Source organism: Lepus europaeus, chromosome 21 (genome assembly GCF_033115175.1).
Source record: "Lepus europaeus isolate LE1 chromosome 21, mLepTim1.pri, whole genome shotgun sequence".
NCBI classification, from domain to species: domain Eukaryota; kingdom Metazoa; phylum Chordata; class Mammalia; order Lagomorpha; family Leporidae; genus Lepus; species Lepus europaeus.
In genome coordinates this window covers 30,429,825-30,501,913 of record NC_084847.1, presented here as the reverse complement: position 1 = coordinate 30,501,913, position 72,089 = coordinate 30,429,825, and positions in this window count along the sequence as shown.

Genomic DNA, 72,089 nt, shown 5'->3' with positions numbered 1-72,089 from the left:
TGTGGAACGAATTAGTGATTCCCAGCACTAAATTAAATGTTCCCTGATAAAAGCATTCAAAACAATAAAGTCTTTTGATAATATCGAGAAAAAACCAACACTGAGACTGTAGCAATATCTGGGATATAGTTAGCCAAAAGAGAACCGGTTATTTCTGGTTTCATTCAGTCATATACAGACAAAGTAGTGTGGAATTTGTATGCAATGGTCTGAGAAAATGACAGTAAAAATGGTTTTGGAGAAAAGCAAAATCTTTTCCTTCGGGCAGTGCATAAAATGTCATCTATACAAACAGAAATATCATGTTTCTTTCCCGCAGTTCCTCTAGCTTTCTCCATAGAAAATTAGAATGTGTAGAGCTGGTATCTCCATGTGGATCCAATTAGTGTTTCTATGGTACAAAATTAAATGTTCCCTGATAAAAATATTCAAAACAATAAAGCATGTCGATAATATCCAGAAAACACAAACACAGAGGCTGTAACAATATCTGGGATTGAGTTAGGCAAAACACAACCGGATATTTCTGGTTTCATCCAGTCTTATCCGGACAAAGTGGTGTGGAATTAGTATGCAATGGACCGAGAAAATCACAGTAAAAATGGTTTTGGAGAAAAGCAAAATTTTTCGTTAGGCAAGTGCATAAAATGTCATCTATACAAACAGAAATATCATGTTTGTTTGCCGCAGTTCATCTAGCTTTCTCCCTAGAAAATACGAAGGTGTACACTGGTGTCTCCATGTGGAACCAATTAGTGTTTCCCAACACAAAATTAAATGTTCCCTGATAAAAACATTCAAAACAATAAAGCACGTCGATAATATCCAAAAAACACAAACACAGAGGCTGTAGCAATATCTGGGATATAGCAAGCCAAAACACAACCGGATATTTCTTATATCATCCAGTCATATCCGCACAAAATGGGGTGGAATTCCTTTGCAATGGACCGAGAAAATGACAGTAAAAATGGTTTGGGAGAAAAGCAAAGTCTTTTGGATAGGCAAGAGCATAAAATGTCATCTATGCAAACAGAAATATCCTGTTATTGACAGCCGTTCCTCCAGCTTTCTCCCTAGAAAATACGAATGTGTAGAGCTGGTCTCCCCATGATGAACCAATTAGTGTTTCAAGGGTAGAAAATTAAATGTTCCCTGATGAAAACATTCAAAACAATAAAGTCCATTTATAATATCCAGAAAACACAAACACAGAGGCTGTAGCAATATTTTGGATTGAGTTAGTCAAATAACAACTGAATATTTCTGGTTTCATCCAGTCATATCAAGACAAAGTGCTTTGGAATTCATATGCAATGGACCGAAAAAGTGACAGTAAAAATGGTTTTGGAGAATAGCAAAGTCTTTTCGTTAGTCAAGTGCATGAAATGTCATCGATACAAACAGAAATATCATGTTTGTTGGCCGCAGTTCCTCTAGCTTTCTACCTAGAAAATATGAGTGTGTAGAGCTGCTGTCTCCATGTGGAACCAATTAGTATTTCCAAGCACAAAATTAAATGTTCCCTGATGAATAACATTCAAAACAATAACGTCCGTTGTTAATATCCGGAAAACACAAACACAGTGGCTGTAGCAATATCTGGGATTGAGTTAGCCAAAATAAAACCAGATATTTCTGCCTTCATCCAGTCATATCCGGACCAACAGGTGTGGAATTCGTATGCAATGGACCGAGAAAATCACAGTAAAAATGGTTTTGGAGAAAAGCAAAGTCTTTTCATTAGGCAAGTGCATAAAATATCATCTATGCAAACAGAAATATCATATTTGTTTGCCGCAGTTCCTCTAGATTTCTCCCTAGAAAATACGAATGTGTAGAACTGGTGCCCCCATGATGAAACAATTAGTGTTTCAACGGTACAAAATTAAATGTTCCCTGATAAAAACATTCACAACAATAAAGTCCATCGATAATATCTAGAAAACACAAACACAGAGGGTTTCTCAATATTTCTGATTGAGTTAGCCAAAACAAAACCGGATATTTCTGTTTTCATGCAGTCATATCCGGACAAAGTAGAGTGGAATTCATGTGCAATGGATTGAGAAAATCACAGTAAAAATGATTTTGGAGAAAAGCAAAGTCTTTTCGTTAGGCTAGTGCATAAAATCTCATCTATACAAACAGAAATATCATGTTTGTTTGTCGCAGTTCCTCTAGCTTTCTCTCTCGAAAATACAAATATGTAGAGCTGGTGTCTCCATGTGGAACCAATTAGTGTTTCCCAACAGAAAATTAAATGTTTCCTGATGAAAAACATTCAAAACAATAAAGTCCTTTGATAATATCCGGAAAACACAAACACAGAGGCTGTAGCAATATCTGGTATTGAGTTATCCAAAACAGAACCGGATATTTCTGATTTCATCCAGTCGTATCTCGAAAAAGTGGTGCGGAATTCATATGTAATGGACCCAGAAAATCAAAGTAAAACTGGTTTTAGAGAAAAGCAAAGTCTTTTCTTTAGACAAGTGCAAATAATATCATGTATACAAACGGAAATATCATGTTCGTTTGCCGCAGTTCCTAAAGCTTTCACCCTAGAAAATACAAATGTGTAGAGCTGGTGTCTCCATGTGGAACCAATTAGTGTATCTGTGGTACAAAATTAAATGTTCCCTGATAAAAACATTCAAAATTATAAAGCACGTCCATAATATCCAATAAACACAAACACAGAGGCTGTAGCAATATCTGGGATGGAGTTAGCCAAAACACACCTGGATATTTATGGTTTCATCCAGTCATATCTGCACAAAATGGTGTGGATTTCGTATGCCTTGGACTGAGAAAATCACAGTAAAAATGGTTTTGTAGAAAACCAAAGTCTTTTCTTTAGGCAAGTGCATAAAATGTCATCTATACAAACAGAAATATCATATTTCTTTGCCACAGTTCCTCTAGCTTTCTCTCTAGAAAATACGAATGTGTAGAGCTGGTGTCTCCATATGGAACCAATTAATGTTTCTAGGGTACAAAATTAAATGTTCCCTGATAAAAATGTTCAAAGCAATAAAGTCCATCGATAATATCCAGAAATCACAAACACAGAGGCTGTAGCATTATCTGGGATTGAGTTAGCCAAAACACAACAGGATATTTCTGGTTTCATCCAGTCATATCCAGACAAAGTTTGGTGGAATTCAGATGTAATGGACCGAGAAAATCACAGTAAAAAAGGTTTTGGGGAAAGGCAAAGTCGTTTCGGTAGGTACGTGCATAAAATTTCATCGATACAAACAGAAATATCATGTTAATTTGCTACAGTTCATCTAGATTTCTCCCTGGAAAATTCGAAGTGTAGACTGTTGTCTCCCTGTGGAACCAATTAGTGGTTCAATGGTACAAAATTAAATGTTCCCTGAAAAAAACATTCAAAACAATAAAGCATATCAATAAAATCCAGAAAACACAAACACAGAGGCTGTAGCAATATCTGGGATTGAGTTAGCAAAAACAAAACCGGATATTTCTGGTTTCATCCAGTCATATCCGGACAAAGTGGTGTAGAATTCATATGCAATGGACCGAGAAAATCACAGCAAAAATGGTTTTGGAGAAAAGCAAAGTCTTTTAATAAGGCAAGTGCTTAAAATGTCATCTATATAAACAGAAATATCATGTTTCTTTGCCGCAGTTCCTCTAGTTTTCTCCCTAGAAAATACGAATGTGTAGAGCTGGTGTCTCCGTGTGGACCCTATTAGTGTTCCTACGGTACAAAATTAAATGTTCCATGATAAAAATATTCAAAACAATAAAGCACGTCGATAATATCCAGAAAACACAAACACATAGGCTTTCACAATATTTCGGATTGTGTTAGCCAAAACACAACTGGACATTGCTGGTTTCATACAGTCATATCCGGACAAACTGGTGTGGAATTCGTATGCAATGGATGGAGAAAATCACAGTAAAAATGATTTTGTAGAAAAGCAATGTCTTTTCGTTGGCAAGTGCATAAAACATCATCTATACAAACAGAAATATAATGTTTGTTTACCGCATTTCCTCTAGCTTTCTCCCTAGAAAATACGAATATGTAGAGCTGGTGTCTCCATGTGGAACCAATTAGTGTTTCTACGGTACAAAATTGAATGTTCCCTGATAAAAACATTCAAAATAAAAAAGTTCATCAAGAATATCCAGAAAACACAAACACTAAGGCTGTAGCAATATCTGGGAATGAGTTAGCCAAAACACAACAGGATATTTCTGGTTTCATCCAGTCATATCTGGACATAGTGGTGTGGAATTCATGGACCGAGGAATTCCCAGTAAAAATGGTTTTGGAAAAAAGCAAAGTCTTTTTGTTAGGCAAGTTCATAAAATGCAATTTATACAAACAGAAATATGATGTTTCTTTGCCGCTGTTCCTCTAGCTTTCTCCCTAGAAAATACAAATGTGTAGAGCTGGTGTCTCCATGTGGAACCAATTAGAGTTTCTATGGTACAAAATTAAATGTTCCCTGACAAAAACATTCAAAACAATAAAGTCCATTGATAATATCCAGAAAACACAAACACAGAGGCTGTAGTAATATCTGGGATTGAGTTAGCCAAAAAACAACCGGATATTTCTGGATTCATTCAGTCATATCCGGACAAATGATGTGGAATTCATATGTAATGGCCTGAGAAAATCACAGTAAAAATGATTTTGGAGAAAAACAATGTCTTTTGTTAGGCAAGTGCATAAAATGTAATTTATACAAACAGAAATATGATGTTTGTTTGCCATAGTTATTCTAGCTTTCTCCTTACAAAGTACGAATGTGTAGAGCTGGTGTCTCCATGTGGAACGAATTAGTGATTCCCAGCACAAAATTAAATATTGCCTGATAAAAACATTCAAAACAATAAAGTCCGTTGATAATATCGAGAAAAAAACAAACACTGAGACTGTAGCAATTTCTGGGATATAGTTAGCCAAAAGAGAACTGGATATTTCTGGTTTCATTCAGTCATATACAAAGAAGTGTGGAATTCGTATGCAATGGACTGAAAAAATCATAATAAAAATTGTTTTGGGGAAAATATAGTCTATTCCTTAGGCAAGTGCATAAAATGTCATCCATACAACCAGAAATATAATGTTTGTTTGCCGCATTTCCTCTAGCGTTCTCCGTGGAAAATAAGAATATGTAGAGCTGGTGTCTCCATGTGGAACCAATTAGTATTTCCCAGTACAAGGTTAAATGTTCCCTGATAAAAACATTCAAAACAATAAAATCCATCGATATTATCCAGAAAACACAGACACTAAGGCTGTAGCAATATCTGAGATATAGTAAGCAAAAGCACAACCAGATATTTCTGGTTTCATCCAGTCATATCCAGAAAAAATGGGGTGGAATTCCTATGTAATGGACCGAGAAAATCACAGTAAAAATGGTTTCAGAGAATAGCAAAATCTTTTCTTTCGGGCAGTGCATAAAATGTCACCTGTACAAACAGAAATATCATGTTTGTTTGCCACAGTTCCTCTAGCTTTCTCCCTAGAAAATAGGAATGTGTATAGCTGGTGTCTCCATGTGGAACCAATTAGTGTTTCCCAGCACAAAATTAAATGCTCCGTGATAAAAAACATTCAAAACCATAAAGTCCATTGATAATATCCAGAAAACACAAACACAGAGGCTGTAGCAATATCTGGGATTGAGTTAGCCAAATAAGAACCAGATATTTCTGGTTTCTTCCAGTAATATCCGGACAAAGTGGGGTCGAATTCATATACAATGGACCCAGAAAATCACAGTAAAAATGGTTTTGGAAAAAAGCAAATTCTTTTCGTTAGGCAAGTGCATAAAATGTCATCTATACAAACAGAAATATCATGTTTGTGTGCCGCAGTTCATCTAGCTTTCTTCTAGAAAATACGAATGTGTAGACTGGTGTCTCCATGTGGAATCAATTAGTGTTTCCCAGCAGAAAATTAAATGTTCCCTGATAAAAACAATCAAAACAAAAAAGCACGTTGATAATATGCAGAAAACACAAACACAGAGGCTGTAGCCATATCTGGGATATAGTTACCCAAAACAGAACCGGATATTTCTGTTTTCATCCAGGAATATCCGGTCAAAGTGGTGTCGAATTTGGATTCAATGGACCGAGAAAATCACAGTAAGAAAGGTTTTGGAGAAAAGCAATGTCTATTCCTTCGGTCAGTGCATAAAATGTTGTCTATACAACCAGAAATATCATGTTTGTTTGCCACAGTTCCTCTAGCTTTCTCCCAAGAAAATATGAATGTGTAGACCTGATGTCTCCTTGTGGAACCAATTAGTGTTTCTACGGTACAAAATTAAATGTTCCCTGATAACAGCATTCAAAAAAATAAAGTCCATCGATAACATCCAGAAAACACAAACACAGAGGCTGTAGCAATATCTGGGATTTAGTTAACCAAAATACAACCGGATATTTCTGGTTTCATCCAGTCAAAATCGGACAAAGTGGGTTGGCATTCATATGCAATGGGCCGAGAAAATCACTGTAAAAATGGTTTTGGAGAAAAGCAAAGTCTTTTCCTTCGGAAAGTGCATAAAATGTCATCTATACAAACAGAAATATCATGTTTGTTTGCCACAGTTCCTCTTGCTTTCTCCCCAGAAAATACGAATGTGCAGAGCTGCTGTCTCCATGTGGAGTCAAATGGTGTTTCCCAGCACAAAATTAAATGTTCCCTGATAAAAATATTCAAAACAATAAAGTGTATTTATAATATCCAGAAAACACAAACACAGAGGATTTCGTAATATTTCGATTGAGTTACCCAAAACACAACCGGATATTTCTGTTTTTATCCAGGCATATCCGGACAAAGTGGTGTGGAATTCGTATGCAATGGACTAAAAAAATCACAGTAAAAATGGTTTTGGAGAAAAGCAAAGACTTTTCCTTCGACAAGTGCATAAAATGTCATCTATAAAAACAGAAATATCAGGTTTGTTTGCCGCAGTTCCTCTAGCTTTCTCCCTAGAAAGTACGAATGTGTAGAGCTGGTGTCTCCATGCTGAAATAATTAGTGTTTTTATGGTATAAAATTAAATGTTCCCTGATAAAAAACATTCAAAACCATAAGTCCGTTGATCATATCCAGAAAACACAAACACAGAAGTTGTAGCAATATCTGGGATTGAGTTAGACAAAACACAACCGGATATTTCTGGTTTCATCCAGTCATATCCGGACAATGTGGGGTGGCATTCGTATGCAATGGTCCGAGAAAATCACAGTAAAAATGGTTTTGGAGAAAAGCAATGTCTTTTCCTTTGGCCAGTGTATACAATGTCATGTATACAAACAGAAATATCATGTGTGTTTGCCGCTGTTCCTCTAGCTTTCGACCTAGAAAATACGAATGTGTATAGCTGGTGTCTCCATGTGGAAACAATTAGTGTTTCCAAGCACAAAATTAAATGGTCCCTGATAAAAATATTCAAAACAAGGAAGTTCTTCGATAATATCCAAAAAAAACCAAACACTGAGTCTGTAGCAATATCTGCGATATAGTAAGCAAAACACAACCAGATATTGCTGGTTTCATCCAGTCATATCCAGACAAAGTGTTGTGGAATTCGTATGCAATGGAAGGAGAAAATCACAGTAAAAATGGTTTTGGAGAAAAGCAAAGTCTTTTCCTTTGGCCAGTGCATAAAATGCCATCTAAACAAACAGAAATATCATGTGTGTTTACCGCAGTTCCTCTATCTTTCTCCCTAGAAAATATGAATGTGTAGACTGGAGTCTCCAAGTGTAACCAATTAGTGTTTCTACAGTACAAAATTAAATGTTCCCTGATAAAAACATTAAAAACAATAAAGTCCATCGATAATATCCAGAAAACGCAAACACTGAGCCTGTAGCAATATCTGGGATATAGTTGGCCAAAACACAACTGGATATTTCTTCTTTCATCCAGGCCTATCAGGACAAAGTGGTGTGGAATTCATATGCAATGGACCGAGATAATCACAGTGAAAATGGTTTTGGAGAAAAGCAAAGTCTTTTCGTTGGGCATCTGCATAAAACGTCATCTATACAAACAGAAATGTCATGTTTGTTTACCGCAGTTCCTCCAGCTTTCTCCCTAGAAAATACAAATGTGTAGAGCTGGTGTCTCCATGTGGAATCAACTAGTGTTTCTACGGTACAAAATTAGATTTTCCCCGATAAAAAACATTCAAAACAATAAAGTCCTTGGATAATATCCAGAAAACAAAAACACAGAGGCAGTAGCAATATCTGGGATTCAGTTAGCCAAAACACAACTGGATATTTCTGTTTTCATCCAGTCATATCCGGACAAAGTTTTGTGGAATTCGTATGCAAAGGACTGAGAAAATCACAGTAGAAATGGTTTTGGAGAAAAGCAAAATCTTTTCATTAGGCAAGTGGATATAATGTCATCTATGCAAACAGAATTATCATGTTTGTTGGCCTCAGTTCCTCTAGAATTCTCCCTAGAAAATACGAATGTGTAGAGCTGGTGTCTGCATGTGGTACCAATTAGTGTTCCGCAGCACAAAATTAAAAGTTCCCTGATAAAAAACATTCAAAACAGTAAAGTCCATTGATAATATCCAGAAAACACAAACACAGAGGCTGTAGCTGGGGTTGAGTTAGCCAAAACACAACCGGATATTTCCGGTTTCATCCAGTGATATCTGGAAAAAGCAGTGTCTAACACGTATGCAATGGACAGAGAAAATCAGCGTAAAAACGGTTTTGGAGAAAAGCAAAGTCTTTTTGTTAGGTAAGTGCATAAAATGTCATCTATACAAACAGAAATATCCTGTTTGTTTGCCGCGGTTCCTCCTGCTTTCTCCCTAGAAAATACGAATGTGTAGAGCTGGTGTCTCAATGTTGAAACAATTAGTGTTTCTATGATGAAAATTAAATGTTCCCTGATAAAAACATTCAAACAATAAAGTCTGTTGATAATATCGGGAAATCATTAACACAGAGACTGTAGAAATATCTGCGATAGAGTTAGCCAAAACAAAACTGGATATTTCTGGTTTCATCCAGTCATATCCAGACAGAGTAGTGTGGTGTTCATATGCAATGGACCGAGACAATGACAGGAAAAATGAATTAGGAGAAGACCAAAGTCTTTTCGTTAGGAAAGAGCATAAAATGTCATCTATAAAAACAGAAATATCATGTTTGTTTGCCGCAGTTCCTCTAGCTTCCTCCATAGAAAATGCGAATGTGTAGAGCTGGTGTCTCAATGTGGAACCAATTAGTGTCTCCCAGCACAAAATTAAATGTACCCTGATGAAAAACATTCAAAATCATGCAGTCCATCGATAATATCCGCAAAACACAAATAAAGAGGCTTCAGCAATATCTGGGATTGAGTTAGCCAAACATAACCGGATATTTCTGGTTTCTTTCGATCATATCCGCTCAAAGTCATGTGGAATTCTTATGCAATGGACAGAGAAATCACAGTAAAAATGGTTCTGGAGAAAAGCAAAGTCTTTTCGTTAGGAAACTGCAGAAAATGTCATCTATACAAAAAGAAATATCATGTTTGTTTGCCCCAGTTCCTCTAGCTTCCTCCCTAGAAATGCGAATGTGTAGAGCTGGTGTCTCCATGTGGAAACAATTAGTGTTTCCCAGCAAAAATTAAAGGTTTCCTGACAAAAAAAAATTCAAATCCATGAAGTCCATTGATAATATCCGGAAAACCCAAACACAGAGTCTGCAGGAATATCTGGGATTGAGCTAGCCAAAACACAACCGGTTTTTTATGGTTTCATCCATTCATATCTGGACAAAGTGGGGTGGAATTCGAGTGCAATGGACCTATAAAATCACAGTAAAAATGGTTTTGGAGAAAAGCAATGTCTTTTCCTTTGGCCAGTGCATACAATGTCATGTATACAAACAGAAATATCATTTTTCCGCAGTTCTCCTTGCTTTCTGCCTAGAAAATACGAATGTGTCGAGCAGGTGTAGGTGTCTCCATGTTGAACCAATTAGTGTTTCTCATGTACAAAATTAAATCTTCCCTGATAAAAACATTGAAAAGAGTAAACTAAGTTGATAATATCCAGAAAACACAAACAAAGAGGCTGTAGCAATATCTGGGATTGAGTTAGCCAAAACACAACCAGATATTTCTGGTTTCACCCACACATATCCGGACAAAGTGGTGTGGAATTAGTATGCAATGGACCGAGAAAATCACAGTAAAAATGCTTTGAAAAAAAGCAGTCTTTTCGTTAGGCAAGTGCATAAAATGTCATCTATTCAAACAGAAATATCATGTTTGTTTGCCGCAGTTCCTCTAGCTTTCTCCCTAGAAAATAGGAATGTGTATAGCTGGTGTCTCCATGTGGAACCAATTAGTGTTTCCCAGCACAAAATTAAATGCTCCGTGATAAACAACATTCAAAACCATAAAGTCCATTAATAATATCCAGAAAACACAAACACAGAGGCTTTCACAATATTTCGGATTGAGTTAGCCAGAACACAACCAGATATTTGTTTTTCATTCAAGCATATCCAGCCAAAGCAGTGTGGAATTCGTATGCAATGGACCGAGAAAATCACAGTAAAAATGGTTTTGGAGAATAAAATTTTCTTTGTTAGGCAAGTGCATAAAATATCATCTATACAAACAGAAATACCATGTTTGCTTGCCGCAGTTCCTCCAGCATTCTCCCTAGAAAAAACGAATGTGTAGAGCTGGTGTCTCCATGTGGAACCAGTTAGTGATTCTACGGTACAAAATTAAATGTTCCCTGATAAAAATATTCAAAACAATAAAGTCCATCGATAATATCTAGAAAATACAAACACAGAGGCTTTCACAATATTTCGGATTGAGTTAGCCAAAACACAACTTGGTATTTCTGCTTTCAATCAGGCATATCCGGACAAAGTGGTGTGGAATTCCTATGCAATGGACCGAGAAAATCACAGTAAAAATGGTTTTGGAGAATAGAAAAGTCTTTTCCTTAGGCAAGTGCATAAAATGTCATCATTACAAACAGAAATATCATGTTTGTTTGCCACAGTTCCTCTAGTTTTCTCCCTAGAAAATAAGAATATGTAGAGCTTCTGTCCACATGTTGAACTACTTAGTATTTCTTCGGTACAAAATTAATTGTTCCCTGATAAAAACATTGAAAACAATAAAGTCTGTTGATAATACCCAAAAACACAAATCCTGATGCTGTAGCAATATCTTGAAAAGAGTTAGCCAAAACACAACCGGATATTTCTGGTTTCATCCAGTCATATCCGTACAAAGTGGGCTCTGAGTCCATTGATAATATCCGGAAAACACAAGCACAGAGCCTGTAGCACTATCTGCGATTGAGTTAGCTAAACTACAACTGGATATTTCTGGTTTCATCCAGTCATATCCGGACAAAGTGGTGTGGAATTCGTATGAAATGTACCAAGAAAATCACAGTAAAAATGGTTTTGGAGAAAAGCAAAGTCTCTTCGTTAGGCAAGTGCATAAAATGTCATCTATACAAACAGAAATATCATGTTTGTTTGCCACAGTTCTTCTAGCTTTCTCCCTCGAAAATACGAATGTGTAGGGCTGGTGTCTCCATGTTGAACCAATTAGTGTTTCTACGGTATAAAATTAAATGTTACCTGATAAAAACATTCAATACAATAAACTCCATCGATAATATCCAGAGAACACAAAAACAGAGGCTTGCACAATATTTCGGATTGAGTTAGCCGAAACACAACCGGATATTTCTGTTTTCATCCAGTCATATCAGGACAAACTGGTGTGGAATTTGTATGCAATGGACCGAGAAAATCACAGTAAAAATGGTTTTGGAGAAAAGCAAAGTCTTTTCATTAGGGAAGTGCATAAATTGTCATCATTACAAACAGAAATATCATGTTTGTTTGCCACAGTTCCTCTAGTTTTCTCCCTAGAAAATAAGAATATGTAGAGCTTCTGTCCACATGTTGAACTACTTAGTATTTCTTCGGTACAAAATTAATTGTTCCCTGATAAAAACATTGAAAACAATAAAGTCTGTTGATAATACCCAAAAACACAAATCCTGATGCTGTAGCAATATCTTGAAAAGAGTTAGCCAAAACACAACCGGATATTTCTGGTTTCATCCAGTCATATCCGTACAAAGTGGGCTCTGAGTCCCTTGATAATATCCGGAAAACACAAGCACAGAGCCTGTAGCACTATCTGCGATTGAGTTAGCTAAACTACAACCGGATATTTCTGGTTTCATCCAGTCATATCCGGACAAAGTGGTGTGCAATTCATATGAAATGTACCAAGAAAATCACAGTAAAAATGATTGTGGAGAAAAGCAAAGTCTCTTCGTAAGGCAAGTGCATAAAATGTCATCTATACAAACAGAAATATCATGTTTGTTTGCTGCAGTTCTTCTAGCTTTCTCCCTCGAAAATACGAATGTGTAGGGCTGGTATCTCCATGTTGAACCGATTAGTGTTTCTACGGTATAAAATTAAATGTTACCTGATAAAAACATTCAATACAATAAAATCCATCGATAATATCTAGAAAACACATAAACAGAGGCTTGCACAATATTTCGGATTGAGTTAGCCGAAACACAACTGGATATTCCTGTTTTCATCCAGTCATATCCGGACAAACTGGTGTGGAATTTGTATGCAATGGACCGAGAAAATCACAGTAAAAATGGTTTTGGAGAATAGCAAAGTCGTTTCGTTAGGCAATGGCAACAATGTCATCTATACAAACAGAAATATCAGGCTTGTTTGCCGCAGTTCCTCTAGCTTTCTCCCTAGAAAATAGGAATGTGTATAGCTGGTGTCTCCATGTGGAACCAATTAGTGTTTCCCAGCACAAAATTAAATGCTCCGTGATAAAAAACATTCAAAACCATAAAGTCCATTGATAATATCTGGAAAACACAAACACAGAGGCTGTAGCAATATCTGGGATAAAGTTTGCCAAAACACAACCGGGTATTTCTGGTTTCATCCAGTCAGATTCAGACAAAGTACTGTGGAATTCGAATGCAATGGACCGAGAAAATCACAGTAAAAATGGTTTTGGAGAAATGCAAAGTTTTTCTTTCACCCAGTACGTAAAATATCATCTATACAAACAGAAATATCATGTTTGTTTGCCGCAGTTCCTCTGCCTTTCTCCCTATAAAATAAGAATGTGTAGAGCTTCTGTCTACATGTTAAACTAATTAGTGTTTCTTTGGAACAAAATTAAATGTTCCCTGATAAGAACATTCAAAACAATAAAGTCTGTCGGTAATATCCAGAAAACACAAACACAGAGGCTTTTACAATATTTCAGTTGAGTTAGCCAAAGCACAACCAGATATTTCTGTTTTCATTCAGGAATATCCGGACAAATTGCTGTGGAATTCGTATGCAATCAACCGAGATAGTCACAGTTAAAATGCTTTTGGAGAAAAACAAAGTCTTTTCGTTAGGCAAGTGCATAAAATGTCATCTATACAAACAGAAATATCATGTTGTTTGCCGCAGTTCTTCTAGCTTTCTCCCGAGAAAATACAAATATGTAGAGTTGGTATCTCCATATGGAACCAATTAGTGTATCCAAGCACAACATTAAATGTTCAGTGATAAAAAACATAAAAAAACAATAAAGTCCGTTGATAATATCTGGGAAACAGAAACACAGAGCCTGTAGCAATATCTGGGATTGAGATAACCAAACAACAACCGGATATTTCTGGTTTCACCCACTCATATCCAGACAAACTAGTGTGGAATTCCTATGCAATGGACCGAGGAAATCACAGTAAAAATGGTTTTGGAGAAAAACAAAGTCTGTTCGTCAGGCAAGTGCAGAAAATGTCATCATTACAAACAGAAATATCATGTTTTTTTTTGCCGCAGTTCCTCTAGTTTTCTCCCCAGAAAATAAGAATATGTAGAGCTTCTGTCTACATGTTGAACTAATTAGTGTTTCTTCGGTACAAAATTCAATGTTCCCTGATAAAAACATTAAAAACAATAAAGTCTGACGATAATATCCAGAAATCACAAACACAGAGGCTTTCACAATATTTTGGATTGAGTTAGCCAAAACACAACCGGATATTTCTGTTTTCATTCAGGAATATCCCGAAAAATTGGTGTGCAATTCGTATGCAATGAACCGAGATGATCACAGTAAAAATAGTTTTGGAGAAAACCAAAGTCTTTTCGTTAGGCAAGTGCATAAAATGCCATCTATACAAACAGAAATATCATGTTTGTTTGCCAAAGTTCCTCTAGCTTTCTCCCTAGAAAATATGAATGTGTAGACTGGTGTCTCCATGTGGAACCAATTAGTATTTCCCCCAACAAATTTAATGTTCCTTGATAAAAACATTCAAAACAATAAAGTCCGTCGATAATATCAAGAAAACACAAACACAGAGGCTCTAGCAATATCTGGGATTGAGTTAGCTAAAAGAAAACCGGATATTTCTGGTTTAATCCAGTGATATCTGGACAAAGTGGGGTGGAATTCCTATGCAATGGACTGAGAAAATCACAGTAAAAATAGTTTTGGAAAAAAGCAAAGTCTTTTTCTTAGGCAAGTGCATAAAAAGTCATCTATACAAACAGAAATATCATGTTTGTTTGCCGCAGTTCCTCTAGATTTCTCCCTAGAAAATATGAATGTGTAGACTGGTGTCTCCATGTGGAAACAATTAGTGTTTCTACGGTACAAAATTAAATGTTCCCTGAGAAAAACATTCTAAAAAATAAAGTCCTTCGATAATATCCAGAAAACACAAACACAGAGGCTATAGCAATATCTGGGATTGAGGTAGCCAAAACACAACCGGATATTTCTGGTTTCATCCACTTATATCCAGATAAAGTGGTGTGGAATTCGCATGTAATGGACTGAGAAATCACATTAAAAATGGTTTTGGAGAAAAGCAAACTCTTTTCCTTAGGCAAGTGTATAAAATGTCATCTATACAAACAGAAATATGATGTTTGTTTGACACAGTTCCTCTAGCTTTCTCCCTAGAAAATATGAATTTGTAGACTGGTGTCTCCATGTGGAACTAATTAGTGTTTCTACTGTACAGAATTAAATGTTCCCTGATAAAAACATTCAATACAATAAAGTCGGTAGATAATATCCACAAAACACAAACACAGAGCCTTAGCAATATCTGATATTGAGTTAGCCAAAACACAACCGGATATTTCTGGTTTCATCCAGTGATATCTGGACAAAGTGGGGTGGAATTCGTAAGCAATGGACCGAGAAAATCATAGTAAAAATAGTTTTGGAGAAAAGCAAAGTCTTTTCTTTAGGAAAGTGCATAAAATGTCATCTATACATACAGAAATATCATGTTTGTGTGCCACAGTTCCTCCAGATTTCTCCCTAGAAAATACGAATGTGTAGAGCTGGTGTCTCCATGTGGAGTCAACTAGTGTTTCTACAGTACAAAATTAAATGTCAACTGATAAAAACATTCAAAACAATAAAGTTCATGGATAATCACCAGAAAACACAAACACAGAGGCTGTAGCAATATCTGGGATTGAGGTAGCCAAAACACAACCGGATATTTCTGGTTTCATCCAGTCTTTTCCGGAAAAAGAGTTTTGGAATTCGTATGTAATGGACCGAAAAAATCAAAGTAAAAATGGTTTTGGAGAAAAGCACAGTCTTTTCCTTCGACAACTGCATAAAATGTCATGTATACAAATGGAAATATCATGTTTGTTTGCCACAGTTCCTCTAGCTTTCTCCCTAGAATACATGAATGTGTAGATCTGATGTTTCCATGTGGAACCAATTAGTGTTTCCCAGCACAATATTAAATGTTCCCTGTTAAAAAAAATATTCAAAACCATAAAGTCCTTTGATAATATCCAGAAAACATAAACACAGAGGCTGTAGCAATATCTGGGATATAGTTAGCCAAAACACAACTGGCTATTTCTGCTTTCATCCAGGCATATCCGGAGAAACTGGTGTGGAATTCCTATGCAATGGACTGAGAAAATCACAGTTAAAATGGTTTTGGAGAAAATCAAAGTCTTTTCGTTAGGCAAATTCATAAAATGTCATCTCTACAAAGAGAAATATCATGTTTGTTTGCCGAAGTTCCTCTAGCATTCTCCCTAGAAAATACGAATGTGTAGAGTTGGTTTATCCAAGTGGAAGCAATTAGCATTTGTACCATACAAAATTAAATATTCTCTTAAAACATTCAAAACAATAAAGTCTGTCGATAACATCCGGAAAACACAAACACAGAGGTTGTAGCAATATCTGGGATTGAGTTAGCCAAAACACAACCGGATATTTCTGGTTTCATCCTGTCATATCCAGACAAACTGGTGTGGAATTCGTATGCAATGAACCGAGAATATCATAATGAAAATGGTTTTGGATAAAACCCGTCTTTTCGTTAGGTAAGTGCATAAAATGTCATACACACAAACAGAAATATCATGTTTCTTTGCCACAGTTCCACTAGCTTTCTCCCTATAAAATAAGAATGTTTAGAGCTGCTGTCTCTATGTGGAACCAATAAGTGTTTCTACGGTACAAAATTAAATGTTCCCTGATAAAAACATTCAAAACAACAAAGTACATCAATAATATCCAGAAAACACAAACACAGAGGCTTTCACCATATTTCGGATTGAGTTACCCAAAACACAACCGGATATTTCTGGTTTCATCCAGTCATATACCCACAAAGTGGTATGGAATTCGCATGCAATGGACTGATAAAATCACAGTAAAAATGCTTTTGGAGAAAAGCAAAGTCTTTTCGTTAGGCAAGTGCATAAAATGTCTTCTATACAAACAGAAATATCATGTTTGTTTGTCTCAGTACTTCTAACTTGTTCACTAGAAATACGAATGTGTAGAGCTGGTGTCTCCATGTGGAATCGACTAGTGTTTCCCAGCACAAAATTAAATGTTCCCTGATAAAAACATTCAAAACAATAAAGTCCATGGATAATATGCAGAAAACACAAACACAGAGGCTTCAACAATATTTAGGATTGAGTTAGCAAAAACAAAACCGGATATTTCTCATTTCATCCAGTCATATCCCGACAATGTGGTCTGGAATTCATATGCAATGGACCAAGAATATCACACTAAAAATGGTTTTGAAGAAAAGCATAGTCTTTTCATTTGGGAAGTACGTAAAATGTCATCTACACAAACAGAAATACTATGTGTTTTTGCGACAGTTCCTCTAGCTTTCTGCCTAGAAAATACGAATGTGTAGAGCTGGTGTCTCCATGTGGAGTCAACTGGTGTTTCCCAGCACAAAATTAAATGTTCCATGATAAAAAATATTCAAAACCATAAAGTCTGTCGAAAATATCCAGAAAACACTAACACAGAGGCTGTAGCAATATCTGGGATTGAGTTAGCCAAAACACAACCGGATTTTTCTGGTTTCATCCAGTCATATCGGGACAAAGTGCTGTGGAATTCGTATGCAATGGACCAAGAATATCAGACTAAAAATGGTTTTGGAGAAAAGCAAAGTCTTTTCCTTAGGCAAGTGCATAAAATGTCATCTATACAAACAGAAATATCATGATTGTTTGCTGCAGTTCCTCTAGCTTTCACAGTAGAAAATAAGAATGTGTAGAGCTGGTGTCTCCATGTGGAAAAAACTAGTGTTTCTATGGAAAAAATTGATTGTTCCCTGATTAAAAACATTCAAAACAATAAAGTCAATCGATAATATCCAGAAAACACAAACACAGAAGCCATCACAATATTTAAGATTGAGTTAGCGAAAACACAACAGGATATTGCTGGTTTCATCCAGTCATATCCTGACAAAGTTGTCTGGAATTCATATGCAATGGACCGAGAAAATCACAGTAAAAATGGTTTTGGAGAAAAGCAATGTCTTTACTTCTGCCAGTGCATAAAATGTCACCTATATAAACAGAAATATCATGTTTGTTTGCCATAGTTCCTCTAGCTTTCTCCCTAGAAAATACAAATGTGTAGAGCTGTTGTCTCATGTGGAACCAATTAGTGTTTCCCAGCACAAAAATAAATATTCCCTGACAAATAACATTCAAAACAATAAATTCCGGTGATAATATCCGGAAAACACAAACACAGAGGAGAAAAGTGGTGTGGAATCCACATGCAATGGACCGAGAAAATCACAGTAAAAATGGTTTTGGAGAAAAGCAAAGTCTTTTCGTTAGGCAAGTGCATAAAATGTCTTCTATACAAAGAGAAATATCATGTTTGTTTGCAACAGTTCCTGGAGCTTTCTGCCTAGAAAATACGAATGTGTAGTACTGGTGTCTCCATATGGAACCAATTAGTGTTTCTATGGTACAAAATTCAATGTTCCCTGATAAAAACATTCAAAACAATAAAGTCCATCGATAATATCTAGAAAACACCGACAGAATTCTTTCACAATATATGGTGTTCGGTTAACCAGAACACAACCGGATATTTCTGGTTTCATCCAGTCATATCCCCACAAAGTGGTGTGGAATTCGTATGCAATGGACCGAGAAATCACAATAAAAATGGTTTTGGAGAAAAGCAACATCTTTTCCTTAGGCAAGTGCATAAAATGTCTTCTACACAAACAGAAATATCATGTTTGTTTGCCGCAGTTCCTTCAGGTTTCTCCCTAGAAAATGCCAATGTTTAGAGCTGGTGTCTCCATGTGGAATCAATTAGTGTTTCCAAGCACAAAATTAAATGCTCCCTTATAATAAACATTCAAAACAATAAACTCAATCGATAATATCTAGAAAACAGAAACAGAGTTGCTTTCACATATTTGGTATTCAGTTAACCAAAACACAACCGGATATTTCTGGTTTCATCCACTCATATCCCGACATAGTGTTGTGGAATTCATATGCAGTGGACCGAGAAAATCACAGTAAAAATGGTTTTGGAGAAAAGCAAAGTCTTTTCATTAGGCAAGTGCATAAAATGTCACCTATACAAACAGAAATATCATGTTTGTTTGCCGCAGTTACTCTAACTATCTCCCTAGAAAATATGAATGTGTAGAGTTGGTGTCTCCATGTTGAGTCAAGTAGTGTTTCCCAGCTCAAAATTAAATGTTCCTCGATAAAAAACATTCAAAACCATAAAGTCCGTTGATAATATCCAGAAATCACAAACACAGAAGCTGTAGCAATATCTGGGATTGAGTTAGCCAAAACACAGCCGGATATTTCTGGATTCATCCAGTCATATCCGGACAAACTGATGTGGAATTCACATGCAATGGACCGAGAAAATCACAGTACAAATGGTTTTGGAGAAAAGCAAAGTCTTTTCGTTAGGCAAGTGCATAAAATGTCATCTATTCAAACAGAACTATCATGTTTGTTTGCCGCAGTTCTAGCTTTCTCCCTAGAAAATAAGAATGTGTAGAGCTGGTTTCTCCATGGTGAATTAATTAGTGTTTCTACGGTACAAAATTAAATGTTCCCTGATAAAAAACATTTCAAAACAATGAAGTCCTTCGGTAATATCCAGGAATCACAAACACAGAGGCTTTCACAATATTTTGGATTGAGTTAGCCAAATACAACCGGATATTTCTGGTTTCATCCAGTCATATCCGGACGAAATGTTGTGGAATTCATATACAATGGATTGAAACATCACAATAAAAACGGTTTTGGAGTAAAGCAAAGACTTTTTGCTAGGCAAGGGTATAAAATGTCATCTATACAAACAGAAATATCATGTTTGTTGGCCACATTTCCTCTAGATTTCTGCCTAGAAAATACGAATGTTTAGAATATTGACTCAATGTGGAATCAATTAGTGTTTCCCAGCACAAAATTAAATGTTCCCTGATAAAACTCATTCAAAACAATAAAGTCTGTCGATAATCTCTGGACAACAGTAACACAGAGCCTGTAGCGATATCTGGGATTGAGTTAGCCAAAACACAACTGGATATTTCTGGTTTCATCCAGTCATATCCGGACAAAGTCGGGGGGAATTCGTATGCAACGGACTGAGAAAATCACAGAGAAAATTGTTTTGGAGAAAAGGAAAGTCTTTTTCTTAGGCAAGTGCATAAAATGCCATCTATATAAACAGAAATATCATGTTTGTTAGCCGCAGTTACTCTAGCTTTCACCCTAGAAAATACGAATGTGTAGAGCTGGTGTCTCCGTGGGGAATCAACTAGTGTTTCTAAGGTACAAAATTAAATGTTCCCTGATAAAAACATTCAAAACAGTAAAGTGCATCGATACTATCCAGAAAAGACAAAAGCACATGCTGTAGCAATATCTGGGATTGAGTTACCCAAAACAAAACCGGATATTTCTGGTTACATCCAGTCATATCCAGACAAAATGGTGTGGAATTCATATGCAATGGTCCGAAAAATCACAGTAAAAAACTGCTTTTGGGAAAAGCAAAGTCTTTTCATAAGGGTAGGGCATAAAATGTCATCTATACAAACAGAAATATCATGTTTGTTTGCCACAGTTCCTCTAGCTTTCTCCCTAGAAAATTCGAATGTGTAGAGCTGGTATCTCCATGTGGGCCCATTAGTGTTTCCAAGCACAAAATTAAATGTTCCCTGATAAAAAACATTCAAAACAGTAAAGTCCATCGACACTATACCGAAAACAAAAACACAGAGGCTTTCACAATATTTCGGATTGAGTTAGCCAAAACACAACTGGAATTTCTGTTTTCATCCAGGCATATCCGGAGACACTGGTGTGGCATTCATATGCAATGGACCGAGAAAATGACAGTACAAATGGTTTTGGGGAAAAGCAAAGTCTTTTTAGAAGGTAAGTGCATAAACTGTCATCTATACAAACAGAAATATCATGTTTGTTTGACGCAGTTCCTCAGGTTTCTCCCTAGAAAATACGAATGTGTAGAGGTGGTGTCTCCAAGTGGAACCAATTAGCATTTGTATGGTACAAAATTAAATGTTCCCTGATAAAAACATTCAAAACAATAAAGTCTGTCGATAATATCCAGAAAACACAATACAGAAGCTGTAGCAATATCTGGGATTGAGTTAGTCAAATCACAACCGGATATTTTTGGTTTCATCCAGGCATATCCGGAGAAACTGGTGTGGAATTTATATGCAATGTACCGAGAAAATCACAGTGAAAATGGTTTTGGAGAAAAGCAAAGTCTTTTCATATGGAAAGTGCATAAAATGTCACCTATACAAACAGAAATATCATGTTTGTTTGCCGCAGTTCCCCTAGCTTTCACCCTAGAAAATACGAATGTGTAGAGTGGTGTCTCTATGTGGATTCAAGTAGTGTTTCCCAGCACAAAATTAAATGTTCCCTCATAAATTACATTCAAAACAATAAGTCCATTGATAATATCCAGAAAACACAAACACAGAGGCTGTAGCAATATCTGGGATTGAGTTAGCCAAAACACAACCGGATATTTCTGGTTTCAACCAGTCATATCCAGAGAAAGTGGTGTGGAATTCGTATGCAATGGACCGAGAAAATCACAGTAAAAATGGTTTTGGGGAAAAGAAAAACTTTTCCTTAGGCAAGTGCATAAAATGTCATCTATACAAACAGAAATATTATGTTTGTTTGCTGCAGTTCCTCTAGCTTTCTCCTAGAAAATACGAATGTGTAGAGCTGGTGTCTCCATGTGGAGTCAACTGGTGTTTCCCAGCACAAAATTAAATGTTCCTTGAAAAAAACCTTCAAAACCATAAAGCCCGTTGATAATATCCGGAAAACACAAACACAGAGGCTGTAGCAATATCTGGGATTGAGTTAGCCAAAACACAACCGGATATTTCTGGTTTCAACCAGTCATATCCAGAGAAAGTGGTGTGGAATTCGTATGCAATGGACCGAGAAAATCACAGTAAAAATGGTTTTGGGGAAAAGAAAAACTTTTCCTTAGGCAAGTGCATAAAATGTCATCTATACAAACAGAAATATTATATTTGTTTGCTGCAGTTCCTCTAGCTTTCTCCTAGAAAATACGAATGTGTAGAGCTGGTGTCTCCATGTGGAGTCAACTGGTGTTTCCCAGCACAAAATTAAATGTTCCCTGATAAAAAACATTCAAAACCATAAAGCCTGTTGATAATATCCGGAAAACACAAACACAGAGGCTGTAGCAATATCTGGGATTGAGTTATCCAAAACACAACCAGATATTTCTGATTTCAACCAGTCATATCCGGACAAAGTCGAGTGGAATTTGTTTGCAATGGACTGAGAAAATCACAGTAAAAATGGTTTTGGAGAAAAGCAAAGTGTTTTTATTAGGCAAGTGTATAAAATGTCATTTATTCAAACACAAATATCATGTTTGTTTGCCCCACATCCTCTAGCTTTCACCCTAGAAAATACGAATGTGTTGAGCTCGTGTCTCCATGTGGAGTCAACTGGTGTTTCCCAGCTAAAAATTAAATGTTCCCCTATCAAAAACATTCAAAACATTAAAGCCCGTTGATAATATCCAGAAAACACAAACACAGAGGCTGTAGCAATGTCTGGGGTTGAGTGAGCAAAAACACAACCGGATATTTATGGTTTCATCCAGTCATATCCAGGCAAAGTGGTGTGGAATTCGTATGGAATGGACTGAGAAAATTACAGTAAAAATGGTTTTGCAGAAAAGCAAAGTCTTTTCGTTAGGCAAGTGCATAAAATGTCATCTATTCAAACAGAACTATCATGTTTGTTTGCCGCAGTTCTAGCTTTCTCCCTAGAAAATAAGAATGTGTAGAGCTGGTTTCTCCATGGTGAATTAATTAGTGTTTCTACGGTACAAAATTAAATGTTCCCTGATAAAAAACATTTCAAAACAATGAAGTCCTTCGGTAATATCCAGGAATCACAAACACAGAGGCTTTCACAATATTTTGGATTGAGTTAGCCAAATACAACCGGATATTTCTGGTTTCATCCAGTCATATCCGGATGAAATGTTGTGGAATTCATATACAATGGACTGAAACATCACAATAAAAACAGTTTTGGAGTAAAGCAAAGACTTTTTGCTAGGCAAGGGTATAAAATGTCATCTATACAAACAGAAATATCATGTTTGTTGGCCACATTTCCTCTAGATTTCTGCCTAGAAAATACGAATGTTTAGAATATTGACTCAATGTGGAATCAATCAGTGTTTCCCAGCACAAAATTAAATGTTCCCTGATAAAACTCATTCAAAACAATAAAGTCTGTCGATAATCTCAAGACAACAGAAACACAGAGCCTGTAGCAATATCTGGGATTGAGTTAGCCAAAACACAACTGGATATTTCTGTTTTCATCCAGGCATATCCGGAGAAACTGGTGTGGCATTCATATGCAATGGACCGAGAAAATGACAGTACAAATGGTTTTGGGGAAAAGCAATGTCTTTTCGTTAGGCAAGTGCATAAACTGTCATCTATACAAACAGAAATATCATGTTTGTTTGCTGCAGTTCCTCTAGCTTTCTCCTAGAAAATACGAATGTGTAGAGCTGGTGTCTCTATGTGGATTCAAGTAGTGTTTCCCAGCACAAAATTAAATGTTCCCTCATAAATTACATTCAAAACAATAAGTCCATTGATAATATCCAGAAAACACAAACACAGAGGCTGTAGCAATATCTGGGATTGAGTTAGCCAAAACACAACCGGATATTTCTGGTTTCAACCAGTCATATCCAGAGAAAGTGGTGTGGAATTTGTATGCAATGGACTGAGAAAATCACAGTAAAAATGGTATTGGGGAAAAGAAAAACTTTTCCTTAGGAAAGTGCATAAAATGTCATCTATACAAACAGAAATATTATGCTTGTTTGCTGCAGTTCCTCTAGCTTTCTCCTAGAAAATACGAATGTGTAGAGCTGGTGTCTCCATGTGAGTCAACTGGTGTTTCCCAGCACAAAATTAAATGTTCCCTGATAAAAAACATTCAAAACCATAAAGCCCGTTGATAATATCCGGAAAACACAAACACAGAGGCTGTAGCAATATCTGGGATTGAGTTATCCAAAACACAACCGGATATTTCTGATTTCAACCAGTCATATCCGGACAAAGTCGAGTGGAATTTGTTTGCAATGGACTGAGAAAATCACAGTAAAAATGGTTTTGGAGAAAAGCAAAGTGTTTTCATTAGGAAAGAGTATAAAATGTCATCTATTCAAACACAAATATCATGTTTGTTTGCCCCACATCCTCTAGCTTTCTCCCTAGAAAATACGAATGTGTTGAGCTTGTGTCTCCATGTGGAGTCAACTGGTGTTTCCCAGCTAAAAATTAAATGTTCCCCTATAAAAAACATTCAAAACAGTAAAGCCCGTTGATAATATCCAGAAAACACAAACACAGAGGCTGTAGCAATGTCTGGGGTTGAGTGAGCAAAAACACAACCGGATATTTATGGTTTCATCCAGTCATATCCGGGCAAAGTGGTGTGGAATTCGTATGGAATGGACTGAGAAAATTACAGTAAAAATGGTTTTGCAGAAAAGCAAAGTCTTTTCGTTAGGCAAGTGCATGAAATGTCATCTATTCAAACAGAAATATCATGTTTGTTTGCCCCAGTTCCTCCTGCTTTCTCCTTAGAAATACGAATGTGTAGAGGTAGTGTCTCCATGTGGAACCAATTATTGTTTCCAAGCACAAAATTAAATGTTCCCTGATGAAAACACTCAAAACCATAAATTCCATCGATAATTTCCAGAAAACACAAACACACAGGTTTTCACAATATTTCGGATTGAGTTAGCAAAAACACAACCGGATGTTTCTGGTTTCATCCTGTCATATGCGCACAAAGTGGGGTGGAATTGGTATGCAATGGACCAAGAAAATCACAGTAAAAATGGTTGTGGAGAAAAGCAAAATCTTTTCGTTAGGCAAGTGCAGAAAATGTCATGTATAGAAACAGAAATATCATGTTTGTTTGCCGCAGTTCCTCTAGCTATCTGCCTAGAAAATACGAATGTGCAGAGCTGGTGTCTCCATGTGGAGTCAACTAGTGTTTTCCACCATTAAATTATATGTTCACTGATAAAAAACGTTCAAAAGAAAAAGTCCATTGATAATATCCGGAAAAACAAACACACAGGTTTCACAATATTTCGGATTGAGTTAGCCAAAACACATTGGGATATTCTGGTTTCATCCAGTCATATCCGGACAAAGTGGTGTGGAATATGTATGCAATGGAACATGAAAATCACAGTAAAAATGGTTTTGGAGAAAAGCAAAGTCTTTTCGTTAGGCAAGTGCATGAAATGTCATCTATTCAAACAGAAATATCATGTTTGTTTGCCGAAGTTCCTCTAGCGTTCTACCTAGAAAATACTATTGTGTAGAACTGCTGTCACCATGTGGAACCAATTTGTGTTTCTAAGGTACAAAATTAAATGTTCCCTAATAAAAACAGTCAAAACAATAAAGTCCATCAATAATATCCAGAAAAAAAAAACACACAGTCTGTAGCAATATCTGGGATATAGTCAGCCAAAAACAACCGGATATTTCTGGTTTCATCCAGGCATATCCGGAGAAACTGGTGTGGAATTTGTATACAATGGACCGAGAAAATCACAGTGAAAATGGTTTTGGAGAAAAGCAAAATCTTTTCATTAGGCAATTGCATAAAATGTCAACTATACAAACAGAAATATCACGTTTGTTTGCCGTAGTTCCTCTAGCGTTCTCCCTAGAAAATATGAATGTGTAGAGTTGGTGTCTCCATGTGTAAAAACTAGTGTTTCACAGTATTTCCTATTAAGTTAGCCAAAACACAACCGGATATTTTTGTTTTCATCCAGGCATATCCGGTCAAAGTGGTGTGGATTTCGTATGGAATGGACCGAGAAAATCACAGTAAAAATGGTTTTGGAGAAAAGCAAAGTCTTCTTTTAGGCAAGTGGATAAAATGTCAACTATACAAACAGAAATATCATGTTTGTTTGACGCAGTTCCTCTAGCTTTCTCCCTAGAAAATATGAATGTGTAGAGCTGGTGTCTCCATGTGGAACCAACTAGTGTTTCTTAGCACAAAATTAAATGTTCCCTGATAAATTATATTCAAAACAATAAAGTCCGTTGATAATTTCCAGAAAACACAAACACAGAGGCTGTAGCAAAATCTGGGATTGAGTTAGCAAAAACACAAGCGGATAATTTTGGTTTCATCCAGTCATATCCGGACAAAGTGGTGTGGAATTCGTATGCAATGGACCGGGAACATCACAGTAAAAATGGTTTTGGAGAAAAGCATAATCTTTTCATTAGGCAATTTCATAAAATGTCAACTATACAAACAGAAACATCATGTTTGTTTGCCGCAGTTCCTCTAGGTTTCTCCCTAGAAAATACGAATGTGGGATAGCAGCAAGATGGCGGAATAGGAAGGGAGCACACTGATAGTTCGCAAAGACACAGGTTAATAAAAGTGGAGATACTGCAGGTTCAAGGAAGAATAGTGGAAGAAACAGCAGAGGAAACTCTTCCGGAACTAGTGATTCACAGTGGACCTGCGTGGAGAGCGTGCGAGCCCAAGTTCAGGACACCAGCGGCAGAATGAATGCACCAGCGCTGGAATGCGAGGTGAGCCGAACCTCAATAGCCCGAGACCCCAGCAGGCAAGCAGAAAGAGGAGACTAGAGGGAACGAGGCTTGAAACTCCGTGGGGAAAAGTTCACCTGGTTAACTAGAATAGAGAGGGAAAAAAAGTGACCAATACGGACATGAGTTTTTCTCTCTCCCCGCTCACCCCTCAAAGGCGAGCAAAACAAAGAGCAGGCACCATTTTGGACATACGTCATAAGCAGGGCGACCTCAGGTCTGCACCAGCCCTGAGCCTAGCAGAAAAACCTGACTCTGGGGGGAGGGGTGAAATAACAGGAGATTAGGATCTAACTTGGCAACCCAGTGGGAGACTGCAGGAGAATTGGAGCCCACACTGAGGGCAGCACAGATTCCCTGTGTGGTCCTTGGGAAAGAGCTTCCGATCTCTGGCTCCTGTGGGTATATCATTTGCCTGCTAACTACCTCCAATTATGTTCAGCTGTGCTGAATTACTCCCCTTTTGAATCAAAAAAAAAATAAAGAAAGAAAGAGAGATTTATCACACCTAACCTGGGAGTGTCATCTTTGACACACCCTCAACCCTGAGGAATCAAACACAGCTCTCAGGCCACACTCATCTCAAGCCTCTAAGGCTCCACCGAAAGCAGACAGTCCACTTAATATAGAACCATAGTGTAACAAGAAAAAACACCACAGTGAAGAAACCAAATATCTCCAACATGCCAAACAACAAACGCAAAAACCGAGGTAACAAGAACAAGGAAGACACTATGACGCTCCTAAATGAAAAAGACACCCCAATTCAAGATTATGAAGATGATGAGATAGAAGAAATGCAAGAAGCAGATCTCAAAAAATTGATAAGAACATTAAGAAGTTCTCAAAAACAAATTCTTGAACTACAGAAATCTTTAATGAACAAGATAGAAAATCTCTCTCGTGAAAATGAAATATTAAGGAGGAATCAAAATGAAATGAAACAACTAGTGGAACAAGAAACTGGGATAGTGACAAGAAATCATAATGAAATGAAAAATTCAATAGATCAAATGACAAACGCATTAGAGAGCCTTAAACACAGAATGGGCGAAGCAGAAGAGAGAATATCAGACTTAGAAGACAGAGAACTGGAAAGGAAACAGGCAAACCAAAGAAAAGAAGAAGAAATCAGAAATATAAAAAATATTGTCGAGAATCTACAGGATACTTTTAAAAAACCCAACATTCGGGTTCTAGGAGTTCCTGAAGGCATGGAGAGGGAGAAAGGATTAGAAGGCATTTTCAGTGACATACTAGCAGAAAATTTCCCAGGTTTGGAGAAGGACAGAGGCATCTTAGTACAGGAAGCTTATAGAAACCCTAATAAACATGACCAAAAGAGATCCTCACCACGACATGTTGTAATCAAACTCACCACAGTGAAACATAAAGAAAAGATCCTAAAAGGTGCAAGAGAGAAACGTCAGATTACTCTCAGAGGATCTCCAATTAGACTCACAGCAGACTTCTCATCAGAAACCCTACAAGCTAGAAGGGAATGGCGAGACATAGCCCAGGTACTAAGAGAGAACAACTGCCAGCCCAGAATATTATATCCTGCAAAGCTCTCATTTGTGAATGAAGGTGAAATTAAGACTTTTCATAGCAAACAGAAACTGAAAGAATTTGTGGCCACTCAAACTGCCCTGCAGAAGATGCTTAATGATGTGTTACACACAGAAACACAGAAACATGGTCACCAATATGAAAGAAGGTAAAGGAAGGAAACCTCACAGCAAAAGACCACAGGAAGCTCAATTTCTCTTTGACATAGAATTAAACTCTGATGCTCTGTTAAATCAATGTGTTAAAGTAATCTATTATGTTCTCTTGATGTCTGTTCAATTCTAATTGTTCAAAAACAGCTGCATTTTTATTAAGAGCTATGGGTTATTTAAATATGTGCTTATTTTCAAAGATTTGAATAATCACCTTGTAACAATGATCAAATTTGGTCTATGTTATGTCATGATTTTAAGGAATCTTATTTCAACTAGATATTTTGGATTTTGAGCTTTCTTAGTATACTGACATTCATTCAAAAAATCAAAGTTTCAAACAATCTGGACTCTAAAATTTCCAGTAAACCTGGACTTTGGTTTTTCCAGTTTGGGCACAACTGAAAAAATCAAAGGACCTATATCTCTCATCTTATAGAGACACCAACTAATCAGTCTATTTGGATTATATTAGAAGGACTGTCAAGTTGTGATGTGGTACCAGACTTTAAGTTTCTATAATGGAAAATGCTATTAATACAAATGTTTGAGAATTAAAAAGTCTAATGATCTTGTGTTACTAGACATGATAGTTATCTCAATTAGAAAGCCCCAGAGGCCTAAAGGGTTAAATACTTGTAAAATCCTACAGGTGCTTTCAAAAATACTGTGAAGTAAGCAAGTGCCTCTTGTTGGTTGATGAGTTTATAATTTTAAACATGGCAACTTAAAGTCTTTTGTCATCCATAGTTATATATGATGTGCTGCTCATAAAACTAAAGTGTTGTTGGTTCTGTGTTTAGCTGTCCTCCTATAGGTTCCTATGGACTTTTTCCAGCCACTTTTATTGTATTCAGTACTTTGGGATGGCTCTGTAAACAGATGAAGCCAATAATGTATTAACAGTACCAACTGAGAGAAAGTATGGTTAACTGAGGTGACTAAAAACAAAAAGCAATTCAAATCCATTGGCAATCTACAAAAAGAGTTAAAGATTTTAAAAGCTATTATTAAATTTGCTATATTGGTCTATTATGCTATGTTATATATGTGTACATATTGTATGTCCACATGGGGAAATTTTATTAAGAGTTTTATTTTAAATGGCTTATAGATAAGATTGTCCATAAATTTAAGCTGCTAAAATCAATCAAAGATACATTTTAATTTGTGTGACCTGAATCTGTGTATCATATGTTTTAAACGTGTTGGTAGAAAGAAACTAAAAACATTTTAGATGGTTGTGCTTAAGTTTACTGGCTAAACAAACTACACCATGTTAGATATTTAAGAGGTGTTTTCAAATACATGATTCTTAAAATTTATAGAAGGCATTGGACCTTCTGGTAAATGTTTTCTTAAATTGTTATCTAATGGTTGAAATGGTTTGCTAAGTATTCATGTAATATTGCTATTGTCAGCAAGCGATCTAGGACTTGCTCCCTCATTTCTCTATTCTAAGCCCAACTTGTTCTTTCATTTCTCTATTCTCTTCAAGGTAGGAAACTAATTCTATTATAAAGGAATCAGTAGGATGCACAATTTAATCTTTAGACCTTATAAAAGAGATGGCTAACATTTTTCTGTAATAGCATAGCCAAAATAAGAACTTAAATAATAATCTCATAGCTAGATTCACTTCGCCATCAGTGAAGTATACAGTAAGTAGTAAAAACCTCCCTTTCAGACCAAAGGGAAAGAAAGTTTTAAAGTGAGAATATAATTTTCCTCATGGGCATTGTCTACTTTAGAAAAACTACTACAGAACATGCCTGTGACTATAGACTTGTAGTTCAGGCCACCGAAGATTAGAGATGGGACTTGGGCACTCCCTTGACTTGCATCCTCTGGTCTGCTTGAACACAAACCAGGAGGAAAAGAAAGCTCGGCATCAGAAGCAATGGGTGGCAGGCCTATTAATGGCTGATCTACACAGTGATCTGTCCTCAAGGAGACCCAACAGGCCAGTCCACTGCAGTGGCTTTCAATGTGGTAAGCCTGGGCTTCAGCAGAAGTCAGCTTGTGAAGAGCCCTGGCAGCTCTGCCAAGAGTTGGATCACTGGAAATGGACCTGCCCTGGAGTCGAAGGATGCCCAGGTCAGAGACACAGATCTTATTGGCTCTAAGCTGAAAAGCCCTTCACTCAGCCCAACTTCCAAAGGGACCACTGCAGCTGAGGGTGTGGTCAAGTAGGGTCAGCAACATTGCAGGCAGAACTGTACATTTCTTGTTAGAGATGCCCCCTGCCTTTAGCTGGCCAGCTCTCCTCCCAGGCCAGCCAAGTAATGAAAGTCAACAGAGTGCCTTCCCCTAGGAGGTTCACACCTCCCTTAGGGTATACCCCATGTGAAGAGATAGATAGGTCTGGGCCTCTTAACTTACAAGGCCTAAAGCCCACCAGATTATTATCAAGCCCCTTCTATCAGGTTCTATTTGCCTCTCAATCAGAAAAATTACTTGTAGCTTAGACAGCACCTTTCTTAGCTCCTCTAATAATGACTCTGTCCTTTGTTCTAGGCCCTGTCTAGTGCACTTGGGCCTCATTCCTTCGTAATCATAACCTCTACTCTACCACCAATGGCTCTACTCCCAACCTGTGTGTACTGATGGTCCTCTTCCCCACTTAATGCTGTATAATTTTTCAGACCTGGTAAATGCCACTCTTAGGATCATTGGTTACTATCCTCACTCTGTCTTTTATGACCTTGTCTAAATATGATCAGATTCGGCAAACCTGGAAGGCTTCCATAGCCTTGGCAACTCATGACGACAGCCTAGGGTGGTTACTGGCGCCATAAATTAGAGTGTCAATTTGTTGGGTCAACAACAGGAGCCACTGTGCACTTGCTCCTCATGTGGGATCTCTGTGCTTAATGTACTGTACATTGTATTTTAATTCTATAACTAGTACTCAAACAGTATGTTTCACTATGTGTTTCTATGTGGGTGCAAACTGTGGAAATCTTTATACTAAATTGATCTTCTGTATATAAAGAGAATTGAAAATGAATCTTGATGCAAACGGAAGAGGAGAGGCAGCGGGAGGGGGGAGGGTTGCGGGTGGGAAGCAAATTATGGGAGGGGGAAGCCACTGTAATCCAAACACAGGGGCCGTGGCAATATCTGGGATTGAGTTAGCCAAAACAAAACCGGATATTTCTGGTTTCATCCAGTCATATCCGGACAAAGTGGTGTGGAATTCGTATGCAATGGGCAGAGATAATCACAGTAAAATGGTTTTGGAGAAAAGCAAAGTCTTTTCGTTAGTCAGGTGCATAAAATGCAATCTATATAAACAGAAATATCATGTTTGTTTGCCGCAGTTCCTCTAGATTTCTCCTAGAAAGTACGAATGTGTAGAGCTGGTGTCTGCATGTGGAACTTATTAGAGTTTCCCAGTATAAAATTAAATGTTCCCTGATATAAAACATTCAAAACAAGAAAGTACATCGATAATATCCAGAAAACACAAACACAGGGGCTGTTGCAATATCTGGGATTGAGTTAGCCAAAACAAAACCGGATATTTCGGGATTCATCCAGTAACTTCCAGGCAAAGTGGTGTGGAATTTGTATGCAATATGCCAAGAAAATTACAGTAGAAATGGTTTTGGAGAAAAGCAAAGTCTTTTCATTAGGCAAGTGCATAAAATGTCTTGTATACAAACAGAAATATCATGTTCGTTTGCCGCAGTTCCTCTAGCTTTCTTCTAGAAAATACGAATGTGTAGAGCTGGTGTCTTCGTGTGGAGCCACTGAGTGTTTCCCAGTACAAAATTAAATGTTCCCTGATAAAAAAATTCAAAATATAATGTCCATTGATAATATCCAGAAAACACAAACTCAGAGGCAGTCGCACTATCTGGGAAACAGTTAGCCAAAACACAACCGGACATTTCCGGTTTCATCCAGTCATATCCGGACAAAGTGGTGTGAAATTCGTATGCAATGGGCCGAGAAAATCAAAGTAAAAATGATTATTGAGAAAAGCAAAGTGTTTTCGTTAGGCAAGTGCATAAAATGTCATGTATAGAAACAGCAATATCATATTTGTTTGCCGCAGTTCCTCTAGCTTTCACCCTAGAAATTACGAATGTGTAGAGCTGGTGTCTCCATGTGGAACCAATTAGAGTTGCGCAGTAGAAAATTAAATGATCCCTGACAAAAAACATTGAAAACAATAAAATACTTCGATAATATCCAGAAAACACAAGCACAGAGGCTGTGGCAATATCTTGGATTCAGTTAGCCAAAAGTCAACAGCATATTTAAGGTTTCATCCAGTCATATCCGGAAAAAGTGATGTGGAATTCGTATGCAATGGACCGAGAAAATCACATTAAAATGGTTTTGGAGAAAAGCAAAGTCTTTTCGTTAGGCAAGTGCATAAAATGCCATCTATACAAACAGAAATATCATGTTTCTTTGCCACAGTTCCTCTAGCTTTCTCTCTAGAATATACGAATGTGTAGAGCTGGTGTCTCCATGTGGAAGGAATTAGAGTTTCCCAGTAAAAAATTAAATGTTCCCTGACAAAAACATTCAAAACAATAAATTACATCGATAATATCCAGAAAACACAAACACAGGCGCTGTCGCAATATCTGGGATTGACTTAGCCAAAACAAACCCGGATATTTCCGGTTTCTTCCAGTCATATCCCGACAAACTGGTGTGCAATTAGTATGTAATGGACAGACAAAATCACAGTAAAAATGGTTTTAGAGAAAAGCAAAGTCTTTTCGTTAGGCAAGTGCATAAAATGCCATCTATACAAACAGAAATATCATGAATGTTTGCCGCAGTTCCTTTAGATTTCTCCCCAGAAAATACAAATGTGTATAGCTGGATACTCCATATGAAACCAATTAGAATTTCCCAGTACAAAATTAAATGTTCCCTGATTAAAAAAAAAACCTTTCAAAACAATGAATTCCTTCGATAATATCCAGAAAACACAAACACAGGGTCTGTGCCAATATCTGGGATTGAGTTAGCCAAAACAAAACCGGATATTTCTGGTTTCATCCAGTCATATCCGGACAAAGTGGTGTGGAATTTGGATGCTATGGACTGAGAAAATTACAGTGACAGTGGTTTTGGAGAAAAGAAAATTCTTTTAGTTAGGCAAGCGCAAAAAATGCCATCTATACAAACAGAAATATCATGATTGTTTGCCGCAGTTCCTTTAGATTTCTCCCTAGAAAATACGAATGTGTAGAGCTGGTGTCTCCATGTGGAACCAATTAGAGTTTCCCAGTAGAAAATCAAATGTTCCCTGATAAAAAAAATTTCAAAACAATAAAGTCCTTCGATAATATCCAGTAAACACAAACACTGGTGCTGTGGCAATATCTGGGATTCAGTTAGCGAAAACAAAACCGGATATTTCCGGTTTCATCCAGTCATATCAAGACAAAGTGGTGTCAAATTCGTATGCAATAGACCGAGAAAATCAAATTAAAATTGTTTTGGAGAATAGCAAAGTCTTTTCGTTAGGCACGTGCATAAAATGTCATGTATACAAACAGAAATATCATGTTTGTTTGCCGCAGTTACTCTAGATTTCTCCCTAGAAAATACGAATGTGTAGAGCTGGTGTCTCCATGTGGAACCAGTGAGTGTTTCCCAGTACAAAACTAAATATTTCCTGATAAAAAAACTTTCAAAACAATAATGTCCATTTATAATATCCAGAAAACACAAACTCAGGGGCTGTGTCAATATCTGGGATTCAGTTAGTCAAAACACATCTGCATATCTCCAGTTTCATCCACTCATATCCGGACAAAGTGGTGTGGAATTCGTATGCAATGGGCAGAGATAATCACAGTAAAATGGTTTTGGAGAAAAGCAAAGTCTTTTCGTTAGTCAGGTGCATAAAATGCAATCTATAGAAACAGAAATATCATGTTTGTTTGTCGCAGTTCCTCTAGATTTATCCTAGAAAGTATGAATGTGTAGAGCTGGTGTCTGCATGTGGAACTTATTAGAGTTTCCCAGTATAAAATTAAATGTTCCCTGATATAAAACATTCAAAACAAGAAAGTACATCGATAATATCCAGAAAACACAAACACAGGGGCTGTTGCAATATCTGGGATTGAGTTAGCCAAAACAAAACCGGATATTTCGGGATACATCCAGTAACTTCCACGCAAAGTGGTGTGGAATTTGTATGCAATATACCAAGAAAATTACAGTAAAATTGGTTTTGGAGAAAAGCAAAGTCTTTTCGTTAGGCACATACATAAAATGTCATGTATACAAACAGAAATATCATGTTTGTTTGCCGCAGTTCCTCTAGCTTTCTTCTAGAAAATACGAATGTGTAGAGCTGGTGTCTTCGTGTAGAACCACTGAGTGTTTCCCAGTACAAAATTAAATGTTCCCTGATAAAAAAATTCAAAATATAATGTCCATTGATAATATCCAGAAAACACAAACTCAGAGGCAGTCGCACTTTCTGGGAAACAGTTAGCCAAAACACAACCGGACATTTCCGGTTTCATCCAGTCATATCTGGACAAAGTGGTGTGCAATTCGTATGCAATGGGCCGAGAAAATCAAAGTAAACATGATTTTGGAGAAAAGCAAAGTGTTTTCGTTAGGCAAGTGCATAAAATGTCACGTATAGAAACAGCAATATCATGTTTGCTTGCCGCAGTTCCTCTAGCTTTCACCCTAGAAATTACAAATGTGTAGAGCTGCTGTCTCCATGTGGAACCAGTTTCCCAGCACAAAATTAAATGTTCCCTAATAAAAACTTTCAAAACAACAAAGTCCTTCGATAATATCCAGAAAATACAAACACAGGGGCTGTGGCAATATCTGGGATTGAGTTAGCCAAAACAAAACCGGATATTTCTGGTTACATCCAGTCATATCCGGACAAACTCTTGTGCAATTCGTATGCAATGGACAGACAAAATCACAGTAAAAATGGTTTTGGAGAAAAGCAAAGTCTTTTCATAGGCAAGTGCATAAAATGCCATCTACACAAGCAGAAATATCATGTTTGTTTGCCGCAGTTCCTATATATTTCTCCTAGAAAATACGAATGCGTAGAGCTTCTGTCTTTATCTGGAACCAATTAGAATTTCCCAGGATGCAATTAAATGTTGCCTGATAAAAAAAACTTTCAAAACAGTAAAGTCCATCGATAATATTCAGAAAACACAAACACAGGGGCTGTGGCAATATCTGGGATTGAGTTAGCCAAAACAAAACCGGATATTTCCGGTTTCTTCCAGTCATATCCCGACAAAGTTGTGTGCAATTCATATGTAATGGACAGACAAAATCACAGTAAAAATGGTTTTGGAGAAAAGCAAAGTCTTTTCGTTAGGCAAGTGCATAAAATGCCATCTATACAAACGGAAATGTCATGATTGTTTGCCACAGTTAATTGAGATTTCACCAAAGAAAATATGAATATGTAGAGCTAGTTTCTCCATGTGGAACCAGTGAGTGTTTCCCAGTACAAAATTAAATGTTCCCTGATAAAAAAATTCAAACAATAATGTCCACTGATAATATCCAGAAAAGAAAAACACAGGGGCTGCAGCAATATCTGGGATTCAGTTAGCTAAAACACAACCGCATATATCTGGTTTCATCCAGTCATGTCGGGACATACTAGTTAGGAATTTGTATGCAATGGACTGACAAAATCATACTAAAAATGGTTTTGGAGAAAAGCAAAGTCTTTTCGTTAGGCAAGTGCATAAAATGCCATCTATACAAACAGAAATATCATGTTTGTTTGCCGCAGTTCCTCTCACTTTCTCCTAGAAAATATGAATGTGTAGAGCTGGTGTCTCCATGTGGAACCAATTAGAGTTACCCAGTACAAAATTAAATATTCCCTGACAAAAAACATTTGAAACTATAAATTACTTCGGTAATATCCAGAAAACCCAAACACAGGGGTTGTGGCAATATCTGGGATTGAGTTAGCCAAAACAAAACCGGATACTTCCGGTTTCATCCAGTCATATATGGAAAAAGTCGTGTGGAATTAGTATGCAATGGACTGAGAAAATTACATTGAAAATGGTTATGGAGAAAAGCAAAGTCTTTTCGTTAGGCAAGTGCATAAAATGCCATCTATACAAACAGAAATATCATGTTTGTTTGCCGCAGTTCCTCAAGCTTTCTTCCTAGAAAATACGAATGTGTAGAGCTGATTTCTGCATGGGGAAGCAGTGAGTATTTCAAAGTACAAAATTAAATGTTACCTGATAATAAACTTTCCAATCAAGAATGTCCATCGATAATATCCAGAAAACACAAACACAGGGGCTGTGGCAATATCTGGATTCAGTTAGCCAAAATACAATCGGATATATCCGGTTTCATCCAGTCATATCCGGACAAAATGGTGTGGAATTCGAATGCAATGGACAGACAAAATCACAGTAATAATGCTTTTGGAGTAAAGCAAAGTCTTTTCGTTAGGCAAGTGCATAAAATGCCATCTATACAAACAGAAATATCATGATTGTTTGCGGCAGTTCCTCTAGATTTCTCCTAGAAGATACGAATGTGTAGAGATGGTGTCTCCCTTTAGAACGAATTAGAGTATCCCGGTATAAAATTAAATGTTCCCTGATTAAAAAAAAACTTTCAAAACAATAAAGTCCTTCGATAATATCAAGAAAACACAAACACAGGGGCTGTGGCAATGTCTGTTATTGAGTTAGCCAAAACAAAATTGGATATTTCAGGTTTCATCAGGTCATATATGGAAAAAGTGGTGTGGAATTAGTATGTAATGGACCGACAAAATCGCAGTAAAAATGGTTTTGGTGTAAAGCAAAGTCTTTTGGTTAGGCAAGTGCATAAAATGTCATGTATTCAAACAGAAATATCATGTTTCTTTGCAGCAGTTCCTCTAGCTTTCTCGCTAGAAAATACGAATGTGTAGAGCTGGTGTCTCCATGTGGAACAACTGAGTGTTTCCCAGTAAAAAATTAATGTACCCTGATAAAAAAAAACGGTTTAAACAAAAATGACCATTGATAATATACAGAAAACATAAACACAGTGGCTGTGGGAATCTGCGATTGCGTTTGCAAAAAAAAAAAAAAACCAATATTTCCAGTTTCTTCCAGTCATATCTGGACAAAGTGGTTTGCAATTCTTATGCAAGGGACTGAGAAAATTACAGTGAAAGTGGTTTTGGAAAAAGCAAAGTCTTTCGATAGGCAAGTGCATAAAGCGTCATGTATAGAAACAGAAATATCATGTTTGCCGCAGTTCCTCTAGCTTTCACGTAGAAAATACGAATGTGTAGAGATGGTTTCTCCATGTTGAACCAAATAGAGTTTCCCAGTACAAAATTAAATGTTCCCTGATAAAAAAAAACATTCAAAACGGTAAAGTCCTTTGATAATTTCCAGAAAACACAAACACAGGGGCTGTGGCAATATCTGGGATTGAGTTAGCCAAAAAAACCCGGATAGTTCCGGTTTCATCCAGTCATATCCGGACAAAGTGGTGTGGAATTCATGTGCAATGGAATGAGAAAATCACAGTAAAAATGGTTTTTGAGATAATAAAAGTCTTTTCGTTAGGCAACTGCATAAAATGCCTTCTATACAAGCAGAAATATCATGTTTGTTTCCCGCAGTTCCTCTAGCTTTCTCCTAGAAAATATCAGGGTGTAGAGCTGGTGTCTCTACGTTGAACCAATTAGAGTTTCCCAGTCCAAAATTAAATGTTCCCTGATAAAAAAACATTCAGCAATAAAGTCCTTCGATAATATCCAGAAAACACAAGCACAGGGGCTGTGGCAATATCTGGGATTTAGAGAGTAAAAACTAAACCGCATATTTCTGGTTTCATCCAGTCATATCCTGAAAAAGTGGTGTGGAATTTGTATGCAATCGACTGAGAAAATTGCAGTGAAAATGGTTTTGGAGAAAAGCAAAGTCTTTTCGTTAGGCAAGTCCATAAAATGCTATCTATACAAGGAGAAATGTCATGTTTGTTTGCCAAAGTTCCTCTAGCTTTCTCGCTAGAAAATACGAATATGTAGAGCTGGTGTCTCCATGTTGAACCAATTAGAGTTTCCAAGTACAAAATTAAATGTTCCCTGAGGAAAAAAAAAAAAACTTTCACAAAAATAAAGTCCTTCGATAATATCCAGAAAACACAAACACAGGGGCTGTGGCAATATCTGGGATTGAGTTAGCTAAAACAAAACCGGATATTTCCTAATTCATCCAGTCATATCCGGAAAAAGTGGTGTGGAATTTGTATGCAATGGAATGAAAAAATCACAGTAAATTGGTTTTGGAGAAAAGCAAAGTCCTTTCGTTAGGAAAGTGCATAAAATCTCATATATACAAACAGAAATATCATGTTTGTTTGCCGCAGTTCCTCTAGCTTTCTCCTAGAAAATACGAATGTGTAGAGCTGGTGACTCCATGTGGAACCATTGAGTATTTCCTAGTAGAAAAGTAAATATTCCCTGATAAAAAATATCTTTGAAAGCAATAATGTCAATTGATAATATCCAGAAAACACAAACACAGGGGCTGTGGCAATATCTAGGAATTAGATAGTAAAAACTAAACCGCATATTTCTGGTTTCATCCAGTCATATCCAGACAAAGTGGTGTGGAATTCGTATGCAATGGACCGAGAAAATCACAGTAAGAATGGCTTTGGAGAAAAGCAAAGCCCTTTCGTTATGCAAGTGAATATAATGCCATCTATACAAACAGAAATATCAGGTTTCTTTGCCACAGTTCCTCTAGCTTTCTCCTAGAAAATACGAACGTGTAGAACTGGTGTCTCCATGTGGAACCAATTAGAGTTTCCCAGCACAAAATTAAATGTTCCCTGACAAAAAAAAAAACTTTCAAAACAATAAAGTCCTTCGATAATATCCAGAAAACACAAACACAGGATCTGTCACAGTATCTGGGATTGAGTTAGGCAAAACATAACTGGATATTACCGGTTTCATCCAGTCAAATCCGGACAAATTCGTGTGGAATTCCTATGCAATGGACCGATAACATCACAGTAAAAATGGCTTTGGAGAAAAAGCAAAGTCATTTCGTTAGGCAAGTGCATAAAATGCCATCTATATAAACAGAAATATCATGTTCCTTTGCCACAGTTCCTCTAGATTTCTCCCTAGAAAATACGAATCCTTAGAGCTGGTGTCTCCATGTGAAACCAATTAGAGTTTCCCAGTACAAAATTAAATGTTACCAGATTAAAAAAAAAATAAAACTTTCAAAACAATAAAGTACTTCGATAATATCCAGAAAACACAAACACAGGGGCTGTGGTAATATCTGGGATTCAGTTAGCCAAAACACAACTGGATATTTCTGGTTTCATTCAGTCATATCCAGACAAAGTGGTGTGGAATTCGTATGCAATGGATTGAGAAAATCACAGTAAAAATGGCTTTGGAGAAGAGCAAAGTCCTTTCGTTAGGCAAGTGCATAAAATGTCATGTACACAAACAGAAATATCATGTTTGCTTGCCACAGTTCCTCTAGCTTTCTCCCTAGAAAATACGAATGTGTAGAGCTGGTGTCTCCTTGTTGAACCAATTAGAGTTTCCCAGTAGAAAACTAAATGTTACCAAATTAAAAAAAAATAAAACTTTCAAAACAATAAAATCCTTCGATAATATCCAGAAAACACAAACACAGGGGCTGTGGCAATATCTGGGATTGAGTTAGCTAAAACAAAACCGGATATTTCCGATTTCATCCAGTCATATCCGGAAAAAGTGGTGTGGAATTTGTATGCAATGGAATGAGAAAATCACAGTAAATTGGTTTTGGAGAAAAGCAAAGTCCTTTCGTTAGGAAAGTGCATAAAATCTCATGTATACAAACAGAAATATCATGTTTGTTTGCTACATTTCCTCTAGCTTTCTCCTAGAAAATACGAATGTGTAGAGCTGGTGTCTCCATGTGGAACCATTGAGTGTTTCCCAGTAGAAAAGTAAATATTCCCTGATCAAAAATACCTTTGAAAGCAATAATGTCAATTGATAATATCCAGAAAACACAAACACAGGGGCTGTGGCAATATCAGGGCCCGAGTTAGCCAAAACAAATCCGGATATTTCCGATTTCATCCAGTCACATCCGGACAAAGTGGTGTCGAATTCGTATGCAATGGACCGGGAACAGCACAGTAAAAATGGATTTGGGGAAAAGCAAAGTGTTTTCATTAGGCAAGTGCATAAAATGTCATGTATACAAACAGAAATGTCATGTTTGTTTGCCGCAGTTCCTCTAGCTTTCTCCTAGAAAATACGAACGTGTACAGCTGGTGTCTCCATGTGGAACGAATTAGAGTTTCTCAGTACAAAATTAAATGTTCCCTGAGGAAAAAAAAAACTTTCACAAAAATAAAGTGCTTCTATAATCTTCAGAAAACACAAACACAGGGGCTGTGGCAATATCTGGGATTTAGAGAGTAAAAACTAAACCGCATATTTCTGGTTTCATCCAGTCATATCCAGACAAAGTGGTGTGGAATTCGTATGCAATGGACCGAGAAAATCACAGTAAAAATGGCTTTGGAGAAAAGCAAAGTCCTTTCGTTATGCAAGTGAATATAATGCCATCTATACAAACAGAAATATCATGTTTCTTTGCCACAGTTCCTCTAGGTTTCTCCCTAGAAAATACGAATGTGTAGAGCTGGTGACTCCATGTGGAACCAATTAGCGTTTCCCAGTACAATATTAAATGTTCCCTGAGGGAAAAAAAAAACTTTCACAAAAATAAAGTCATTCGAGAATATCCAGAAAACACAAGCACAGGGGCTGTGGCAATATCTGGGATTTAGAGAGTAAAAACTAAACCGCATATTTCTGGTTTCATCCAGTCATATCCTGAAAAAGTGGTGTGGAATTTGTATGCAATCGACTGAGAAAATTGCAGTGAAAATGGTTTTGGAGAAAAGCAAAGTCTTTTCGTTAGGCAAGTCCATAAAATGCTATCTATACAAGGAGAAATGTCATGTTTGTTTGCCACAGTTCCTCTAGCTTTCTCGCTAGAAAATACGAATATGTAGAGCTGGTGTCTCCATGTTGAACCAATTAGAGTTTCCAAGTACAAAATTAAATATTCCCTGAGGAAAAAAAAAACTTTCACAAAAATAAAGTCCTTCGATAATATCCAGAAAACACAAACACAGGGGCTGTGGCAATATCTGGGATTGAGTTACCTAAAACAAAACCGGATATTTCCGAATTCATCCAGTCATATCCGGAAAAAGTGGTGTGGAATTTGTATGCAATGGAATGAAAAAATCACAGTAAATTGGTTTTGGAGAAAAGCAAAGTCCCTTCGTTAGGAAAGTGCATAAAATCTCATATATACAAACAGAAATATCATGTTTGTTTGCCGCAGTTCCTCTAGCTTTCTCCTAGAAAATACGAATGTGTAGAGCTGGTGACTCCATGTGGAACCATTGAGTATTTCCTAGTAGAAAAGTAAATATTCCCTGATAAAAAATATCTTTGAAAGCAATAATGTCAATTGATAATATCCAGAAAACACAAACACAGGGGCTGTGGCAATATCTAGGAATTAGATAGTAAAAACTAAGCCGCATATTTCTTGTTTCATCCAGTCATATCCTGACAAACTGGTGTGGAATTCGTATGCAATGGACCTAGAAAATCACAGTAAAAATTGTTTTGGAGAAAAGCAAAGTCTTTTCGTTAGGCAAGTGAATAAATGTTTTGTAAATAAACAGAAATATCATGTTTGTTTGCCGCAGTTCCTCTAGCTTTCTCCTAGAAAATACGAACGTGTAGAACTGGTGTCTCCATGTGGAACCAATTAGAATTTCCCAGTACAAAATTAAATGTTCCCTGACAAAAAAAAAAAAAAAACTTTCAAAACAATAAAGTCCTTCGATAATATCCAGAAAACACAAACACAGGATCTGTCACAGTATCTGGGATTGAGTTAGGCAAAACATAACTGGATATTTCCGGTTTCATCCAGTCATATCGGGAAAAAGTGCTGTGGAATTCCTATGAAATGGACCGAGAAAATCACAGTCAAAATGGTTTTGTAGAAAAGCAAAATCTTCTCCTTAGGCAAGTGCATAAAATGTCATGTATTCAAAGAGAAATATCACGTTTCTTTGCCGCAGTTCCTCTAGATTTCTCCTAGAAAATACGAATGTGTAGAGCTGGTGTCCCCATGTGGAACCAATTAGAGTTTCCCAGTGCAAAATTAAATGTTCCCTAGTAAAAAAAAAGCATTCAAAACAATAAAGTCCTTCGATAATATCCAGAAAACACAAACACAGGGGCTGTGGCAATCTGGGATTGAGTTAGCCAAAACAAAACCGGATATTTCCAGTTTCATCCAGACATATCCAGAGAAAGTGATGTGGAATTCGTATGCAATGGACTGAAAAAAATTACAGCAAAAGTGGTTTTGGAGAAAAGCAAAGTGTTTTCGTTAGGCAAGTGCATAAAATGTCATGTATACAAACAGAAATATCATGTTTCTTTGCCGCAGTTCCTCTAGCTTTCTCCTAGAAAATACGAACGTGTACAGCTGGTGTCTCCATGTGGAACGAATTAGAGTTTCTCAGTACAAAATTAAATGTTCCCTGAAGAAAAAAAAAACTTTCACAAAAATAAAGTGCTTCTATAATCTTCAGAAAACACAAACACAGGGGCTGTGGCAATATCTGGGATTTAGAGAGTAAAAACTAAACCGCATATTTCTGGTTTCATCCAGTCATATCCAGACAAAGTGGTGTGGAATTCGTATGCAATGGACCGAGAAAATCACAGTAAAAATGGCTTTGGAGAAAAGCAAAGTCCTTTCGTTATGCAAGTGAATATAATGCCATCTATACAAACAGAAATATCATGTTTCTTTGCCACAGTTCCTCTAGCTTTCTCCGAGAAAATACGAACGTGTAGAACTGGTGTCTCCATGTGGAACCAATTAGAGTTTCCCAGTACAAAATTAAATGTTCCCTGACAAAAAAAAAAAAACTTTCAAAACAATAAAGTCCTTCGATAATATCCAGAAAACACAAACACAGGATCTGTCACAGTATCTGGGATTGAGTTAGGCAAAACATAACTGGATATTACCGGTTTCATCCAGTCAAATCCGGACAAATTCGTGTGGAATTCCTATGCAATGGACCGATAAAATCACAGTAAAAATGGCTTTGGAGAAAAAGCAAAGTCATTTCGTTAGGCAAGTGCATAAAATGCCATCTATATAAACAGAAATATCATGTTCCTTTGCCACAGTTCCTCTAGATTTCTCCCTAGAAAATACGAATCCTTAGAGCTGGTGTCTCCATGTGAAACCAATTAGAGTTTCCCAGTACAAAATTAAATGTTACCAGATTAAAAAAAAATAAAACTTTCAAAACAATAAAGTACTTCGATAATATCCAGAAAACACAAACACAGGGGCTGTGGTAATATCTGGGATTCAGTTAGCCAAAACACAACTGGATATTTCTGGTTTCATTCAGTCATATCCGGACAAAGTGGTGTGGAATTCGTATGCAATGGATTGAGAAAATCACAGTAAAAATGGCTTTGGAGAAGAGCAAAGTCCTTTCGTTAGGCAAGTGCATAAAATGTCATGTACACAAACAGAAATATCATGTTTGCTTGCCACAGTTCCTCTAGCTTTCTCCCTAGAAAATACGAATGTGTAGAGCTGGTGTCTCCTTGTTGAACCAATTAGAGTTTCCCAGTAGAAAACTAAATGTTACCAGATTAAAAAAAATAAAACTTTCAAAACAATAAAATCCTTCGATAATATCCAGAAAACACAAACACAGGGGCTGTGGCAATATCTGGGATTGAGTTAGCTAAAACAAAACCGGATATTTCCGATTTCATCCAGTCATATCCGGAAAAAGTGGTGTGGAATTTGTATGCAATGGAATGAGAAAATCACAGTAAATTGGTTTTGGAGAAAAGCAAAGTCCTTTCGTTAGGAAAGTGCATAAAATCTCATGTATACAAACAGAAATATCATGTTTGTTTGCTACATTTCCTCTAGCTTTCTCCTAGAAAATACGAATGTGTAGAGCTGGTGTCTCCATGTGGAACCATTGAGTGTTTCCCAGTAGAAAAGTAAATATTCCCTGATCAAAAATACCTTTGAAAGCAATAATGTCAATTGATAATATCCAGAAAACACAAACACAGGGGCTGTGGCAATATCAGGGACCGAGTTAGCCAAAACAAATCCGGATATTTCCGATTTCATCCAGTCATATCCGGACAAAGTGGTGTCGAATTCGTATGCAATGGACCGGGAACAGCACAGTAAAAATGGATTTGGGGAAAAGCAAAGTGTTTTCATTAGGCAAGTGCATAAAATGTCATGTATACAAACAGAAATGTCATGTTTGTTTGTCGCAGTTCCTCTAGCTTTCTCCTAGAAAATACGAACGTGTACAGCTGGTGTCTCCATGTGGAACGAATTAGAGTTTCTCAGTACAAAATTAAATGTTCCCTGAGGAAAAAAAAAACTTTCACAAAAATAAAGTGCTTCTATAATCTTCAGCAAACACAAACACAGGGGCTGTGGCAATATCTGGGATTTAGAGAGTAAAAACTAAACCGCATATTTCTGGTTTCATCCAGTCATATCCAGACAAAGTGGTGTGGAATTCGTATGCAATGGACCGAGAAAATCACAGTAAAAATGGCTTTGGAGAAAAGCAAAGTCCTTTCGTTATGCAAGTGAATATAATGCCATCTATACAAACAGAAATATCATGTTTCTTTGCCACAGTTCCTCTAGCTTTCTCCCTAGAAAATACGAATGTCTAGAGCTGGTGTCTCCATGTGGAACCAATTAGCGTTTCCCAGTACAATATTAAATGATCCCTGAGGGAAAAAAAAACTTTCACAAAAATAAAGTCATTCGAGAATATCCAGAAAACACAAGCACAGGGGCTGTGGCAATATCTGGGATTTAGAGAGTAAAAACTAAACCGCATATTTCTGGTTTCATCCAGTCATATCCTGAAAAAGTGGTGTGGAATTTGTATGTAATCGACTGAGAAAATTGCAGTGAAAATGGTTTTGGAGAAAAGCAAAGTCTTTTCGTTATGCAAGTGAATATAATGCCATCTATACAAACAGAAATATCATGTTTGTTTGCCGCAGTTCCTCTAGCTTTCTCCTAGAAAATACGAATGTGTAGAGCTGGTGACTCCATGTGGAACCATTGAGTATTTCCTAGTAGAAAAGTAAATATTCCCTGATAAAAAATATCTTTGAAAGCAATAATGTCAATTGATAATATCCAGAAAACACAAACACAGGGGCTGTGGCAATATCTAGGAATTAGATAGTAAAAACTAAGCCGCATATTTCTTGTTTCATCCAGTCATATCCTGACAAACTGGTGTGGAATTCATATGCAATGGACCTAGAAAATCACAGTAAAAATGGTTTTGGAGAAAAGCAAAGTCTTTTCGTTAGGCAAGTGAATAAATGTTTTGTAAATAAACAGAAATATCATGTTTGTTTGCCGCAGTTCCTCTAGCTTTCTCCTAGAAAATACGAACGTGTAGAACTGGTGTCTCCATGTGGAACCAATTAGAATTTCCCAGTACAAAATTAAATGTTCCCTGACAAAAAAAAAAAAAAAACTTTCAAAACAATAAAGTCCTTCGATAATATCCAGAAAACACAAACACAGGATCTGTCACAGTATCTGGGATTGAGTTAGGCAAAACATAACTGGATATTTCCGGTTTCATCCAGTCATATCGGGAAAAAGTGCTGTGGAATTCCTATGAAATGGACCGAGAAAATCACAGTCAAAATGGTTTTGTAGAAAAGCAAAATCTTCTCCTTAGGCAAGTGCATAAAATGTCATGTATTCAAAGAGAAATATCACGTTTCTTTGCCGCAGTTCCTCTAGATTTCTCCTAGAAAATACGAATGTGTAGAGCTGGTGTCCCCATGTGGAACCAATTAGAGTTTCCCAGTGCAAAATTAAATGTTCCCTAGTAAAAAAAAGCATTCAAAACAATAAAGTCCTTCGATAATATCCAGAAAACACAAACACAGGGGCTGTGGCAATCTGGGATTGAGTTAGCCAAAACAAAACCGGATATTTCCAGTTTCATCCAGACATATCCAGAGAAAGTGATGTGGAATTCGTATGCAATGGACTGAAAAAAATTACAGCAAAAGTGGTTTTGGAGAAAAGCAAAGTGTTTTCGTTAGGCAAGTGCATAAAATGTCATGTATACAAACAGAAATATCATGTTTCTTTGCCGCAGTTCCTCTAGCTTTCTCCTAGAAAATACGAACGTGTACAGCTGGTGTCTCCATGTGGAACCAATTAGAGTTTCTCAGTACAAAATTAAATGTTCCCTGAGGAAAAAAAAAACTTTCACAAAAATAAAGTCCTTCGATAATATCCAGAAAACACAAACACAGGGGCTGTGGCAATATCTGGGATTTAGAGAGTAAAAACTAAACCGCATATTTCTGGTTTCATCCAGTCATATCCAGACAAAGTGGTGTGGAATTCGTATGCAATGGACCGAGAAAATCACAGTAAATATGGCTTTGGAGAAAAGCAAAGTCCTTTCGTTATGCAAGTGAATATAATGCCATCTATACAAACAGAAATATCATGTTTCTTTGCCACAGTTCCTCTAGCTTTCTCCTAGAAAATACGAATGTGTAGAACTGGTGTCTCCATGTGAAACCAATTAGAGTTTCCCAGTACAAAATTAAATGTTATCAGATTAAAAAAAATAAAACTTTCAAAACAATAAAGTACTTCGATAATATCCAGAAAACACAAACACAGGGGCTGTGGTAATATCTGGGATTCAGTTAGCCAAAACACAACTGGATATTTCTGGTTTCATTCAGTCATATCCGGACAAAGTGGTGTGGAATTCGTTTGCAATGGATTGAGAAAATCACAGTAAAAATGGCTTTGGAGAAGAGCAAAGTCCTTTCGTTAGGCAAGTGCATAAAATGTCATGTACACAAACAGAAATATCATGTTTGCTTGCCACAGTTCCTCTAGCTTTCTCCCTAGAAAATACGAATGTGTAGAGCTGGTGTCTCCTTGTTGAACCAATTAGATTTTCCCAGTAGAAAACTAAATGTTACCAGATTAAAAAAAATAAAACTTTCAAAACAATAAAATCCTTCGATAATATCCAGAAAACACAAACACAGGGGCTGTGGCAATATCTGGGATTGAGTTAGCTAAAACAAAACCGGATATTTCCGATTTCATCCAGTCATATCCGGAAAAAGTGGTGTGGAATTTGTATGCAATGGAATGAGAAAATCACAGTAAATTGGTTTTGGAGAAAAGCAAAGTCCTTTCATTAGGAAAGTGCATAAAATCTCATGTATACAAACAGAAATATCATGTTTGTTTGCTACATTTCCTCTAGCTTTCTCCTAGAAAATACGAATGTGTAGAGCTGGTGTCTCCATGTGGAACCATTGAGTGTTTCCCAGTAGAAAAGTAAATATTCCCTGATCAAAAATACCTTTGAAAGCAATAATGTCAATTGATAATATCCAGAAAACACAAACACAGGGGCTGTGGCAATATCAGGGCCCGAGTTAGCCAAAACAAATCCGGATATTTCCGATTTCATCCAGTCATATCCGGACAAAGTGGTGTCGAATTCGTATGCAATGGACCGGGAACAGCACAGTAAAAATGGATTTGGGGAAAAGCAAAGTGTTTTCATTAGGCAAGTGAATAAAATGTCATGTATACAAACAGAAATGTCATGTTTGTTTGCCACAGTTCCTCTAGCTTTCTCCTAGAAAATACGAACGTGTACAGCTGGTGTCTCCATGTGGAACGAATTAGAGTTTCTCAGTACAAAATTAAATGTTCCCTGAGGAAAAAAAAAACTTTCACAAAAATAAAGTGCTTCTATAATCTTCAGAAAACACAAACACAGGGGCTGTGGCAATATCTGGGATTTAGAGAGTAAAAACTAAACCGCATATTTCTGGTTTCATCCAGTCATATCCAGACAAAGTGGTGTGGAATTCGTATGCAATGGACCGAGAAAATCACAGTAAAAATGGCTTTGGAGAAAAGCAAAGTCCTTTCGTTATGCAAGTGAATATAATGCCATCTATACAAACAGAAATATCATGTTTCTTTGCCACAGTTCCTCTAGCTTTCTCCCTAGAAAATACGAATGTGTAGAGCTGGTGTCTCCATGTGGAACCAATTAGCGTTTCCCAGTACAATATTAAATGTTCCCTGAGGAAAAAAAAAAAACTTTCACAAAAATAAAGTCATTCGATAATATCCAGAAAACACAAGCACAGGGGCTGTGGCAATATCTGGGATTTAGAGAGTAAAAACTAAACCGCATATTTCTGGTTTCATCCAGTCATATCCTGAAAAAGTGGTGTGGAATTTGTATGCAATCGACTGAGAAAATTGCAGTGAAAATGGTTTTGGAGAAAAGCAAAGTCTTTTCGTTAGGCAAGTCCATAAAATGCTATCTATACAAGGAGAAATGTCATGTTTGTTTGCCACAGTTCCTCTAGCTTTCTCGCTAGAAAATACGAATGTGTAGAGCTGGTGTCTCCATGTTGAACCAATTAGAGTTTCCAAGTACAAAATTAAATGTTCCCTGAGGAAAAAAAAAAAACTTTCACAAAAATAAAGTCCTTCGATAATATCCAGAAAAAACAAACACAGGGGCTGTGGCAATATCTGGGATTGAGTTAGTAAAACAAAACCGGATATTTCCGAATTCATCCAGTCATATCCGGAAAAAGTGGTGTGGAATTTGTATGCAATGGAATGAAAAAATCACAGTAAATTGGTTTTGGAGAAAAGCAAAGTCCTTTCGTTAGGAAAGTGCATAAAATCTCATATATACAAACAGAAATATCATGTTTGTTTGCGGCAGTTCCTCTAGCTTTCTCCTAGAAAATACGAATGTGTAGAGCTGGTGACTCCATGTGGAACCATTGAGTATTTCCTAGTAGAAAAGTAAATATTCCCTGATAAAAAATATCTTTGAAAGCAATAATGTCAATTGATAATATCCAGAAAACACAAACACAGGGGCTGTGGCAATATCTAGGAATTAGATAGTAAAAACTAAGCCGCATATTTCTTGTTTCATCCAGTCATATCCTGACAAACTGGTGTGGAATTCGTATGCAATGGACCTAGAAAATCACAGTAAAAATGGTTTTGGAGAAAAGCAAAGTCTTTTCGTTAGGCAAGTGAATAAATGTTTTGTAAATAAACAGAAATATCATGTTTGTTTGCCGCAGTTCCTCTAGCTTTCTCCTAGAAAATACGAACGTGTAGAACTGGTGTCTCCATGTGGAACCAATTAGAATTTCCCAGTACAAAATTAAATGTTCCCTGACAAAAAAAAAAAAAAACTTTCAAAACAATAAAGTCCTTCGATAATATCCAGAAAACACAAACACAGGATCTGTCACAGTATCTGGGATTGAGTTAGGCAAAACATAACTGGATATTTCCGGTTTCATCCAGTCATATCGGGAAAAAGTGCTGTGGAATTCCTATGAAATGGACCGAGAAAATCACAGTCAAAATGGTTTTGTAGAAAAGCAAAATCTTCTCGTTAGGCAAGTACATAAAATGTCATGTATTCAAAGAGAAATATCACGTTTCTTTGCCGCAGTTCCTCTAGATTTCTCCTAGAAAATACGAATGTGTAGAGCTGGTGTCCCCATGTGGAACCAATTAGAGTTTCCCAGTGCAAAATTAAATGTTCCCTAGTAAAAAAAAAGCATTCAAAACAATAAAGTCCTTCGATAATATCCAGAAAACACAAACACAGGGGCTGTGGCAATCTGGGATTGAGTTAGCCAAAACAAAACCGGATATTTCCAGTTTCATCCAGACATATCCAGAGAAAGTGATGTGGAATTCGTATGCAATGGACTGAAAAAAATTACAGCAAAAGTGGTTTTGGAGAAAAGCAAAGTGTTTTCGTTAGGCAAGTGCATAAAATGTCATGTATACAAACAGAAATATCATGTTTCTTTGCCGCAGTTCCTCTAGCTTTCTCCTAGAAAATACGAACGTGTACAGCTGGTGTCTCCATGTGGAACGAATTAGAGTTTCTCAGTACAAAATTAAATGTTCCCTGAGGGAAAAAAAAAAAACTTTCACAAAAATAAAGTCCTTCGATAATATCCAGAAAACACAAACACAGGGGCTGTGGCAATATCTGGGATTTAGAGAGTAAAAACTAAACCGCATATTTCTGGTTTCATCCAGTCATATCCAGACAAAGTGGTGTGGAATTCGTATGCAATGGACCGAGAAAATCACAGTAAAAATGGCTTTGGAGAAAAGCAAAGTCCTTTCGTTATGCAAGTGAATATAATGCCATCTATACAAACAGAAATATCATGTTTCTTTGCCACAGTTCCTCTAGCTTTCTCCTAGAAAATACGAATGTGTAGAACTGGTGTCTCCATGTGGAACCAATTAGAGTTTCCCAGTACAAAATTAAATGTTCCCTGACAAAAAAAAAAAACTTTCAAAACAATAAAGTCCTTCGATAATATCCAGAAAACACAAACACAGGATCTGTCACAGTATCTGGGATTGAGTTAGGCAAAACATAACTGGATATTACCGGTTTCATCCAGTCAAATCCGGACAAATTCGTGTGGAATTCCTATGCAATGGACCGATAACATCACAGTAAAAATGGCTTTGGAGAAAAAGCAAAGTCATTTCGTTAGGCAAGTGCATAAAATGCCATCTATATAAACAGAAATATCATGTTCCTTTGCCACAGTTCCTCTAGATTTCTCCCTAGAAAATACGAATCCTTAGAGCGGGTGTCTCCATGTGAAACCAATTAGAGTTTCCCAGTACAAAATTAAATGTTACCAGATTAAAAAAAAATAAAACTTTCAAAACAATAAAGTACTTCGATAATATCCAGAAAACACAAACACAGGGGCTGTGGTAATATCTGGGATTCAGTTAGCCAAAACACAACTGGATATTTCTGGTTTCATTCAGTCATATCCGGACAAAGTGGTGTGGAATTCGTTTGCAATGGATTGAGAAAATCACAGTAAAAATGGCTTTGGAGAAGAGCAAAGTCCTTTCGTTAGGCAAGTGCATAAAATGTCATGTACACAAACAGAAATATCATGTTTGCTTGCCACAGTTCCTCTAGCTTTCTCCCTAGAAAATACGAATGTGTAGAGCTGGTGTCTCCTTGTTGAACCAATTAGAGTTTCCCAGTAGAAAACTAAATGTTACCAGATTAAAAAAAATAAAACTTTCAAAACAATAAAATCCTTCGATAATATCCAGAAAACACAAACACAGGGGCTGTGGCAATATCTGGGATTGAGTTAGCTAAAACAAAACCGGATATTTCCGATTTCATCCAGTCATATCCGGAAAAAGTGGTGTGGAATTTGTATGCAATGGAATGAGAAAATCACAGTAAATTGGTTTTGGAGAAAAGCAAAGTCCTTTCATTAGGAAAGTGCATAAAATCTCATGTATACAAACAGAAATATCATGTTTGTTTGCTACATTTCCTCTAGCTTTCTCCTAGAAAATACGAATGTGTAGAGCTGGTGTCTCCATGTGGAACCATTGAGTGTTTCCCAGTAGAAAAGTAAATATTCCCTGATCAAAAATACCTTTGAAAGCAATAATGTCAATTGATAATATCCAGAAAACACAAACACAGGGGCTGTGGCAATATCAGGGACCGAGTTAGCCAAAACAAATCCGGATATTTCCGATTTCATCCAGTCATATCCGGACAAAGTGGTGTCGAATTCGTATGCAATGGACCAGGAACAGCACAGTAAAAATGGATTTGGGGAAAAGCAAAGTGTTTTCATTAGGCAAGTGCATAAAATGTCATGTATACAAACAGAAATGTCATGTTTGTTTGCCACAGTTCCTCTAGCTTTCTCCTAGAAAATACGAACGTGTACAGCTGGTGTCTCCATGTGGAACGAATTAGAGTTTCTCAGTACAAAATTAAATGTTCCCTGAGGAAAAAAAAACTTTCACAAAAATAAAGTGCTTCTATAATCTTCAGAAAACACAAACACAGGGGCTGTGGCAATATCTGGGATTTAGAGAGTAAAAACTAAACCGCATATTTCTGGTTTCATCCAGTCATATCCAGACAAAGTGGTGTGGAATTTGTATGCAATGGACCGAGAAAATCACAGTAAAAATGGCTTTGGAGAAAAGCAAAGTCCTTTCGTTATGCAAGTGAATATAATGCCATCTATACAAACAGAAATATCATGTTTCTTTGCCACAGTTCCTCTAGCTTTCTCCCTAGAAAATACGAATGTGTAGAGCTGGTGTCTCCATGTGGAACCAATTAGCGTTTCCCAGTACAATATTAAATGTTCCCTGAGGAAAAAAAAAACTTTCACAAAAATAAAGTCATTCGATAATATCCAGAAAACACAAGCACAGGGGCTGTGGCAATATCTGGGATTTAGAGAGTAAAAACTAAACCGCATATTTCTGGTTTCATCCAGTCATATCCTGAAAAAGTGGTGTGGAATTTGTATGCAATCGACTGAGAAAATTGCAGTGAAAATGGTTTTGGAGAAAAGCAAAGTCTTTTCGTTAGGCAAGTCCATAAAATGCTATCTATACAAGGAGAAATGTCATGTTTGTTTGCCACAGTTCCTCTAGCTTTCTCGCTAGAAAATACGAATGTGTAGAGCTGGTGTCTCCATGTTGAACCAATTAGAGTTTCCAAGTACAAAATTAAATGTTCCCTGAGGAAAAAAAAAAACTTTCACAAAAATAAAGTCCTTCGATAATATCCAGAAAAAACAAACACAGGGGCTGTGGCAATATCTGGGATTGAGTTAGTAAAACAAAACCGGATATTTCCGAATTCATCCAGTCATATCCGGAAAAAGTGGTGTGGAATTTGTATGCAATGGAATGAAAAAATCACAGTAAATTGGTTTTGGAGAAAAGCAAAGTCCTTTCGTTAGGAAAGTGCATAAAATCTCATATATACAAACAGAAATATCATATTTGTTTGCGGCAGTTCCTCTAGCTTTCTCCTAGAAAATACGAATGTGTAGAGCTGGTGACTCCATGTGGAACCATTGAGTATTTCCTAGTAGAAAAGTAAATATTCCCTGATAAAAAATATCTTTGAAAGCAATAATGTCAATTGATAATATCCAGAAAACACAAACACAGGGGCTGTGGCAATATCTAGGAATTAGATAGTAAAAACTAAGCCGCATATTTCTTGTTTCATCCAGTCATATCCTGACAAACTGGTGTGGAATTCGTATGCAATGGACCTAGAAAATCACAGTAAAAATGGTTTTGGAGAAAAGCAAAGTCTTTTCGTTAGGCAAGTGAATAAATGTTTTGTAAATAAACAGAAATATCATGTTTGTTTGCCGCAGTTCCTCTAGCTTTCTCCTAGAAAATACGAACGTGTAGAACTGGTGTCTCCATGTGGAACCAATTAGAATTTCCCAGTACAAAATTAAATGTTCCCTGACAAAAAAAAAAAACTTTCAAAACAATAAAGTCCTTCGATAATATCCAGAAAACACAAACACAGGATCTGTCACAGTATCTGGGATTGAGTTAGGCAAAACATAACTGGATATTTCCGGTTTCATCCAGTCATATCGGGAAAAAGTGCTGTGGAATTCCTATGAAATGGACCGAGAAAATCACAGTCAAAATGGTTTTGTAGAAAAGCAAAATCTTCTCGTTAGGCAAGTGCATAAAATGTCATGTATTCAAAGAGAAATATCACGTTTCTTTGCCGCAGTTCCTCTAGATTTCTCCTAGAAAATACGAATGTGTAGAGCTGGTGTCCCCATGTGGAACCAATTAGAGTTTCCCAGTGCAAAATTAAATGTTCCCTAGTAAAAAAAAGCATTCAAAACAATAAAGTCCTTCGATAATATCCAGAAAACACAAACACAGGGGCTGTGGCAATCTGGGATTGAGTTAGCCAAAACAAAACCGGATATTTCCAGTTTCATCCAGACATATCCAGAGAAAGTGATGTGGAATTCGTATGCAATGGACTGAAAAAAATTACAGCAAAAGTGGTTTTGGAGAAAAGCAAAGTGTTTTCGTTAGGCAAGTGCATAAAATGTCATGTATACAAACAGAAATATCATGTTTCTTTGCCGCAGTTCCTCTAGCTTTCTCCTAGAAAATACGAACGTGTACAGCTGGTGTCTCCATGTGGAACGAATTAGAGTTTCTCAGTACAAAATTAAATGTTCCCTGAGGGAAAAAAAAAAACTTTCACAAAAATAAAGTCCTTCGATAATATCCAGAAAACACAAACACAGGGGCTGTGGCAATATCTGGGATTTAGAGAGTAAAAACTAAACCGCATATTTCTGGTTTCATCCAGTCATATCCAGACAAAGTGGTGTGGAATTCGTATGCAATGGACCGAGAAAATCACAGTAAAAATGGCTTTGGAGACAAGCAAAGTCCTTTCGTTATGCAAGTGAATATAATGCCATCTATACAAACAGAAATATCATGTTTCTTTGCCACAGTTCCTCTAGCTTTCTCCTAGAAAATACGAATGTGTAGAACTGGTGTCTCCATGTGGAACCAATTAGAGTTTCCCAGTACAAAATTAAATGTTCCCTGACAAAAAAAAAAAAAAAACCTTTCAAAACAATAAAGTCCTTCGATAATATCCAGAAAACACAAACACAGGATCTGTCACAGTATCTGGGATTGAGTTAGGCAAAACATAACTGGATATTACCGGTTTCATCCAGTCAAATCCGGACAAATTCGTGTGGAATTCCTATGCAATGGACCGATAAAATCACAGTAAAAATGGCTTTGGAGAAAAAGCAAAGTCATTTCATTAGGCAAATGCATAAAATGCCATCTATATAAACAGAAATATCATGTTTCTTTGCCACAGTTCCTCTAGATTTCTCCCTAGAAAATACGAATCCTTAGAGCTGGTGTCTCCATGTGAAACCAATTAGGGTTTCCCAGTACAAAATTAAATGTTACCAGATTAAAAAAAATAAAACTTTCAAAACAATAAAGTACTTCGATAATATCCAGAAAACACAAACACAGGGGCTGTGGTAATATCTGGGATTCAGTTAGCCAAAACACAACTGGATATTTCTGGTTTCATTCAGTCATATCCGGACAAAGTGGTGTGGAATTCGTATGCAATGGATTGAGAAAATCACAGTAAAAATGGCTTTGGAGAAGAGCAAAGTCCTTTCGTTAGGCAAGTGCATAAAATGTCATGTACACAAACAGAAATATCATGTTTGCTTGCCACAGTTCCTCTAGCTTTCTCCCTAGAAAATACGAATGTGTAGAGCTGGTGTCTCCTTGTTGAACCAATTAGAGTTTCCCAGTAGAAAACTAAATGTTACCAGATTAAAAAAAATAAAACTTTCAAAACAATAAAATCCTTCGATAATATCCAGAAAACACAAACACAGGGGCTGTGGCAATATCTGGGATTGAGTTAGCTAAAACAAATCCGGATATTTCCGATTTCATCCAGTCATATCCGGAAAAAGTGGTGTGGAATTTGTATGCAATGGAATGAGAAAATCACAGTAAATTGGTTTTGGAGAAAAGCAAAGTCCTTTCGTTAGGAAAGTGCATAAAATCTCATGTATACAAACAGAAATATCATGTTTGTTTGCTACATTTCCTCTAGCTTTCTCCTAGAAAATACGAATGTGTAGAGCTGGTGTCTCCATGTGGAACCATTGAGTGTTTCCCAGTAGAAAAGTAAATATTCCCTGATCAAAAATACCTTTGAAAGCAATAATGTCAATTGATAATATCCAGAAAACACAAACACAGGGGCTGTGGCAATATCAGGGACCGAGTTAGCCAAAACAAATCCGGATATTTCCGATTTCATCCAGTATATCCGGACAAAGTTGTGTCGAATTCGTATGCAATGGACCGGGAACAGCACAGTAAAAATGGATTTGGGGAAAAGCAAAGTGTTTTCATTAGGCAAGTGCATAAAATGTCATGTATACAAACAGAAATGTCATGTTTGTTTGCCGCAGTTCCTCTAGCTTTCTCCTAGAAAATACGAACGTGTACAGCTGGTGTCTCCATGTGGAACGAATTAGAGTTTCTCAGTACAAAATTAAATGTTCCCTGAGGAAAAAAAAAAACATTCACAAAAATAAAGTGCTTCTATAATCTTCAGAAAACACAAACACAGGGGCTGTGGCAATATCTGGGATTTAGAGAGTAAAAACTAAACCGCATATTTCTGGTTTCATCCAGTCATATCCAGACAAAGTGGTGTGGAATTCGTATGCAATGGACCGAGAAAATCACAGTAAAAATGGCTTTGGAGAAAAGCAAAGTCCTTTCGTTATGCAAGTGAATATAATGCCATCTATACAAACAGAAATATCATGTTTCTTTGCCACAGTTCCTCTAGGTTTCTCCCTAGAAAATATTAATGTTTAGAGCTGGTGTCTCCATGTGGAACCAATTAGCGTTTCCCAGTACAATATTAAATGTTCCCTGAGGGAAAAAAAAACTTTCACAAAAGTAAAGTCATTCGATAATATCCAGAATACACAAGCACAGGAGCTGTGGCAATATCTGGGATTTAGAGAGTAAAAACTAAACCGCATATTTCTGCTTTCATCCAGTCATATCCTGAAAAAGTGGTGTGGAATTTATATGCAATCGACTGAGAAAATTGCAGTGAAAATGGTTTTGGAGAAAAGCAAAGTCTTTTCGTTAGGCAAGTCCATAAAATGCTATCTATACAAGGAGAAATGTCATGTTTGTTTGCCACAGTTCCTCTAGCTTTCTCGCTAGAAAATACGAATATGTAGAGCTGGTGTCTCCATGTTGAACCAATTAGAGTTTCCAAGTACAAAATTAAATGTTCCCTGAGGAAAAAAAAAAAAACTTTCACAAAAATAAAGTCCTTCGATAATATCCAGAAAACACAAACACAGGGGCTGTGCCAATATCTGGGATTGAGTTAGCTAAAACAAAACCGGATATTTCCGAATTCATCCAGTCATATCCGGAAAAAGTGGTGTGGAATTTGTATGCAATGGAATGAAAAAATCACAGTAAATTGGTTTTGGAGAAAAGCAAAGTCCTTTCGTTAGGAAAGTGCATAAAATCTCATATATACAAACAGAAATATCATGTTTCTTTGTCGCAGTTCCTCTAGCTTTCTCCTAGAAAATACGAATGTGTAGAGCTGGTGACTCCATGTGGAACCATTGAGTATTTCCTAGTAGAAAAGTAAATATTCCCTGATAAAAAATATCTTTGAAAGCAATAATGTCAATTGATAATATCCAGAAAACACAAACACAGGGGCTGTGGCAATATCTAGGAATTAGATAGTAAAAACTAAGCCGCATATTTCTTGTTTCATCCAGTCATATCCTGACAAACTGGTGTGGAATTCGTATGCAATGGACCTAGAAAATCACAGTAAAAATGGTTTTGGAGAAAAGCAAAGTCTTTTCGTTAGGCAAGTGAATAAATGTTTTGTAAATAAACAGAAATATCATGTTTGTTTGCCGCAGTTCCTCTAGCTTTCTCCTAGAAAATACGAACGTGTAGAACTGGTGTCTCCATGTGGAACCAATTAGAATTTCCCAGTACAAAATTAAATGTTCCCTGACAAAAAAAAAAAACTTTCAAAACAATAAAGTCCTTCGATAATATCCAGAAAACACAAACACAGGATCTGTCACAGTATCTGGGATTGAGTTAGGCAAAACATAACTGGATATTTCCGGTTTCATCCAGTCATATCGGGACAAAGTGCTGTGGAATTCCTATGAAATGGACCGAGAAAATCACAGTCAAAATGGTTTTGTAGAAAAGCAAAATCTTCTCGTTAGGCAAGTGCATAAAATGTCATGTATTCAAAGAGAAATATCACGTTTCTTTGCCGCAGTTCCTCTAGATTTCTCCTAGAAAATACGAATGTGTAGAGCTGGTGTCCCCATGTGGAACCAATTAGAGTTTCCCAGTGCAAAATTAAATGTTCCCTAGTAAAAAAAAAGCATTCAAAACAATAAAGTCCTTCGATAATATCCAGAAAACACAAACACAGGGGCTGTGGCAATCTGGGATTGAGTTAGCCAAAACAAAACCGGATATTTCCAGTTTCATCCAGACATATCCAGAGAAAGTGATGTGGAATTCGTATGCAATGGATTGAAAAAAATTACAGCAAAAGTGGTTTTGGAGAAAAGCAAAGTGTTTTCGTTAGGCAAGTGCATAAAATGTCATGTATACAAACAGAAATATCATGTTTCTTTGCCGCAGTTCCTCTAGCTTTCTCCTAGAAAATACGAACGTGTAAAGCTGGTGTCTCCATGTGGAATGAATTAGAGTTTCTCAGTACAAAATTAAATGTTCCCTGAGGAAAAAAAAAACTTTCACAAAAATAAAGTCCTTCGATAATATCCAGAAAACACAAACACAGGGGCTGTGGCAATATCTGGGATTTAGAGAGTAAAAACTAAACCGCATATTTCTGGTTTCATCCAGTCATATCCAGACAAAGTGGTGTGGAATTCGTATGCAATGGACCGAGAAAATCACAGTAAAAATGGCTTTGGAGAAAAGCAAAATCCTTTCGTTATGCAAGTGAATATAATGCCATCTATACAAACAGAAATATCATGTTTCTTTGCCACAGTTCCTCTAGCTTTCTCCTAGAAAATACGAATGTGTAGAACTGGTGTCTCCATGTGGAACCAATTAGAGTTTCCCAGTACAAAATTAAATGTTCCCTGACAAAAAAAAAAACTTTCAAAACAATAAAGTCCTTCGATAATATCCAGAAAACACAAACACAGGATCTGTCACAGTATCTGGGATTGAGTTAGGCAAAACATAACTGGATATTACCGGTTTCATCCAGTCAAATCCGGACAAATTCGTGTGGAATTCCTATGCAATGGACCGATAACATCACAGTAAAAATGGCTTTGGAGAAAAAGCAAAGTCATTTCGTTAGGCAAGTGCATAAAATGCCATCTATATAAACAGAAATATCATGTTTCTTTGCCACAGTTCCTCTAGATTTCTCCCTAGAAAATACGAATCCTTAGAGCTGGTGTCTCCATGTGGAACCAATTAGAGTTTCCCAGTACAAAATTAAATGTTACCAGATTAAAAAAAAAATAAAACTTTCAAAACAATAAAGTACTTCGATAATATCCAGAAAACACAAACACAGGGGCTGTGGTAATATCTGGGATTCAGTTAGCCAAAACACAACTGGATATTTCTGGTTTCATTCAGTCATATCCGGACAAAGTGGTGTGGAATTCGTATGCAATGAATTGAGAAAATCACAGTAAAAATGGCTTTGGAGAAGAGCAAAGTCCTTTCGTTAGGCAAGTGCATAAAATGTCATGTACACAAACAGAAATATCATGTTTGCTTGCCACAGTTCCTCTAGCTTTCTCCCTAGAAAATACGAATGTGTAGAGCTGGTGTCTCCTTGTTGAACCAATTAGAGTTTCCCAGTAGAAAATTAACTGTTACCAGATTAAAAAAAATAAAACTTTCAAAACAATAAAATCCTTCGATAATATCCAGAAAACACAAACACAGGGGCTGTGGCAATATCTGGGATTGAGTTAGCTAAAACAAAACCGGATATTTCCGATTTCATCCAGTCATATCCGGAAAAAGTGGTGTGGAATTTGTATGCAATGGAATGAGAAAATCACAGTAAATTGGTTTTGGAGAAAAGCAAAGTCCTTTCGCTAGGAAAGTGCATAAAATCTCATATATACAAACAGAAATATCATGTTTGTTTGCTGCATTTCCTCTAGCTTTCTCCTAGAAAATACGAATGTGTAGAGCTGGTGTCTCCATGTGGAACCATTGAGTGTTTCCCAGTAGAAAAGTAAATATTCCCTGATCAAAAATACCATTGAAAGCAATAATGTCAATTGATAATATCCAGAAAACACAAACACAGGGGCTGTGGCAATATCAGGGACCGAGTTAGCCAAAACAAATCCGGATATTTCCGATTTCATCCAGTCATATCCGGACAAAGTGGTGTCGAATTCGTATGCAATGGACCGGGAACAGCACAGTAAAAATGGATTTGGGGAAAAGCAAAGTGTTTTCATTAGGCAAGTGCATAAAATGTCATGTATACAAACAGAAATGTCATGTTTGTTTGCCGCAGTTCCTCTAGCTTTCTCCTAGAAAATACGAACGTGTACAGCTGGTGTCTCCATGTGGAACGAATTAGAGTTTCTCAGTACAAAATTAAATGTTCCCTGAGGAAAAAAAAAAAACTTTCACAAAAATAAAGTGCTTCTATAATCTTCAGAAAACACAAACACAGGGGCTGTGGCAATATCTGGGATTTAGAGAGTAAAAACTAAACCGCATATTTCTGGTTTCATCCAGTCATATCCAGACAAAGTGGTGTGGAATTCGTATGCAATGGACCGAGAAAATCACAGTAAAAATGGCTTTGGAGAAAAGCAAAGTCCTTTCGTTATGCAAGTGAATATAATGCCATCTATACAAACAGAAATATCATGTTTCTTTGCCACAGTTCCTCTAGGTTTCTCCCTAGAAAATATTAATGTTTAGAGCTGGTGTCTCCATGTGGAACCAATTAGCGTTTCCCAGTACAATATTAAATGTTCCCTGAGGGAAAAAAAAAACTTTCACAAAAGTAAAGTCATTCGATAATATCCAGAAAACACAAGCACAGGAGCTGTGGCAATATCTGGGATTTAGAGAGTAAAAACTAAACCGCATATTTCTGGTTTCATCCAGTCATATCCTGAAAAAGTGGTGTGGAATTTATATGCAATCGACTGAGAAAATTGCAGTGAAAATGGTTTTGGAGAAAAGCAAAGTCTTTTCGTTAGGCAAGTCCATAAAATGCTATCTATACAAGGAGAAATGTCATGTTTGTTTGCCACAGTTCCTCTAGCTTTCTCGCTAGAAAATACGAATATGTAGAGCTGGTGTCTCCATGTTGAACCAATTAGAGTTTCCAAGTACAAAATTAAATGTTCCCTGAGGAAAAAAAAAAAAAAAACTTTCACAAAAACAAAGTCCTTCGATAATATCCAGAAAACACAAACAAAGGGGCTGTGCCAATATCTGGGATTGAGTTAGCTAAAACAAAACCGGATATTTCCGAATTCATCCAGTCATATCCGGAAAAAGTGCTGTGGAATTTGTATGCAATGGAATGAAAAAATCACAGTAAATTGGTTTTGGAGAAAAGCAAAGTCCTTTCGTTAGGAAAGTGCATAAAATCTCATATATACAAACAGAAATATCATGTTTGTTTGCCGCAGTTCCTCTAGCTTTCTCCTAGAAAATACGAATGTGTAGAGCTGGTGACTCCATGTGGAACCATTGAGTATTTCCTAGTAGAAAAGTAAATATTCCCTGATAAAAAATATCTTTGAAAGCAATAATGTCAATTGATAATATCCAGAAAACACAAACACAGGGGCTGTGGCAATATCTAGGAATTAGATAGTAAAAACTAAGCCGCATATTTCTTGTTTCATCCAGTCATATCCTGACAAACTGGTGTGGAATTCGTATGCAATGGACCTAGAAAATCACAGTAAAAATGGTTTTGGAGAAAAGCAAAGTCTTTTCATTAGGCAAGTGAATAAATGTTTTGTAAATAAACAGAAATATCATGTTTGTTTGCCGCAGTTCCTCTAGCTTTCTCCTAGAAAATACGAACGTGTAGAACTGGTTTCTCCATGTGGAACCAATTAGAGTTTCCCAGTACAAAATTAAATGTTCCCTGACAAAAAAAAAAAAAAAAAACAAAAAACTTTCAAAACAATAAAGTCCTTCGATAATATCCAGAAAACACAAACACAGGATCTGTCACAGTATCTGGGATTGAGTTAGGCAAAACATAACTGGATATAACCGGTTTCATCCAGTCAAATCCAGACAAATTCGTGTGGAATTCCTATGCAATGGACCAATAAAATCACAGTAAAAATGGCTTTGGAGAAAAAGCAAAGTCATTTCGTTAGGCAAGTGCATAAAATTCCATCTATATAAACAGAAATATCATGTTTCTTTGCCACAGTTGCTCTAGATTTCTCCCTAGAAAATACGAATCCTTAGAGCTGGTGTCTCCATGTGAAACCAATTAGAGTTTCCCAGTACAAAATTAAATGTTACCAGATTAAAAAAAAATAAAACTTTCAAAACAATAAAGTACTTCGATAATATCCAGAAAACACAAACACAGGGGCTGTTGTAATATCTGGGATTCAGTTAGCCAAAACACAACTGGATATTTCTGGTTTCATTCAGTCATATCCGGACAAAGTGGTGTGGAATTCGTATGCAATGGATTGAGAAAATCACAGTAAAAATGGCTTTGGAGAAGAGCAAAGTCCTTTCGTTAGGCAAGTGCATAAAATGTCATGTATACAAACAGAAATATCATGTTTGCTTGCCACAGTTCCTCTAGCTTTCTCCCTAGAAAATACGAATGTGTAGTGCTGGTGTCTCCTTGTTGAACCAATTAGAGTTTCCCAGTAGAAAATTAAATGTTACCAGATTAAAAAAAATAAAACTTTCAAAACAATAAAACCCTTCGATAATATCCAGAAAACACAAACACAGGGGCTGTGGCAATATCTGGGATTGAGTTAGCTAAAACAAAACCGGATATTTCCGATTTCATCCAGTCATATCCGGAAAAAGTGGTGTGGAATTTGTATGCAATGGAATGAGAAAATCACAGTAAATTGGTTTTGGAGAAAAGCAAAGTCCTTTCGCTAGGAAAGTGCATAAAATCTCATATATACAAACAGAAATATCATGTTTGTTTGCTGCATTTCCTCTAGCTTTCTCCTAGAAAATACGAATGTGTAGAGCTGGTGTCTCCATGTGGAACCATTGAGTGTTTCCCAGTAGAAAAGTAAATATTCCCTGATCAAAAATACCTTTGAAAGCAATAATGTCAATTGATAATATCCAGAAAACACAAACACAGGGGCTGTGGCAATATCAGGGACCGAGTTAGCCAAAACAAATCCGGATATTTCCGATTTCATCCAGTCATATCCGGACAAAGTGGTGTCGAATTCGTATGCAATGGACCGGGAACAGCACAGTAAAAATGGATTTGGGGAAAAGCAAAGTGTTTTCATTAGGCAAGTGCATAAAATGTCATGTATACAAACAGAAATGTCATGTTTGTTTGTCGCAGTTCCTCTAGCTTTCTCCTAGAAAATATGAACGTGTACAGCTGGTGTCTCCATGTGGAACGATTTAGAGTTTCCCAGCACAAAATTAAATGTTCCCTGAAAAAAAAAAATTCAAAACAATAAAGTCCTACTATAATCTCCAGAAAACACAAACACATGGGCTGTGGCAATATCTGGAATTGAGTTAGCCAAAACAAAACCGGATATTTCCAGTTTCGTCCAGTCATATCCGTACAAAGTGTTCTGCAATTCGTATGCAATGGACAGACAAAATCACAGTAAAAATGGTTTTGCAGAAAAGCAAGTCCTTTCGTTAGGCAATTGCATAAAATGTCATATATACAAAGAGAAATATCATGTTTGTTTGACGCAGTTCCTCTAAATTTCTCCCTAGAAAATACGAATATGTAGAGCTGCTTTCTACATGTTGAACCACATAGAGTTTCCTAGTAGAAAATTAAATGTTCCCTGATTAAAAAAAAATATTTCAAAACAATAAAGTCCTTTGATAATATCCAGAAAACACAAACAGAGAGGCGGTCGCAATATCTGGATATCAGTTCAAAAACACAAACTGATATTTCTGGTTTCATCCAGTCATATCCGGACAAAGTGGTGTGGAATTCGTATGCAGTGGTCCCAGAAAATCACAATAAAAAATTTTGGAGAAAAACAAAGTCTTTCCCTTAGGCAACTGCATAATATGTCATCTATACAAGCAGAAATATCATGTTTGTTTACAGCAGTTCCTCTAGCTTTCTCCCTAGAAATTACGAATATGTAGAGCTGGTGTCTGCATGTGGAACCAATGTGAGTTTCCCAGTACAAAATTAAATGTTCCCTGATGAAAAAAAGAAAAAAAAAACTTTCAAAACAATAAAGTCCATTGATGATATCCAGAAAACACAAACAGAGGATCTATGGCAATATCTGAGATTGAGTTAGCCAAAACAAAACCAGATATTTCCGGTATCATCCAGTAATATCCGGACAAAATGTTGGGGAATTCGCATGCAATGGACTGAGAAAATTACAGTAAAAATTGTTTTGGAGAAAAGCAAAGTCTTTTCGTTAGCCTAATGCATAAAATGCCATCTACAGAAACAAAAATATCATGCTTTTTTGCCGCAGTTCCTCTAGCTTTCTCGCTAGAAAATACGAATGTGTAGAGCTTGTGTCTACATGTGGAACCAATTAGTTTCCCAGTACAAAATTACAAGTTCCCATATAAAAAAATCTTTCAAAACAATAAAGTCCTTCGATAATATCCAGAAAACACAAACACAGAGTCTGTAGCAATGTCTGGATATCAGTTACCAAAACACAACCGGATATTTCCGGTTTCATCCAGTCATATCCTTACAAAGTGGTTTGGAATTTGTATGCACTGGAGAGACAAAATCTCAGTAAAAATGGTTTTGGAGAAAAGCAAAGTTTTTTCGTTAGTCAAGTGCATAAAATTCCATCTATACAAACAGAAATATCATATTTGTTTGCCTCAGTTCCTCTAGATTTCTCCTAGAAAATACAAATGTGTTGAGCTGGTGTCTCCATGTGGAACCAATCAGAGTTTCTCAGTGCAAAATTAAATGTTCCCTGATAAAAAAAACTTTCAAAACAATAAAGTCCTTTGATAATATACAGAAAACACAAACACAGAGGCTGTCGCAATATCTCGAATTCAGTTAGCAAAACACAACCGCATATTTCTGGATTCATCCAGTCATATAGGTACAAAGAGTGTGGAATTCGTATGCAATGGACCGAGAAAATTACATTGAAAATGGTTTTGGAGAAAAGCAAAGTCTTTTCGTTAGGCAAGTGCATAAAATGTCATGTATACAAACAGAAATATCATGTTTGTTTGCCACAGTTCCTCTAGCTTTCTCCTAGAAAATAGGAATGTGTAGAGCTGGTGTCTCCATGTGGAACCAATTAGAGTTTCCCGGTACAAAATTAAATGTTCCCGGATAAAAAAAAAAAACTTAAAAAAATAAATTCCATTGATGATATCCAGAAAACAGAAACAGAGGATCTGTGGGAATATCTGATATTGAGCTAGCCAAAAGAAAACCGCATATTTGTGGTGTCATCCACTCATATCCGGACAAAGTGGTGTGGAGTTCGTATGCACTGGAGAGACAAAATCACAGTAAAAAAGGTTTTGGAGAAAATCAAAATCTTTTCATTAGGGAAGTGCCTAAAATTCCATCTATACAAACAGAAATATCCAGTCATATGCGGACAAAGTTGTGTAGAATTCGTATGCAATGGACTGAGAAATTCCCAGTAAAAATGGCTTTGAAGAATAGCAAAGTCTTTTTGTTAGGCAAGTGCATAAAATGTAATGTGTACAAACTGAAATATTATGTTTGTTTGCCGTAGTTCTTCTAGATTTCTCGCTAGAAAATACGAATGTGTAGAGCTGGTGTCACCATGTGGAACCAATTAGTGTTTCCCAGTACAAAATTAAATGTTCCCTGATAAAAAAAAACTTTCAAAACAATAATGACCATTGATAATATCCAGAAAACACAAACACAGGGGCTGTGGCAATATCTGGGATTGAGTTAGCAAAACAAAACCGGATATTTCCGGTTTCATCAGTCATATCCGGACAAAGTGGTGTGGAATTCCTATGTAATGGACCGAGAAAATCACAGTACATATGGTTTTGGAGAAAAGCAAAGTCTTTTCATTAGGCAAGTGCATAAAATGTCATGTATATCAACAAATTTATATGTATGTTTACTGCAGTTCCTCTAGCTTTCTCGCTAGAAAATACGAATGTGTAGAGCAGGTTTCAGCATGTGGAACCAGTGAGTGTTGACCAGTAAAAAATTTAATGTTACCTGATTAAAAAAAATTCAAAACAATAAAGTCCATTGATAATATCCAGGAAACAGAAACACAGGGGCTGTGGCAATATCTGGGATTGAGTTAGCCAAAACTAAACCGGATATTTCAGGTTTCATCCAGTCATATCCGGAAAAAGAGATGTGGAATTTGTATGCAATGGACTGAGAAAATTGCAGTGAAAATGGTTTTGGAGAAAAGCAAAGTCTTTTCATTAGGCAAGTGCATAAAATGTCATGTATACAAACAGAAATATCATGTTTGTTTGCGCAGTTCCTCTAGCTTTCTCCTAGAAAATACGAATGTGTAGAGCTGGTGTCTCCATGTGGAACCAATTAGAATTTCGCAGTATAAAATTAAATGTTCCGTGATAAAAAAAAAACTTTCAAAACAAAATATCCTTCGATAATATCCAGAGAACACAAACACAGGGGCTGTGGCATTATCTGGGATTGAGTTAGCCAAAATAAAATCGGATATTTCCGGTTTCATGCAGTCATATCCGGAAAAAGTGATGTGGAATTCGTATGCAATGGACTGAGAAAATTGCAGTGAAAATGGTTTTGGAGAAAAGCAAAGTCTTTTCGTTAGGCAAGTGCATAAAATGTCATGTATACAAACAGAAATCTCATGTTTTTTTTTTGCCGCAGTTCCTCTAGCTTTCTTTTAGAAAATAAGAATGTGTAGAGCTTGTGTCTCCATGTGGAACCAATTAGAGTTTCCCAGTACAAAGTTAAATGTTCCCTGATAAAAAAGCATTCAAAACAATAAAGTGCTTGGATAATATCCAGAAAACAAAAACACAGATGCTGTGGCAATATCTGGGATTCAGTTAGCCAAAACACAACTGCATATTTCTGGTTTCATCCACTCATATCGCGACAAAGTTTTGTGCACTTACTATGCAATGGACCGACAAAATCATAGTAAAAATGGTTTTGGAGAAAATCAAATTCTCTTCGTTAATCAATTGCATAAAATGTCATGTATACAAACAGAAATATCATGTTTGTTTGCTGCAGTTCCTCTACATTTCTCCCCAGAAAATACGAATGTTTAGAGCTGGTTTCTCCATGTGGAACCAATTGGAGTTTCCCAGTACAAAATTAAATGTTCCCTGACAAAATACATTCAAAACAATAAAATACTTCTATAATATCCAGAAAATACCAACACAGAGGCTGTTGCAATATCTGGGATATAGTTAGCCAAAACACAACCGCATATTTCTGGTTTCATCCAGTAATGTCTGGACAAAGTGGTGTGGAATTCGTATGCAATGGACTGACAAAATCAAAGTAAAAATGGTTTTGGGGAAAAGCAAAGTCTTTTCGTTAGGGAAGTGCATAAAATGTCATGTATACAAACAGAAATATCATGTTTGTTTGCCACAGGTCGTCTAGCTTTCTCTTAGAAAATACGAATGTGTAGAGCTGGTGTCTCCATGTGGAACCAATTAGAGTTTCCCAGTACAAAATGAAATATTCCCTGACAAAAAAACATTCAAAACAATAAATTACTTCGATAATATCCAGAAAACACAAACACAGGGCTGTGGCAATATCTGGGATTGAGTTAGCCAAAACAAAACCGGATATTTCCGGTTTCATCCAGTGATATAAGTAAAAAGTGGTGTGGAATTCGTATCCAATGGAATGAGAAAATTACAGTGAAAACTGTTTTCGAGAAAAGTAAAGTCTATTCGTTAGGCAAGTGCATAAAATGCCATCTATACAAACGGAGAGATCATGATTGTTTGCCACAGTTAATTGAGATTTCGCCCCAGAAAATACGAAAGTGTAGAGCTGATTTCTCCATGTGGAACCAGTGAGTGTTTCCCAGTACAAAATTAAATGTTCCGTGATAAAAAAAAATTAAACAATAATGTCCATTGATAATATGCAGAAAAGAATAAAAACTTTAATTGGGCGGCAAGATGGCGGAATAGGCCGGGAGCACACTATTAGTCCGGAGAGAGAGACAGGTTAATATAAGTGGAGATACTGCAGGGTCAAGGAAGAATAGGGGATGAAATAGCATAGGAAACTCTTCCGGAACTAGTGATTCACAATGTACTTGCATGGAGAGCGTCGGAGCCCAAGTTCGGGACACCAGCAGCAGAATCAACACACCAGCGCTGGAACGCGAGGTGAGCCGAACCACAATAGCCCGAGACACCAACGGGCAAGCAGAAAGAGGAGGCTAGAGGGAATGAGGCTTGAAACTTCGTGGGGAAAAGTTCACCAGGCTAACTAGAAAAGAGAGAGGAAAAAAATAAAAAAAAGCGACCTATACGGACACAAGTTTCTCTCTCTCCGCTCACCTCTCAAAGGCGAGCAATACAGAGCAGGCACCATTTTGGACATACGTCATAAGCAGGGTACCTCAGATCTGCACCGGCCCTGAGCCTAGCAGAAAAACCTGAGTCTGGGGGGAGAGGTGAAATAACAGGAGATTAGCATCTAACTTGGCAACCCAGTGGGAGATTTCAGGAGAATTGGAGCCCACACTGAGGGCAGCAGAGATTCCCTGTGTGGTCCGTGGGAAAGAGCTTCCGAACTCTGGCTCCTGTGGGTAAATAATTTGCCTGCTAACTACCTCCAATTACGTTCAGCTGTGCGGAATTACTTCCCTTTTGAATCAAAAAAGAGAGAGACTTACCACACCTAACCTGGGAGTGTCATCTTTGACACACCCTCAGCCCTGAGGAACCAAACACAGCTCTCAGGCCACGCCCATCTCAAGCCTCTAAGGCACCACTGAAAGCAGACAGTCCACTTAATATAGAGTCATAGTGTAACAAGAAAAAACACCACAGTGAAGAAACCAAATATCTCCAACATGCCAAACAACAAACGCAAAAACCGAGGTAACAAGAACAAGGAAGACACTATGACACCCCCAAATGAAAAAGACACCCCAATTCAAGATAATGAAGATGATGAGATAGAAGAAATACAAGAAGCAGATCTCAAAAAATTGATAAGAACATTAAGAAGTTGTCAAAAACAAATTCTGGAACTACAGAAATCCTTAATGGACAAGGTAGAAAATCTCTCTCGTGAAAATGAAATATTAAGGAGGAATCAAAATGAAATGAAACAACTAGTGGAACAAGAAATGGTGATAGTGACTAGAAATCATAATGAAATGAATAATTCAATAGATCAAATGACAAACACATTAGAAAGCCTCAAAAACAGAATGGGTGAAGCAGAAGAGAGAATATCAGACTTAGAAGACAGAGAACAGGAAAGGAAACAGGCAAACCAAAGAAAAGAAGAAGAAATCAGAAATCTAAAAAATACTGTCAGGAATCTACAGGATACTCTTAAAAAACCCAACATTCGGGTTCTAGGAGTACCTGAAGGCATAGAGAGAGAGAAAGGATTAGAAGGCCTTTTTAGTGAGATACTAGCAGAAAATTTCCCAGGTTTGGAGAAAGACAGAGACATCCTAATACAGGAAGCTCCTAGAACCCCTAATAAACATGACCAAAAGAGATCCTCACCACGACACGTCGTAATCAAACTCACCACAGTGAAACACAAAGAAAAGATCCTAAAATGTGCAAGAGAGAAACGCCAGATTACTCTCAGAGGATCTCCAATTAGACTCACAGCAGACTTCTCTTCAGAAACCCTACAAGCTAGGAGAGAATGGTGAGACATAGCCCAGGTGCTAAGAGAGAAAAACTGCCAGCCCAGAATATTATATCCTGCAAAGCTCTCATTTATGAATGAAGGTGAAATAAAGACCTTTCACAGCAAACAGACATTGAAAGAATTAGTCGCCACTGGTCCAGCCCTGCAAAAGATGCTTAAAGATGTGTTACATACAGAAACACAGAAACACGGTCACCAATATGAAAGAAGGTAAAGGTAGGAAACCTCACACCAAAAGATCACAGGAATCTCAAACCATATATTAGAAAGTATCTTTGGCTAATGGCAGGGCAAAGTTACTCCTTCTCAATAGTCACATTGAATGTTAATGGCTTGAACTGTCCAGTTAAATGACACCGATTGGCTGATTGGGTTAAGGAACAAAACCCATCCTTTTGCTGCTTACAAGAAACTGATCTATCCAACAATGATCCATACAGGCTGAGAGTGAAAGGCTGGAAAAAGATATACCACGCCAACAGAAATGAAAAGAGAGCGGGCATAGCCATTTAATATCAGACAACATAAACTTTACCACAAAAACTGTTAGGAGAGACAAAGAGGGGCACTACATAATGATTAAGGGATCCATTCAACAGGAAGATATAACGATTATCAATGTATATGCACCTAATTACAGGGCACCAGCTTATTTAAAAGACTTGTTAAGGGACTTAGAGGGAGATTTAGACCCCAGTACAATAGTACTGGGGGACTTCAATACTCCGCTCTCAGAGATAGACAGATCAACAGAACAGAAGATCAACAAGGAGACAGTAGATTTAAATGACACAATAGCCCAAATGGATCTAACAGATATCTACAGAACATTTCATCGTATATCTAAGGACTTTACATTCTTCTCAGCAGTACATGGAACCCTCTCTAGGATTGACCACATACTAGGCCATAAAGCAAGTCTCAGCAAATTTAAAAGAATTAGAATCATACCATGCAGCTTCTCAGACCACAAAGGAATCAAATTGGAAATTGGCAACTCAGGAATCCCTAGAGCACGTGTAAACACATGGAGATTGAACAACATGCTCCTGAATGAACAATGGGTCATAGAAGAAATTAAAAGAGAAATCAAAAATTTTCTGGAAGTAAATGAGGATAACAGCACAACATACCAAAACCTATGGGATACAACAAAAGCAGTGTTAAGAGGAAAGTTTATATCAATAGGTGCCTACATCAAGAAATTGGAAAGGCACCAAATAGATGAGCTTTCAAGTCATCTCAAGGATCTAGAAAATCTGCAGCAAACCAAACCCAAACCCAGTAGGAGAAGAGAAATAATTAAAATCAGAGAAGAAATCAACAGGATTGAATCCAAAAAAACATTACAAAAAATCAGCCAAACGAGGAGCTGGTTTTTTGAAAAAATAAACAAAATTGACACCCCATTGGCCCAACTAACTAAAAAAAGAAGAGAAAAGACCCAAATCAATAGGATCAGAGATGAAATGGGAAACGTAACAACAGACGCCACAGAAATAAAAAGAATCATCAGAAATTACTACAAGGACTTGTATGCCAGCAAACAGGGAAATCTATCAGAAATGGACAGATTCTTGGACACATACAACCTCCCTAAATTGAGCCAGGAAGACATAGAAAACCTAAACAGACCAATAACTGACACAGAAATTGAAACAGTAATAAAGGCCCTCCCAACAAAGAAAAGCCCAGGGCCAGATGGATTCACTGCTGAGTTCTACCAGACATTTAGAGAAGAACTAACTCCAATTCTCAAACTATTCAGAGCAATCGAAAAAGAGGGAATCCTCCCAAATTCTTTCTATGAAGCCACCATCACCTTAATTCCTAAGCCAGAAAGAGACGCAACATTGAAAGAGAATTACAGACCAATATCCCTGATGAACATAGATGCAAAAATACTCAATAAAATTCTGGCCAATAGAATGCAACAACACAT